At 48.1% G+C, this 70,139-nt stretch overlaps 2 protein-coding genes, 1 long non-coding RNA gene and 1 other non-coding gene across 8 annotated transcripts; all 4 read right to left on the bottom strand.

The window, feature by feature from the left end:
• Positions 1-12,266: 12,266 nt before the first annotated feature.
• ISG20 (interferon stimulated exonuclease gene 20) lies at positions 12,267-23,296 on the bottom strand. The gene is made up of 4 exons (XM_038532802.1): positions 23,025-23,296; positions 22,551-22,802; positions 13,830-14,030; positions 12,267-12,504 (listed from the first exon to the last, which is right to left on the bottom strand). Exons 2-4 carry the CDS (start codon positions 22,776-22,778, stop codon positions 12,418-12,420), a joined length of 516 nt encoding a protein of 171 aa, XP_038388730.1. The 5' UTR covers positions 22,779-22,802; positions 23,025-23,296; the 3' UTR covers positions 12,267-12,417.
• Positions 23,297-26,549: 3,253 nt separating this feature from the next.
• Positions 26,550-35,664, bottom strand: AEN (apoptosis enhancing nuclease). Of its 4 annotated transcripts, none has more exons than XM_038532799.1 (4): positions 35,577-35,664; positions 30,819-31,423; positions 29,201-29,401; positions 26,550-28,675 (listed from the first exon to the last, which is right to left on the bottom strand). In XM_038532799.1, the coding sequence occupies exons 2-4, from the start codon at positions 31,356-31,358 to the stop codon at positions 28,442-28,444; spliced, it is 975 nt and encodes a 324-aa protein (XP_038388727.1). In that variant the 5' UTR covers positions 31,359-31,423; positions 35,577-35,664; the 3' UTR covers positions 26,550-28,441. The 4 variants fall into 4 exon arrangements, with proteins under 4 accessions (XP_038388727.1, XP_038388726.1, XP_038388728.1 ...); XM_038532798.1 differs by lacking the exon at positions 35,577-35,664 and adding an exon at positions 34,768-35,039; XM_038532800.1 differs by lacking the exon at positions 35,577-35,664 and adding an exon at positions 34,650-34,674.
• Positions 35,665-43,520: 7,856 nt separating this feature from the next.
• On the bottom strand, positions 43,521-43,582 carry MIR7-2 (microRNA mir-7-2). The gene has a single exon (NR_049312.1). It is a non-coding gene; the product is annotated as a microRNA mir-7-2 (primary transcript).
• Positions 43,583-44,033: 451 nt separating this feature from the next.
• On the bottom strand, positions 44,034-49,758 carry LOC119871203. 2 transcript variants are annotated; one of them, XR_005357041.1, is made up of 5 exons: positions 48,626-49,758; positions 47,914-47,989; positions 47,593-47,786; positions 45,812-45,897; positions 44,034-44,897 (listed from the first exon to the last, which is right to left on the bottom strand). It is a non-coding gene; the product is annotated as an uncharacterized LOC119871203 (long non-coding RNA). The 2 variants fall into 2 exon arrangements; XR_005357042.1 differs by lacking the exon at positions 47,593-47,786.
• Between the last annotated feature and the right edge of the window lie 20,381 nt (positions 49,759-70,139).

Here is a 70,139-nt window from a genome sequence, read left to right as displayed (position 1 = left end):
AGCCACACGAGATTCAAAGCTTTTGGATGTGCTGCTTCAGTGGCTCAGTTGGTTGTGTCCAACTCTTGATTTTGGCTCAGGTCATGATTTCAGAGTCCTGAGATCAAGCCCCACGTTGGGTTCCATACTCAGTGGGGAATCCGCTGAAGATTCTCTCCCCCTCTCCCTCTGCCTCTACCCCTCCAAAAAGAAATAAAAATTAAAAAAAAAAAAAAGCTCTTGGATACAAAGACCAATTAGTCTAGCTTGGGTAGGCTTAGGAACTCTTGATCTGTAATCCCACCAGGTCTGCATACTCTAGAGAAGAGTAGATCTCAAGGAAATATTGAAGTGTCATTTCCAAAAGCAGGAGAAAAGAATACTATCCAATGAATACCCACCAGACTTGACTATGAAAGATACTTTGAATGGGAGGATGACACCTTTTTGACTTTTAGGAAGACAGATTGAAGTAAAGAGTAAAGCTAAGTGAGACTGATAAGGGCCCAATGGGAAAAAATTTACGTAGCCCAGGAGAGTGATGGTGTGCTCATGAGGTAAGGCAATGAAGATGCTACTGAATGCAAGAGATATTTGGAGAATGGAATCTGTAGGATTTGGAGAATGTTTGGACATAGAAGTGGAAGAGAGAAGGAGGGGCTGAGGAAAGCCCTGATCTCTGGCTTACATGACTGGATGGATGGATGGATGGATGGATGGATGGAATCATGAAAGCAAGATAGAAATAAACAAGAAAGGTAAAAGGGAATGATGATGCTCTGCAGAATTTGGGGACATGCTGGGTTTGAATGGGAGGTGGAGAATCCAGTTGGTCAGGTTCAAAATTTAAGAAAGAGGCTAGTGAGTCATCACCTAAAGGGACGATTGAAGTTATGGATGTAAGTAAAATCACCCAGGGAGTTTAGGCAAAGTGAGAAGTAGGCATGGCTGAGGAAGAAGAGCTGAAGGAAACACTGCCATTGAAAGGGTGGGCAGAAAAAGAACCTGAAGAGAAGTATGTAGCAGCCTGGAAAGAATCAGGAGGGGTTCATGTCAAAAAACAAAAAACAAAAAAACAAAAACACAATTCCTGGAGGGAGTGGCCGGGAGTCACAGAGGATAATCAATCTATTGCATTGGACAATTTGAAGGTCATTGAGTGCATTGGCTAGGGTTCTTCCAGCAAAATCCTTGGGACAGAAGCCAGTGCACTGGAGAGAGGGAAGGAGCAGACTGTAAATACATCTTTCCTGGGGCAAGTACTGGCTGGGAGGGGGGCGTGGAGGGCGAGAGGGGAGGTGCGACAGTAGCCGGAGAGGAGCCCAGGGGCAAGGGAACATAGATGATGAGTGTGAAGAGGGCCCTTTACCACATCTTGCCTTCAATCCAATGGATCATCCAAATATTGACCCTGCATTCCAAAGGAGACAAATAACTTTTAATGCCAAAAACATGATAAAACATGAATCATGATGACAGTGGATGACATCAGTTATGTACATAGTAGGCTACGTCTATTTGTTATCAAACAGTGTAAACAGTCCAATGTCTGCGGGGGCTCAAAACAGGAAATAAAGACAAAAATGATGAAGGTTCTTTTGATGGCCTGTCGCTCCCTGTTGCTTCATCAGCGCATTTCTGAGAGGAGTACATTCATTATTTCCAACTAGTATCATTGTTTGATTAGTTTCTCCTCCTAATTCTTTCAGTATTTTTTTTAATCTGTGTTGTTTACTAGAGTGGCCAGTAGCCAGTAACTACATGTGGTTTTTTCATTTTAAACAAATTAAACCTAAATAGAATTTTATTTTAAAGATTTATTTATTTATTTATTTATTTGAAAGAGAAGGAGAGAGACAGAATGAGTAGGGGGAGGGGCAGAGGGAGAGGGAACAGTAGACTCCCCATTGAGCAGGGAGATGGTCATGGGGCTCCATCCCAGGACTCAGAGATCATGACTTGAGCCAAAGGCAGACATTTAACCAACTGAGCCACCCAAGTGCCCCAAACCTAAATAGAGTTTAAAAACTCAATCACTCAGGCACACTAGCCACATTTCAAGTGCTCAAAAGCCACATGTTGTTAATGGCAACTGCATTGAATAGTGCAGATATAGAATATTTCTATCACTGTAGGAATGAACTGTGGATACATGCAACAATGTGGATGAATCTCAAAAATATTATGCTGAGCAAAAGGGTGTATACTATTTGATTCTGGTTGGATGACATTCTATAACAGGCAGAACTATTCATGGAAGTAGTAGACATTAGAACAGTGGTTGCTGGAGGGGGGCATTCAGTGGGAGGGATGATAAAGGAATTTTCTGGGACAATGAAAATGTTTATGTGTCCAGAGGTGTAGGTTATCTGGCTATATATGGTTTTATGGGCATTTGTCGAAGCTCATTGAGCCATATACTTCAGATTAGAGTATTTCTGTGAATAAGCCAGAAAAAAAAAAAAAAAAGAAAAGAGAAATACTGGATGGTCTCACTTGCATGTGAAATCTAAAAAAGTCAGATTCACAGAACCAGAGACCAGAATGATGGTTACCAGGGGCCCAGGGGGTAAGAGCAAGAAAGGAGATGCTGGTCAAAGGGAGGAGGAAGAGCTGAAGGAAATATGTTATGAGACAAGTAAGTTCTGCAGATCCAATGTACAGCATGGTGACTATTGGTAATATTGGCAATGATACTGTATTATATACTTGATAGTTGCTAAGAGAATGAATCTGAAATATTCTTACCACAAAAAACCAAAAGGTAATTATGGGAGGCGACAGATGTGCTAACTAACCTATCGTGGTAACCACTTTGCAATATATATCCGTATCAAATCATCATGTTGTACGCTTTAAATACACACAATGTTGCATGCTAATCATAACTCAATAAAGCTGGAAAAAATAACAAAATTTTATTCTTCACTTTGGGGATACAATGCCTTCTCTTAGTTTTCTGAAAATACTACTTTTTAAAAAAGTTTCCTCCTTGTCTTGTGTTTTTTTTGTTGTGTTTTGTGTTTTAAAGATTTTATTTTTAAGTCATCTCTACACCCAACCTGGGACTCCAACTCATAACCTTGAGATCAAGAGTCACATGCTCTACCAACTGAGCCAGCCAGGTGCCCCTCCTTGTGTTGTGTTTATTCCTTCTTGGTTCTCACCTTCTGTTCCTTTGAGTAACTTCCAGGTAGAAATAACTTTCCTCCAAGGCCCAGTGACCCATCCTTTGCTGTCTCCTCAGATTGCTGTGTGAGGCACTAAAAGCCTCATTGGGAAAGCTTTCTTTGAGTGGGAAGGGCTTACTGACTGTGGGCTCACTGTAGGGGAATGAAGCAGGGGTCCAGCTGGTTCGCTGGGAACCCCCATGGCGCTATCTGTAGGTCTTGGCCATTAGCTTGGTTGGTTTCCACAGGGAGAATCCAGACTGACAGCATTTTGGAGGTAGAGTATGGAAAGACATACAGACCTGAGAGGTGTCACTCAGAATGCTCCCAGTTCAGGGCTTCTCTAGGTGTACTTCCCCAGAGCCTAAGCCTCATGTTTTCCACCAGGGTGAGCATGAGGGAGGGGAAGCAATCACCAGCCTTACCCACTCAGCCTCATTCCAGTGATCTAACTGCTCCATATTCAGATTTCCAACCTACCCTCCAGTTTGCAACCTGCTGTTCACGCTTGCCCGTCACTCTCATTCTCGTTTTCCCCTAACCGCTTTATTGGGAGCATACAACAAACTTCTGCATAAAGGGTACAATTTGATAAAGTTGGGCGTATCTATTGCTATGGACTGAATGTTTGTGTCTTCCCAAAATTCCTATGTGGAGATCTCATCATCCTCCATATGACAGCATTTGGAGGTGGGGCTTCTGGGAGGTAATCAGGTCACAAATGGGGATCCCACCTGAATGGGGTTAGTGCCCTCATACAATAGGCCACAGGGAGCTGGCTCACCCCTTTCACCACATGAGGACACCGTGAGAAAACTGTGGTCCCTGAACCAGACCTTCATTCTGCTGACACCTCGATCCTGGACCGCCCAGCCTCTAGAACTGTAAGAAATCCATTTTTGTTGTTTATACGCCACTCTGTGGACTAAAATGTGTATGTCTCCATGAAACCCTCACCACAATGGAGATAATGAACATTATCTATCCCTTCCAGAAGCTTCTCCATGTCCCTTTTAATTCTCGCTTTCCCTTCCTGCTCCTTCCTGTACCTCGTCCTTACATGACCTTTGCTCTGTTGCTGCTCTGTACTTTCTAGAACTTTGGAACCATACAGTGTGGACTCTTTCTGCGTCTGACTTCCTTTATTCAGCATAATCATTCTGAGATTTGTTTCTATTGTGTGTACTCATAGTTCATTCATGTTTATCGCCACAGTCTATTACACTTTGTTTATCCATTCACATGTTGAATGACATTTGGGTTATTTCCAGGTTAGGGCTGTTACAAATAAAGCTACTATGAATGTTTGCATACGAGTCTTATTATGAACAAAGGCTTTCATTTCTCCCAGGTAAATACCTACAAGTAGGATGGCTGGGTCATATGGCAGGTGTGCAACTCTCTCCTTCTTCTTCTCCTCCTCCTTCCCCCTTTTTCTTGTCCTCCTCCTCCTTCTTCTTCTTTTTAAGATTTTATTTATTTATTGACAGAGATAGAGCACGAGAGAGCATAAGCAAGGGAAGTAGTAGGGGGAAAGGAAGAAGCAGGATCCCCGCAGAGCAGGGAGCCCAATGTGGGGCTCAATCCCAAGACCCCAGAATCATGACCTGAGCCAAAGGCAGATGCTTAACCAATGAGCCACTAAGGCACCTTTAAAATTGAGCTTTTATTTTTTTTTAAATATTTTATTTATTTATTCATCAGAGACACACACAGAGAGAGGCAGAGTCATAGGCAGAGAGAGAAGCAGACTCCCCACAGGGAGCCGGATGTAGGACTCGATCTCAGGACCCCAGGATCATGTGAGCCAAAGGCAGACACCCAACCACTGAGCCACTCAGGCACCTCTAAAATTGGGCTTTTAATAATAAAATTCTGGGGTGCCTGGCTGGCTCAGTTGGTAGAGCACATGAGTTTCAATCTCAGGGTTGTGAGTTCAAGCCCCACATTGGGTATAGAGATTATTTAAAAATAAAATCTTTTTTTTTTTAAAGAATAAAATTCTTTTTGTTGAGTTGCAAGTGTTCTTTATATATTCTAGATACAAGTCCTTTGTCTGATATATGCGTTGTTCTTTGCCTCTGGTAGATTTTTATTATGATGAAAGTTCCTATTTGGTCTCTTCCCATTAGTTCAGTTTTGCAGCCTTTGGCATAGGAGTTAAGTTCCTCAAGTACTTCAGTGCTCTTCCCTGCAAGCTCATCCATGACCTTCATCAGCTGCCTTGGCCGCCTCTGTCTTTCTGGGGACAGGACACCAGTCCCCCGCACACACTCCTTCAGGTGTGTCGGGCTCCCTGCTCAGTGGGAAGTCTGCTTCTCCCTCTCCCTCTGCCTGCTGCACCACCTGCTTGTACCTCTCTATGTCAAATAAATAAATAAAATCTTTTTTAAAATTAAAAAATCTTCTCTCAGCTCATGCAAGGCCATCTTGTCTGAAACCTAAAGCTCCTCTATGTTATTAATCTGCCCCACTGTCATCTCTTTGACAATTTATATAAGCGTGGTTATTGCCAGCTGACAAGATATTATATATTTAATTGCATTCCATACATTTCCTGTGCTAGAATGTAAGCTCCATGAGGACAGGAACCAGAGATTTTATTTTCTCTTCTCTCCAATGTCTAGAACTGTGCTTGGCACATACCAGGTACATGATAAATATTTGGTGATCAAATGGAGTCTTAAAGCCATTGGACTGGTTGAGGCAGAAAAGGCACACAGAGGAGAGATGGTAGAGGCCCAGGTCCTGAGGAATCACAGAGGAAGAAACTCACTCTAGAGAAGTTGAATTATGTAGAAAGATCTAATAAGATGAGAACCTAAAGTTTCTCAAAGTTGCCAATATGGAACCCACTGGTGATCAAGTGAGAATAGTTTCCATGAGAGGTGGGAAGAGAAGGCAGAGTTAGGATTTAGAGCAAATGAGAGATGAGAGAAAGGAAGAAGAGGGTGAGGTGTAGATGGTGTTCGAGATGCTTAGGGGGTGAAGGTGTCTCGGACAATAGCTGGGAAGATTTAGGAGCTAAGGTTTCCTTTTGTTGGCTTTTAAACTGGGAGATGCTACAGCATGCCTTGCAAATTTACGTGTGAATAATATAGGTTCAATTCCATTTCCCAATGCCTGGTGCTGAAGGCCAGGATTCCTGAGGCCTGGCCCCATTCTCTGCTTGGCCTGGGACCCTTTCCTCTCCACATTAGCATGGTGCTCGTGCCACTCTAGGAGCAGAAGACATGAGGTTTGTCATTCCCCTCCATAGGTGACAAATCCCAAGCATCTTTTCCCCTAAGATGAATTCAAGTCCCGAACCTTCCCCTGCATCCCTGCATGACTCCGGCCAAGTACCTTACCCTCCCATGCAGTGGTTTCCTCACCAACACCCTTCCCCTCATCTCCAGTGCCATGGTGTTGGTGGTGGGGCTGTAGGAGGGAGTCAGGTCATGAGTGCGGAGCCTTGGGAAGGGTATCTATGTCCTTAACAGAGACATGACTGAGCTGGCTCTGTCTCTACCATGTGAGGACACAGCAAGAAGACAGCTGTCTGCAAACCAGGAAGAGAGCCCTCACTAGATGTCAGATCTGCTGCCACCTGGAGCTTGGACTTCTTTCCCAGCCTGAAGAATTGTGAGAAATAAAAGTCTGTTATGTAAGCCACCCGGTCTATGGCATTCTGTTAGAGCGGCTCAGACTGCTAAGACACTGGCTATACCCCAGGAGGCATCATCTATTGAGTTGGAAGGTTTCATAGCTTAAGGGGCAGGCCCGAGAGGGCTGGACAAAACGTGCCTCTTTCTTGGAGGACCCAGAAACAGCTGGATCCCCACTCCTGCATTCAGCCCTTGCCGGTGGCCAGGTCCCCCTTCCCGGTTCAGAGCCCCGATGCATCTTTGTTCAAGGCGATCTTTCACTGAGCACCCGTCTGCGCCCAGAACTTCACATCCATGTCCCTGACCCTTGCACTAGGTAGTGATTATGACTTCCCCACCTACAGATCAGGAACTGGAACCTCGGAGGGGCTCCAGCTCAGGAGTCGCTGGCCGGAAGCAACCGAGCCAGGGCTGGCCTCCAGCCTGCTGCCAGCCACATCTCGCCCTTCCGGTGGCTGCACTGCCGTCCAGGCTCCTGGGGCTTCCTCACTGCTGAAGAGTGCCAGCCTGGGTCTCTTGCTTCCAGCCTTTTCCTGTCCCTTAGAGGAAGGATGCTAGCTCATATCAAAAGAATTTTTATTTTAAATCATCCCCTCCTTCCTTTAGACTCCAGCTAGTCCTGGGTGCTGTAAGATCTGAACAGCCAGGACTTATCAGCTCTTTTTTCAGACTTGAGGGTCTTGGGTGGGGGTCCGCCAAGCAGAGTGCCACAGCCCTCGTTGGAGGACACTGTGCTGGTGGCGGGGTGGGGGTGCAGGGTGCTGAGCTGGGACTGGCTGGCAGAGCTGAGTTTGTGTCCCTCTTCCTCCGCCTGAGCCCTACACAGTGGAGGACAGAACAGGAACACAAAGAGATGGGGACACCCAACCCCAAGCAAGGGACGAGCCCAGTGTCCTGAAAACCTAGGTCCAGACTCGCATTCTCTGGGCCTCCTGCCCTGCCCCCGGGAACAGAGGCCAACGGGTTCTGCCACCGAACACACAGCACACGGTTTGAGATCAGGGTGCTGGGGCCCGGCCAACATTTGCCTTTTCCTACACGTCTCGGCAAAGCTGCTCCAAGCCCTCTCTCTTCCCCCAGCAGGAAAAGCATATGTTCTTTCCATATAGAGGGGAGATTGTTCCAGGAGTGAGTAAGCCTCTTGGCGGCGGAGCCCGGCCCAGCCCGCAGCACGCCGGGCAGGAAGCGGGCAGCCTTCTGACGGCTGTTGGAACCCGACTGGGCTGGCTCCTCACCCTCGGAGACAGCGGGCTTTTGGACGGGGCCGGGCCAGCGCCTGAACAGTTAGCAGGCTGGGCCGGAGAATCCTTTCCCCGAAGAGAAGCACTTTCATCCATTCAGGCCGGAGCCGGGCGAAGGGGGGTGGGAGGGCTAAGGGGCTTGGGAGGGGCACCAGAGCCTTCCAGTGCCCCACTCCAGGAGCAAAAGGGCCTGGCTCAGTGAAGCGGGGCCATTCTGAGACTGTCGTTCCCAGCCACTTCCAAATTCTCCTTGATGCCTCAGGGTTGGGTGGCGAAAAAGTGCCCCCATCCTGAGGACCTGCATTCTTCTGCCAGATATGTGTGAACATCCAGCCCTGGGCCTGAGGACGCCACTCATTCCTTTGTCCCCATGGAGTCCTGGTTCCCTTGCCTCTTTTTCCCCCACTTCAGAATCCACTGAGAATAGGCCTGATGGGAGTGGGCAGAGAAGGGGAAACCTTTGAAGAAACTGGGGGCCTAGAAATTCAAAGACTTCAAAGGGTAGGGGTGAGAGACGTGAGGACGATCTAAAGGTGGGCGACAGGTCACCATGTGGAAGTGGGATTGGCTGTAACCCCGGGCGGGAGCTTCAGTGGTGCAAGCCCGACACTTGCACATCAGGGGCCCCGACCCACCCAGGCGTGCTTTCAAGATAGTGAATTCTGTCTTTGGACATGTCCAGGGCCACCCCATCAAAAGGAGTCAGGTGGCAGGTGGACCAGAGCTGAGGTCTCAGACTGGCGGCCCGTGGGCCAGACACAGTCCTGAAGATGTCCCCGCTGGTCAGCGTGTCTGCATGGCCACAAGCCACTGAGGCAGAGTGGCAGCTGCCCAGTCCAGCCAGACACGGCCTCCCAGTTCTGCACTGGCCTGAGTCGCTCCTTTATTTCCTAGACTGGTCCCTTAGGCAGGCACGCCCAGGAGCTTTGGAGAAGAGGCCCTGCCCACACTCCCCCTTCTCTCAGCTTACCTGTAGGCCCACCTGGCACAAGAGGTGGCAGCAGTACCTTCCCATGGGCTCAGGGAGTTGCCCTGCCCCGGCTGAGGTGCCAGATAGAGCTTTCACTTGGCCAGGGAGCACCATCGCGCTCCCCTCCCCCTTCTTGAGCTGCTGTTATGTTGGGATCTATCGTGGTCTCTGGGGACTGGGTCTTATACCCAGGACGGCAGAATCCCTCACCTGGCCTTCCTGCCTTAGAGCAGAGCTAGTCCCCTGGGGGTATTTAGGGCCTGGGAAGGGCACCCTGAGCAGGTGTACTGTGAACTGAGATGAAGAGACAAAGTGAGGAAGGGCACCCCCCAGACCCCCCAGTCCAGGATGGTGGCCCAGGGGAGAATGCTAGCGGCAGTGCGTCTGAAGAAAAGCGGGGTGGGATTGGGGAGGTGGGGGATTGGAAACTGACGGTGGAGAGCAAAGTGGGGCAGCTAAAGCAATCGGGACAGAGAGAGCAGAAGGCAAGGCGGTGTAAGCCCGGCTCCTCCCTCCCCGTGTGCCTGGGTGGAGCCCCACTGCCCTTGCCAGAACTGAGGGTGGGAGAGCAGGAGGGGTGGCCTTCCTGGGCAAGGAGATGCCACCTGAAGGCAGATCGAAGGGCGGTGTCACTTCCCTGAGAGCTGTGGGAGTCGGGGCTAATATTCCCATTTTACACATGAGGAGACTGAGGCAGAAGCCGTGCAAGGGCCGAACCTAGCCCCTGGGCAGGAGCGGGGCTCCTGGGTGTCCACCTGGTCTGCTCTCTGAGCTGCTCGTCTAGGCCTCCGGGAGCGGGTCTGCTGCGGACGGCAGAATTCGTCACAAAGCAGCCGCTCGGCAAACATCACCTTCCTCTCTTCCCAGCGTCACGACCCCGTTGAATGACACCGACACGGGCTGGCAACAACCCCAGGTATGCTGGGACCCAGGTGGGTCAGGAGTCCAGGGTGCAGCCCACGGCAGGCCTTTATTTCTGTTATGATCACCAGCGCTGGGTGCTATTCACGGGTCCCTACCGCCCACCAGCTGGTGCCGGGCACCCCGTGTATGACATGTCCGTCGTCTCCTCTGCCCGAGGACGGCTGGGGCACCTGCTGTCTCGGAGGCGAGACACCGCCAAGTCAGCCTGACTCTGAAGCTGGTGCTCTCGTGGGGACCAACCTCTGTGTCTCCTATGTGACTCTGCCACACCCGAGTACTGGCTCTGCAGGTGGTGGGCGCCCACAGCACACGCCCCACCCCCGGGGTCCTGACCCTCACCTTGGTGCCCACCTGGGAGGGGCACCCAAGCCCCAGCGCTGAAAGCCAGAAGCTGGGTTAATTCCCTCGGGGAAGGCCTTATCTCTGGGAATCCTGGCTCACCCCACAGCCTGTCGCCGCTGTGGAAAGGACTTTGGCCCGGGAGGCTGAGAGCCGGGGCTGTAAGTCACTCTAGCTCAGCGGTTAGTGGGGTGGCCTACAGGGTCCCCGCTGCAGCCCCCCTCCCGTCTCATGCCTAAGTGTTCCGGGGTCCGGGGCTGGTTCTTAGGGGCCCCCTGGCGGACGGACGGCCCAAGGGCACCACCTGGTGGCCAGTCTCAGCCAGGCAAGGCGGCCGCAGAAAGTCCAACAGCAGGTGGGGCAGCAGCGCACCCAGGAGAGAACAGTGAGGGGAGCAGGCTGCACCTCCCCGCTCTCCCAGGCGTGGGACGGAGCACTCCGGGCTCCCCAGAGGTCCCTGGGCACATGAGAGGTGCTGCCTTTACAAGGCAGTCTGAGTGAAGAGCTCTCAAGTTTGGGGTCAGAGGAACCTGGATTTGAATCCCTTGGGTCCTTAACCTCACCCTGAGTCTCTGGTCTATGTAGTGAGGCTATTTAGGGCACAGTTTTCAGGGATGCGGACCTCTCTGCATGAGCAGGCAGCCAGGGGAGATGGCAGGGGTCAAGGCTGGACCAGCAGCATGTGTCTACCCTGGTGGTACTCAGACTGGAAGCCAGGGACTCTCAACTGTGGCCGTACATCACAACACCCGATGCTTAGCTGTGGGTCTCAAAGCGCGGTCCTGGACCAGCAGTGTCAGAATCATTGGGGAACTTGTGAGAAATGCAGATTCTGGGACTCTATCCCCCACCCCCTACCTGCTACATTGGAAATTCTGGGGGTGGGGTCCAGACTGTCCAGGTGATGTTGATGCTCCAGTGTGAGAACACTGTGCTTAGGGCCTGGAGTAGCTTAAAAGGCATCTCAGGTGATTCAAATGTCCTGGGCATCAGAATTACCTGCCCCCCCCCACCTCCCCACACACAGGTTACAAGGCACCTGGGCAACTTATTACAATAACAGCTCTGCAGCTGCTTCTAACGAGCAGTCACTGCTCTGATGTGGACCCTTCTCCCCACATGCTGTGCATGCCCTTCCTTCAGAGGGCTGGGTTCCATGTCGGAATGCAGCTGCTCTCCCCGGGGTTCTCCTAGACCAGTGAGTGATGCAAACAATAACTGCCCGTTACTGACATTTCCTGGGTACCTAAGCTCTGACAGGCATGGTGCTGGGGGCTTTGTATGCAACATCTCACAAGAACCCTGTGGACTGTTAGAATTCCCCATTTTACAGATGGAGACACTGAGGCATAGAGAGGCTAAGTAACTCACTCTAGCTACTAAATGGCAGAACTAGGACTCTAGGGATCCCTGGGTGGCGCAGCGGTTTGGTGCCTGCCTTTGGCCCAGGGCGCGATCCTGGAGACCCGGGATCGAATCCCACGTCGGGCTCCCGGTGCATGGAGCCTACTTCTCCCTCTGCCTGTGTCTCTGCACCTCTCTCTCTCTCTCTCTGTGACTATCATAAATAAATGAATAAAAAAAAATTAAAAAAAAAAAAGAACTAGGACTCTAACCTAATTCTGATTTCAAAATCCACTCGCTTTGCTTCCCCATTTTACAAGAGGAGGGATGACTTGCTGAATTCTCAGGCCACATTGTTTACACCTTGGCTTCAGAGCTCACCAGTGCCGTGGCACCCATTTCAAGATGGCACACAGGGACCTCTGAGCCAGGTGTCACTCCCCTGAGCATCAGTGCAACAGGAAAAAGGAGGCAGAGGCAAGGGTTTAGTTGCATGCCACCCAGATCCCTCCAGTGTCTTCTTGGATGCACAGAATTCATTATTGAGGAAATGGCCCCCATTCCAGCTCAGTCTTCATTGTCCTCTAAGCATCACACAGACTGGGGCCCATCACCCTTATCCAGCTCAGAGAAAGGCAAGAGGAGCAACCAGTGATGGAGTAGAAAAAATAGCTATTTTACCACAAAATATGCATTTCCCAAAAGCAAGGGAGTTGTTGTCTTGAAGAGGCCAAGACCATGGGGAAGTTCCTGTGGAAGGGGCCGAAGGGAGCTCCTGTCCTGGAGCACCAGGTGGGCAGCCCTCAGCGGGCTCGAATTCGCCGGGAGAGTCGGTAAAGCTCCATCGCTGCCTTGGCGTCTTCCACCGAGCTGTGCCCAAAGCGGCTGTTCTGTAGACACATGTACAGAGGGGGGTATTGGGGTGGGCTGAATGCAGAGACCCCGTGTGATCAGGGCCTTCCCCTACTCACACCCCGGTTTCCAAGGCCCTGAGGTGGGTAAGTCTCCCCAGGCTTCGGACACCGTGGACTCAGCAGGTGGCGGGAGCAGGCCTGGCTTCTACCTGTTGGCCCCTGAGCTAGGACACAAGGCCCAGGCATGGCCAGGTATCCACCTTCCAGCTTCCAGAGAACCAGGCTATGCCCTCAAGGTGCTTATCATCCGGCGCAGGGAAGGGGGTGCTGCAGACTTGCTGTCAGACACATAGGGAGCTCCAGGGCACCAGGCAAATATAAAAAAAAATATGTCAAAATGATGTTTCTAAAGTGCCACTTGCTCAGCACTTCAGTGAACCCACATGCTAACCATTGTGTCCTTGGTCCTGTGTCCACCAGGCTGATGGAGGGGCCCCAGTTCAGGCCCATTCCCTGAGACCCACACAATTCTGGGTCACCTAGACAAGCAGTGCCTCACACCTCAGGCTGGGGCTCCTGCTCTGCTCTCCTCAAGGTCTCAGGAAGGTCTCCTTGGAAGGTCTCCCCTTCTAAGGCTCACCTTTTGGACATGTGCAAACCTGCCATATATCCTTCATGTCTTTGGGCTAATGGGCTGCCCTCCCTGCAACCTAGAGTTGCTCAAGCACAGGGCCCAGTCCTGGAGATCCAGCATCTCATCCAACCGGGCCCAGAGTAGGTGTTGATAAATATCTGTTGACAGGGGAGGCCTTCACGTGGAGCTGCTCCTGCTAGGGTGTGGCCCACCTCCCTCGGCCCTGCCACCTCAGTGATCTCCCAAGCACCAGTGCCCATGCGCCTTTGCCTGGGGCTTGCCAGAGACTTCGAGTGCTGAGGAATGGGCAGCAGCAGCAGCAGCCATGCCTGACGGGATGTGTGTCAATACCTCTGCTCCCTGCATGCATCGGAGCTCTGTGGGATTGCCCAGAGGCCCGCAGTGGAATTAAACCTCAGTTATCCCCATATCTCAAGTTATGGCTTGAGTTTAAAAACAAATGAAAACTTTCTTGGGTGGTTTCCCTTCACTGCCTCTTATCCTCGCTCTACCGTGTGTCCCAGGGTCTCCTCTTGAATAAACCACCGTACTCTGGTCCTGGCCTGGGGCCTGGTGCCCAGGGAGCCTGAAGCCAGGACCCCTCCTTGCTGGCAAGCATACAGCCTCTCATGACTGTGGGGGAGACAGAGCATCTTTGGGGCCGCATGTTGGTTCTGGACCACTGGAAGACATTGGCACCCTGGTGGGAAGTCAGGGGGATGCTCACCTGGATGCGCCGCCCAAGGAGGCGCTCACTGAGCACCCGGAGAGAGACGCGCCTGCAGTTCTGTAGGTTGGCTTCCCGCCACAGCAGCCTGTCGGTGGATGTGTCATAGATGGCATAGTTGCTCATGTTCTCTTTCAGGGCCTGGAAGTCATGCTTCAGGTCGTGACCCACCACCAGCTTGCCTTCCAGGAGCTGCAGGATCTGGCCAGGGAGACACGCAGCACACACATCACGCAGGGTCCTCCGGACGGGTCTGGGGCTACTGACAGGAAACAGCCCCTCCTCGACGTGCTGTGTGACTTTCAGCAATCTGACCTCCCTCTCTGGGCTTCAAACCTATCATCTATAAAATGAGAAGACTGGACCAGGCCTCTCCTCTCACTCAATGGTTTGGGTCCATGCTAAAGGCATGTCCTGATGACTCCTTCAGTGGCTTCCCCATGTGATAGCTATGGCCCCTACTAAGCATGTCCCCTGTGCCAGGCACTCACCTAAGTACGTCACATACTTTATATCCTCTAATCTTTTCAACAAGCCCACTGTGGCAGGCAGAATAATGACCTCCGAAAGATGCCCATGCCCTAATCCCAGACTCTGTGAACCCATTGCTTGGCAGAGGAAAGTTACAGTTGCATACAAGCTTCAGGCTGAAGAGGACCTCCCAACAGGGCCATCACCGCCATCACCTGCGTGCACCCAACATATGGCAACGGCTCTTCTGTATGGAGGTCAGTGGTTTGCCCTGAGGACCTGACATGCAGCTGCTGGTCTTGAAGAGGGAGGAAGGGGGCTCTACAGATTGGTAAGGCCAGGAAGCGCACTCTCCCACAGAGCTATCAGAAGGGAACACAGCCCTGCCTACACCTTGATTCCAGCCCCGAGACCCGTGCCAGACTTTGAACTGTGGAACCGCGCAACTCAACACACCTGTGGGGCTTTGGACCACTCAGTTTATGGTGTTGTTACAGCAGCCATAGGAAGCCAAGGCAGCGATGAGAGAGGCCTGTATTTAATTGAAATTTTGCAGCTGGGAAAAACCGAAGCACCGAGAAAGTGAAATAATTTGCGGATTTTAAAGCAAGTTCTCAGATTCCTTGGCAGCTCCTCTCTCCAAAGATGAAGCTCAAGCCCCCTCGCCTCCAATGACTATAGGTCAGCCTATGTGGCCAGCACCCCAGCAGCTCCCAGGTCCCCCGAAGCCACCCTGCTGGAAAGACACACGGAGGTAGAGAGCTGGGCCTGAGGGCCCCAGGGCCAGCCACTGGCCAGGTGGGCTGACGAACCTCCCGGTGATCCCAGCTCCGGGCCTGCGGGACGCTTCAGCCGACCAGCTGGCCCCATCTGCCGAGCCCTGTCCAGATTGCAGATGCATGAGCAAAGTAAATATTGACATTGTTTAAAGCACTATGTTTAGAGGTGATTTGCTAAGCACCATTAGATAACCGGGGCCGTGACATAGCTAGTTAGTGAGTTAGTGGCAGAGCCAGCCTTCAAAGCCAGCAGGCTGCTTGTCACCGCCACACTTAGAGCAGGCCTGCTCCAGGCCTCTGCCAGCCAAGCCGCTGAGCTTTGAGGAGCAACCCCTAAAGTCCCCTCTCAAGTGCCCAGGCCTGCCATCTTGCCTCCCTCCTGACTCCGTCTCCAAGGTGGTCCTGTGGACAACCTCCTACCTCAGGCCACATGGGCCACTCCTTTTTCTTTACCTTGGCTGCCATTGGAGAGAATGGGAGAGGGAACTAGGGGGGAGCTGTATCAGGCCCCAGCTGGAGGGGCAGCTTGGGGCTCAGGCCTCCCCTTGGACGGGTCTCCAGTAGCTTCTATGCCTGAGCAAGGAGACTACTTACATGGCAAATACCCTCCCATGCCCTGCTTCTACTTCTAGTGGCCTCCTGGGACATCACATGGGGCATTATATGCTCTCCCTTGGCGATCACAGGATCACTGTGGCCACTCTACAGAAGAAGAAGCCAAGGCTCAGAGACACAAGGTGACTTGCCACATCATGATCACATTGGTGGTAGCAGGGTCTGTCCATCTACAGGCAACAGGCAATGTCACCAGCCTGCCCGTCACTCCCTACAGTGTTCCATGGTTTCATCGGGGCCACTGCTGAACAGAGCCCACAGTCAGCCTAGGGACTGGGGAGGCTCGCTTGAGGACTGAAGCTGTGCTTGTCGGACGGACACCAGGGCTGCTCCCACTTGGGCCAAGGCATCACCTGGAGAAGCCCCAGAAATTGGGGATTCTGAACTTCGAATTTCTATAGCTGGCGCTGATGCTGCAGATCTAGGGGTCACGTGAGTGGTGAGGGTACACGCCCTGGGCAGCAGCTCCAGTCCTCTGTGTGGAGAAAAGTGCACCTGCTGGCACCTGGGGGAAGGGCAGCATGCACCAGGTCCAGGGCCATGCTGGGCGGCCATGGGTCATGTGCCTTTTTTTGCTGATATCTTTTAAGTTCCTGAACAATCTGGCCTGTTTTCCCTGACCGACAGGGAGCTGGCTCAGGCCCAGTTCACACAAAGCCCTGAGGGACTGTCTGCCATCCCAGAAGCGGCAGCCACGACAGCCACAGGTCCCAGGCACAAGAGGATTGAGTCACTGTGAGGCACATTCCTGGGAACTTCATCACTTCCTGAGCCCGCAGGTCCCAGGAGGCAAGCGGGGAGGTCACTACGGGAATCCCCATGGGACCCATGATGACACAAATGAAATACGAGGGGTCGACAAGCAGAAGGAACAGGAAGCAGGGAAAAGAGAAGACTATTTGGCAGAGAAAGAGAGATGCTGGCAACTTTTCAGACCAAAGATGCTGGGCTCTGGGCAGGGAGAGACAGCCAGCATTTGCTGTGCGCTCTCCGAGAGGTTAAAGACCATGTCTAGGCTCCTGTTTTCCCACCTGTAAGGTCAAGGCCTGGAGAGCTGAGGCTCCAGGGGTCCCTCAGCAGCCAGGGCTCTGCTGACTTTCTGAGGCAGGGCTAGGGAGGGAAGTGGGGGGGCCTGCTGGAGCCCGGGGACAGGGAGAAGGCACCAGCTGGCGGGACCTGCCCTGAGTCAGCGTGGGGAAGCAGGTGTGTACAGCACAGGAAGGGGGGTGGAGGGAGTGTCTCAAATTCCTGGAGAGAGTTGAGTGAGGAAGAGAAGGGACGTTCACCCGTCTGCTCTACCCGCCAGTGATGGGCCAGGGACTTTCCTCCCCCAGGAACCTCTTGACACAGAGTATTCTGATTCCCATGCCACAGAAGAGGGGCTTGGGGGTCAGAGGGGTTGAGAGGCTTGTCCAGGTGACACGGCTGGTGACTTGAGAGCTGCAGTGAGGTGTCCGGATCTGCCCGCCCCTGCCACTGTCTTTGTAGTTGTCATGGTTACCCCCCCCCCCCCCCCCCCGCCACCAAGAACCTGGTTCTAGTTCAGCGTTACTACTGTCGGAGCTGAGGACAGTGCTGGGCACGGGTCAGCTCTCAGTGAAGCCTTCCTGAAGCAGGATGTGGCACCTGTGAGGCCGGGATGATCACACCATCTTACCAACAAGGAAAGGAGGGTGCAGAGTGGCATGTGCCCACGTCACATGGCAGGCAGGAGCAGGGCCTGTAGTGTCCTTCTGCTGCATACCCACGCTCCTTCCAGGTATTCCCCAGCTGAGCCTGATCAGGAAAATCACCTGGGGCCCTTGTTAAAAATCCAGAGGGCCGGGCCCCACTGTCACCCTTAAGAGTGGCCCAGTCCCCTCTTCCCTCCTGTCCCGTGCCCTGCTCTGCAGGTGCCCCCACCCAGCGTGTGACCGCATCCCACAAGGCTGCGTATGCTTGGGGTATCCTGGATGGTGAAGTCATCCTCTTTCATCTGGGCCCAGAAACACCCGCCCAGTGGCAGGGCCCCAACAGGGCACTTGGCCCAGGCAAGGCGGCTGTATTGGAAACAGCTGCAGGAGGCTACTGCGGCCTCCCTTCTGTCTGCATTTCCCTCCTAAACCAAGAAGCTTCATGGGGTTCAGCTAGTTTGTTTGCCAACTAAAAATGTAATTATGGGTCCCTGGTCCTGGTCATGGGTAAATGCTATTTGGCATACTGGGTTAACATTAAAAGAGCATTAACTTACAAAAATAAACTACAAGCTATTAAAAATTACTGTTAGGAAAGAAAAAAACAAAACCCAAAAAACCAGCATTCACCACCAGGTGAGAGCCCCATATCTGAACACTGAATTGTGTTACAGCTTGCTGTGTGTCCTTAAATAAGTTGCTGCCCCTCTCTGGACTTCAGTCTCCTCATGGGTTCTCTCCCACACTGACACCCTGATTTGTGGGGCTCTATAGACCAGTTTCTCAATTTCAGCACTGCCGATACTTCTTCAGTGTGTGTGTGGCCAGGGCAGGGGCAGTCCCGAGCATTATAGGATGGTTTAGCACCATCACAGTACTCTCCCCACTGGATGTCAGTAGCAGGCCCCTTGCCCCACTTATGACAACCATAAATGTCTCCAGATATTGCTAAATGTCCCTTGGGGAGCAAAACCACTTCACATTGGGAACTGCGGCTCTAGATGATGGTCAGACCTAGAGGTTTCAGAAGATAACAGGCGGTAACTTTCCATATATAAGTAATGTAACCACTTTACAAAAAATAAAAGTAAAGAAGAAATAAGGGAGTGGTGGGATCCCGTGCACAATCTCAGTGCCCTATGGCAAGGTTGTTGTGGGGACCAAAGGCAGAGGTGCATGGAAAGTCCTCAGAACAGTGCCAGGATGTGGTGCCGGATATAGACACCTGAGCTGCTTCACCCTGCATGTCACAGATGCTCCTACTGAAGGGCCCAGAGCAGTTTAGCAACAAGCCAGAGGACAGAGACCCACGTCCATGCAAGTCTAAAGACTGTGTGCTTGCACCTCCCCCCCTTTCCTGAGCTATGTGTGTATCACTGTGTCTTGACAGCAAAGGCCAGCATGAGGCCAGAGGCAGTTTTGTTCCACGCAGCTACCAGAGCTCCTGTATTTTGTGAAAATCAGTTCAACTGCAACCCCACAAACATTCTCAGGGTACCTTCTGTGCACAAAGTATACCATCCCGTCTGGGGGCAGAATAAAATACATCAGAGGAACGTGGAACCAGGCAGGCCATGTGTGGACAGGCAAGCATTAAAGTCCAAGAGCCACTGCAAGGAAAACAAGAGGCCCCCACTGCGGGCCCCCATGCAGGGAGGCGGGGATGGGGGACAGGGCAGGGAAGCATCAGGAAGGACTCCTCTGGCCTGGGCCTGCAAGGATGCTGTCAGATGTAGGGGCAGGGTTGGGGGCCGGGGGAGAGTAGGGGTGTGGCAGAAGCACAGGCTGGATGATGGCTGAGCTGTGAGGGAAGGCAGCAAAGGCAGGCCGGTAGGGTTTGGAGGTCCGTGAGCATTGTGCTGGTGACCTTGGCCAACAGGGAGCCACGAGAGATACTTGAACAGTGGAATGGGGAGGCTGTGATCCCAGCCAGGCCGGGGAAAGCCTGTCTGCCACTGGGGTAGGAGAGATTGACGGCCAGCATACCTGCTGTTAGGCAGAAAAGGAGAGCCAGACCTAAGACCACAGTTCTCAAGGGAGGTCAGAAAGGGGACTCAGACGTATAATCTGGGTGTGCGCCCTCCTTCCTCCACGGGCACAGTTGGTGACCGTCAGCCATGGGCCGGGCACTGTGCTTAGTGCGACAGGCCACATCACTGAATCCAGTGTACATGAGGCCAGGGAGGAGGCATTAGCACTCCCTGTCACTGACAAACAGGTTCAGAAAGGTTTGATAACTTGCCAAAGGTCACACAAACCAGTGAGTGACGGAGCAGGAAATGTAAACCCCCAGATGTGGTTCAATGGTCTGGCCAGTCTGTAGATTCTTGGTTCGCCCTTTGAATGGCTGCTCAGTGCCTACTCGGGGCAGGGCTCCGAGTGACACACCTGAAGCATCAGGCCTAGCACGACCTCCGCCTGAGATACAAAGCATTCTGCACCAAATCTGGATGGGCGCCTAGGCATCCCAGTGCCCAGGCCAGGGCTCCAAGGCATGCTCTGGGCTCTCCTGCCCTTCCTGCCACTCTGCCAGGGACGGGGGGCGGGGAGGGACTGCGGAGACAAGGAGGAAGGACGGGCACATGTAGTCCAGCTGACTGCTCAGTGGGGATCTGAGTGTGAGGAGCTCCTGCCATGTCCCTGGGCCTCCCGTTGACACCTGAACACCCAACCCCTTTGACCACCTCCATCCTAGCATTCTCTGCCCCTGCTGATGGCTCCCCAGGGGCTCTGACTCACTCCCTATTGATATTTCTTTCCTCACTACCATCTATCCTCCACAGCACCCCCCCCCCCCCCGCCCAATTCTAGTCTTCTCAAAACTTGGGTTCGATCCTGCTATCCTCTTGCTCAAGGATCTCCCATGGCTCTCTGTGGCCCACTGGGTTGCAGACATGGACTCCTCCCACCCCTTCGAAAACCACCAGTCTCATGGAGTCTTTCTAGACCCTAACTGATTACTGTACCCCCGGCTCTGGGCTCCTGGCCTCCTCATAGTCCCTATAGAACAGCATTGTCCAGTAGACATATATTGTGAGCCACATATGTAATTTTAAATCATCTGATCACCATATTGAAAAAGGTAAAAATAGGTGAAATTAGTTTGAATGTTTTATTTAACCTAATATTGTCAAATACTATAATTGTAACATGTAATTGATATAAAAGATTATTGAGACCTCTTATGAATTTTTTGATACAAATCTCTGAAATTGGGACGTCTGGGTGGCTCAGTGGTTGAGCGTCTGCCTTCGGCTCAGGTCCTGGGATCGAGTCCCACATCGTGCTCCCTGCAGGGAGCCTGCTTCTCCCTCTGCCTATCTCTCTGCCTCTCTCTGTGTCTCTCATGAATAAATAAAACAAACAAGCAAAGCAAAACAAATCTCTGAAATCCCATGCACATTTTATACTTACAGCACATCACGGTTCAGACCAGCCACTTTTGGGGGCTCATAGCCACATGCAGCTTGGCAGCCCCCTACTGGACACACAGCCCTTGAGGCATGAGCCTGACTTCTGAGTCCTGACCCCTCTAGTTATCTGGACCTTTGGGAGTCACTTAGTGTTAATGGGTTGAATTGTGTCCTCCCACCCTCCCTGCCCTCTGCCACCTCCATTCATATGTTGAAATCCTCACTCCCAGTCCCTGAAAATGTGACTTATTTGGAAATAGGGTCATTGCAGATGTAATCAGCAGAGGCCATCAGGGTGGACCCTGATACAATATGATCGGTGTCCTTATAAATGGGCAAGAGGGGGCCACAGAATGTGCACACCAGGAGAACACCACACGGACTGAAGGCAGAGATTGGGGTGATGCTTCTACAAGCCAAGAAACAGAAGACTGCCAGCCAGCCCCCAGAAGCTGGGAGAGAGACGCAGCATGGATTCTCCCGCAGGGCCTCAGAAGGAAGCAACCCTGCTTACACCTTGAGCTCTGACTTCCACCCTCCAGGATGATGGGACAATACATTTCTGTTGTTTGAGGCCCCAGGCCATGGTACTTTGCTGCGGTGGCCCTAGCAAACCAATACACTTGGTTCAAGGGGGTCTCAGTTTCCACATCTCTAATATGGGGATAACAGACGATCGTATCAGCTGACGTTTCTGGAGTCCTTACACAGGCACTCTCTCTAGGCACGTTCTCAATCCTCACAACAATCCTATGAAGTCGCTGCTATTATTATACCCAGTAATCTTTTACAGGTGCAGGAAGCTGGGTACACGGAGAGGCTGCCCAAGGAACTCGCCCAGGGTAACTGAGCTGCTATGTCAGCAGCCAGGGTTCAAGACTGGCCCTCTAACTCTGAGTTTACAGCTCCTGAAAACCATCCTGGAGGGCTGTCCCATGAGGCGTGAAGGAGGTCCGGCCATTGCTCAGGAAACGGGAGCTATTGTTATGTTTGATGTTTATCCCGAGTGTGGAGCCTGGCACACGTGTGGGGCGTGCAGTGGGGACCAGCCCCAGTCGGCGTTCCTCTGGGACTTCCCCCAAGCCTAGAAACCAATGCGCTGACTCGCCCTTCTAAACCTTCCCAGAAGTGACTCAAGCTAGTGCAAGACGGGTTGAGTTTACTTTCCATCTAGTGACTCAGAGAAATAGAAACAGAAACTGGGACCTGAAAAAGTTATCACAAGGTGAGGCAAGATGGTGGGAGATCTTGGGGCCGCATACCGACCTCAAACTGACGGAAGGTCCATGGTGGGTGTGAGTGCAAGCTCTTCCCCTCAGCCCAGGGACTCCAGCCTATTTTCCAAGACCGGGAGCCCCCGCCAAGGGCCCAGCCAGTGAGACCACATTTCCTCATTTCCTTGCTGGGGCCAACCCAGGGTAGAGAAGGAATCCCCCCATGGGAACATCAAGCAGAACCCAGTTTCCCCATGAGCAGCCCAGGAAGGTGGACCGGACGCCCTGAACGCTGCTCCCAGATGTGAGTCTAAGACTGTCTGAGGGCAGGAGGCCTTCTCGGATCTGAAGGAGACCCTGATAGGGTTCTCGAAGCCCGAGTGCTCCTTCACGCAGAGGTGGAGGGGATCTGTCGTGGCTGGGGTCATGGGTCACAGATCTGGCGCCTAGGGAAGGTGCCCGGGAAGTGTGCATGTGCGTGCATGTGTGTGCAGACACGCAGGGGTCCGCAGCCTCCCCGCCGCCCAGCCTGGCTGGCAGACAGCCCTCCACTTACCTCCAGCCTGGCCACGGCGAACGGCGTGGCCTGCTCCATGTGCCGAGGCGTGATCCCGCTGACCTGGGTCCTGTAGTCAGTGATCTCCCCCTCGGGCCGGATGAACTTGTCGTAGAGCACGGTGCCGTGGAGGTCCACGAGGCTGCAGCGGGCCAAGCCGCTCTTCCGACTGGGCCCCACGCCCACCATCTCACAGTCAATGGCCACCACGTCGGTGCCACTTGCCATGTCTCATCAGGACCCTGAGACACACTGGAGAGGGCAGGCGGGGGCGGGAGCATCACTCAGGGCCCACTCGGGCCACCACCCGGCAGCCTCTACCCAGTGCCCTGCCTGTCAGGAGCACTGCCTGGAGGCAGGCACAGCTGGCTTCCTGCCGCCCGCCCGCTTCCTGAGCCCCGCGGCCCCAGGGCCTGGGGAGCCCGCGGGCCCCTGTCACATCCTCCCCTGGCCACCACCGCGGCTCCCACTCACCTGCCTGCTGGCTGCCCGCGCCCTCTGCTCGCGTCTGCCCCTCTGGCGACGCCTCTTAGCTACTGCAGTGGCCCCGGGCGGTGACTCATCTCTGACCTCACGCCGGGAATCCCAGGCCCAGTTCAGTTTCTGGTTTGTTATCAGGCGAAGTCAGAGGCGGGAGGCTGGGCACGTGGGCTGCGCTGCTCCAGCTCCTTGCGCTGCCGGCAGGTGGGAAGCCCGGTGACCCGAGTCACCACCGACCCGGGAGGCAGGCTCCGCGTCCACCCATCTGACCGTTGCCCCTGCCCCTACCTGGGTGCTTGGAGCCCTCCCCATCTCAGATGACGCGGCTGATGAGAATGGGGTGGGTGGCCACACCTTTCCTTCCCTTTCTCACCCTCCATCTGCTGGGAGAATAAACATCCCCGGCACCGGAGGCCACAGAATGTCCCACAACTTCCCACCTGACACTCAGTGAGGTCTCTTATGGGGGCAAGGGAGAGCTGGCTCTTGGGACATTGAGCCTGGGGCTAGCCCCAACCCCCACCCAGGAAGGCTGAGAGGGAGCCCCTAGAGTCTCCAGAGCTTTGGGGGTGCTTCAGAAACAACCATCTGCCTGCCCTCAACGGGCTCTGCTTCCAGCTGGGCTAACACTCTTGGAGGACAAGGAAAGAAAGCCTGGAAGTAGCCCCACCAGCCTGGCCATACTTCCTGGGGACTACACCCAGCTCCCAGGCTCGAACTCTGACCTCTTACAGCAGTGCCTGACACGTAGACAGCATTCAATACTTATTGACTAGATGAATGAGTTATGGCTGGGACAAAACCAGAACCAGCTTTCAGTGAGGAAAAGGCAGAAATTGAAATCTTTCCTCACCATCAGCTATCCTCCACAGCACCCCTTCCCTATTCTAGTCTCCTCAAAATTGGGTTTGATCCTGCCATGCTCTTACTCAAGAATCCTCTATGGCTCTCTGTGGCCCACTGAGTTGAGAGGAAGTCGTCATCATATGCTGCAGCAAGACTCTTGCCTCCTACTCCAGATTCCCAAGGAGTAAGCTTTGAGCAGTGGGATCTGATTGCTCCCAGATGCCATCAAGATTTGTGGCTTGGAAAGGAATTTCCCCAGGCCCCTGGTATTTTCACCCAGTGATGTCTGACTGTAACAGACCTCAAAAATAAAACGAAGTATTGAAATATGTCTGAATAATAAGGTATTGCTCAAGTTCGCCATTGAATTGGCTCGAATTTGAAGTATGAAATTATTTTTGGTTCCCATCCTGATTGAGCAACTTTTGGTTGAATTCAGACTGGGGACTTTTTTGTTTCTCAAATGCACAAAGGATCATCACCCTGATTTAGGGAGAGAATGAAGCAAAACATGTCACTTTACATCAATGTGCATTGAAAAAGTAACCCCCTAAAGATCCAGTGGTGGGGTTTCTGCTTCTACAACCCCATAGGACCCGGTGCACCTCACCCCTTCACCCTGCTGGTTCCTCAGGTCTCCTCCTCTTTGTCCCAGCGTCCAGAGCCCACTCCGTGGTCACTGACCCTGCATTTCCCCTTTGCTCAGTCCCTACCTGTCCATCAGCTCCCAGGTCTTCCTGCCTCCATGCTGTCCTTCAAATCCCAACAGATTTATTTTCTCCAAATCTAATCTCTTGCACTGTGATTTCCAGTTGTCCAAAAAAAAAAAAAAAGCAAACTTCAACGCCCATGCAGTTTCCAAGAACCTGGAAGTTTCCATGCCTGGGTCATGTTGAATTTTTTTTCCCAGGTACTGTGAGCTCTGAGGTTAGATACAGACACTTGTGAAAGCCTAGGAGAGGAATCCCTGACCCCAGCCAGGGGGAGGAGGTCCCAGAGGGGATGCTTCTCCAGTTTACCTGGTGTCATCCATTGGCCAGACCAAGCCTGCAAATCTCAGGTCAGGTGACAGCAGGAAAGTCAGTCACTCAGGGCAAACCTCTCAGCCCTTACAAGACACACCCTCTTTCAGTTGGCCCACCTGTGACTATACAAGGTACAGAGGCTGCCACCTTGTGGCACCAAGCACAGGGCACAGGCCAAGTGGGTGATTCATAACTGAGTCAGGCACCGATCCCTACCAGCACCTTGACCTTTGAATTCCTATTCAACCATGTCTCAGCTGTGCATGTGCTCAAAAATGCACAGATGTGAATTTCTCAATTCTGTGAGAGGTAGAAGTGTTTCAGTCAAATGTCAGCAATTTCATGTGGTTCATGTAAAATCACAATGGAATTGCTTTTTAAAAAGAAAAAAAGTGAAAAATGAACTATATATCAATAAACGTGCAAAAAGATGTTCAAAATCTCTAATCATTAGAGAAATGCAAATTAAAACCAAAATGACGTAGGTATCTACACCCACTAGGATACTGACCCTCCCCTGAAAAAAAAAAAAGCACACAAAAAAACCCCAAAATAACAAGTGTGGGTGACAATGTGGAGAAATGGGTAAGCTCATGGCTGTTGGTGGGACTGCAAATTGGTGCAGCCACTGTGGAACACAGTATGGCAGTTCCTCAAAAACTTCAAACAGAACCACCGTATGATCCAACAATCTTACTTCTGGGTATACACCCAAGGTAACCAAAAGCGGAGTTCCAAAGGTACCGCACACCTACCTTCAGTGTTATTCTCAAACAAGCGGGGGAAGTAACCCAAGTGTTGAGGACTGACCAGACCAACAAAATATGGTCTATACATCCAAATGATTATTCAGTCTTAAAAGGGAAGGAAATTCTAACATATTAAACATGAATGAACTTTGAGGACCATATGTTAAGCAAAATAAGCTCATCACAAAGACAAATACTATTTGATTCTACTTACATGGGGTAGTCAAATTCATAGAAACAGAAAGTAGAATGGTGGTGGCCAGGGGCTGGAGGGAGGAGGGTGTGGGGAGTGTGTTTAATGAGCAGTTTTAGTTTTGCAAGATGAAAATTTCTGTCATACAGATTGGCTGTACAATGGAAATATACTTACCATCACTGAGCTGTACCCTTAGAAAGGGTTAAGATGGAAACCTGTATGTTACGTGTGTTTTATCACAATTAGAACTAAACATCTTCTTGAAAAGTAACAGCTTCAGGAGAAACAAACTTTGTGCTCTGCAATAGGGCAGTTATAAAATTTTTAAAAATAAACTACATAAATTCTGTAGCTCTAGAATGTTGTCACATCCCAAAGCATTATCTTGAAAGCCCCCACCTCAAAGGCCAAAGCACCCAGCAAGACTCAGTGCCCCAGCACCCCTCAATCCCTCCACCAAGCCACCCTCCCACTCCAGCCTGAGAATTCAGAAAAGACCACTTCACTCGCTTTTCTAATTGAGTCTTATTTTTTTATTTTTAAAAATTACTTATTTATTTATTCATGAGAGACAGAGAGATAGAGAGGCAGAGAAGAGGGAGAAGCAGGCTCCATTCCCAGAGCCTGATATAGGACTCAATCCTGGAACTCCAGGATCTCACCCTGGGTGGGGGGAAGGCAGGCACTCAACCACTGAGCCATCTAGGCATCCCATCTGAGTTTTATTCCAGAACAAATGGTTTTATAACAAAGCTGATTTTAAACCCAGTACATTTCCCTACCGGTAATAACTCCATCTTTTTCAACTCACAGCCCAAAGAATCGAAACTACTACAGCCTGGCTGGCAGTTTGGCGCCAGCTACAGACAGATGTTTAAGGACTCCAGAACAAAGCCCTGGAACCAGGCCAGCAGAGGTCAATGCCTCAGCCAGGTCCCTGCTCTGCAGCCTGGGAGGGAGCTGACAGACAAGCTGGAAGTAGTGTGGTTTCAGTAGTGTCTGAGTTCCTGGCCCTGTTGCTTGGGTCAGGCTGACATAAAAACCATTGTTATTTCCCGCATGCAGAGGGATGCTTGAGCAGACACAGGTCACACCTCCACGCTGGGTCCTTAGACTGCCCCGGTTGGAACAGCCAAGCAAGGACAGCCCTGTTGCAGACAGAGCCACTCCATCCCAGGAGGCTGGCTCAGGTGTTATTCAGAAGAGGCCGCGACCAGCCTTAAAGAAAACAGAGCAGGTCACAATGACCTCAGCTTGCTGCGTGCCAGGCACTGGTACCTGATCCCCATGACAACCCAGGGAGGTGGGCTGTAGCATCATCCTCATTTTACAGAGGAGGAAACAGGCTCAAGAGTGAGGTCACATACTTGCTCAAGGTCGCAAAGCTATTAAGTGGCAAGCAAGGATGGGGCTCACAAGTCCGTGTGGACCTGAGGTCTTGGCTAACCTCAATACCCCAAATGGGCCCTTGTGAATCAATGAAAGAGGGGTGGCATAGGAGATCCCGACGGTTATCCCAATAACCGTGATGACTATGGATCAAAGAGCCTGAGGGGACACCAGCCCGGGAGTGGACACACTCCCTGGCCCTAGCCCCATGGACATGCACTCTGCCCCCTGCACACTGGCAGCCTTACTTTTTTTCTTTTTTTTTTTAAGATTTTTAAAATTAAATTATTCATGACAGGCACAGAGAGAGAGAGAGAGAGAGGCAGAGACACAGGCAGAGGGAGAAGCAGGCTCCATGCCGGGAGCCCAAGCAGGACTTGACCCCAGGTCTCCAGGATCACACCCCGGTCTGAAGGCGGCACTAAATCGCTGGGCCACCCGGGCTGCCCTGGCTTTACTCTTAATAAATAAAGGTCCCTTGGTGGTAGCTCTGCACAGAGGTCCCAGAATTCAAACTGCTGTCTTGTTTCTCAGGCTTGTACTTAAGAGAGCCCAGCACTGTGGGCATGAGGAATGCCCGAGTTAGGTCAAAATTAATATGCCACAGTCTCCACCCAACATCAACACAGAGCTGCTTTCCCCACTCTCAGAAGAGTGCCTGGTGATGCCTGGTGCCAGCTCCCCTTGGGCCTGCGGGCTCTGCTATCCCATCACAGCCTAGCACTGAGTTCCTACTACGGCTACGGCCAGAGCTGCAAATCTGAGAAAGGCAGGAATGTCCCTTAGAGGGGCTTTCACTCTATAGATTCAGGACATGTTCACTGTGAACCTAACAATGCCCGCGGAGGAAGATGCAGAGGGCAGTAAGAGAAAAGGGCCTTACCCCAGGTCACTGAGCTGAGCTAACACCCCACGAGGAGACCTCACCCTCTGAGACAGCACACCGGGGGGGGGGGGGGGGGGGGCAGTGACAGCTAGGATGGTCTGCTGGCACACTCCCTCCTCTGGCTCGGTCCCCATAGCTCACCCACCTGACATTTTCACAGTGCCTATAAAGTGCCATTAGCAAACCATGGGGGGGAAGTGCCCACAAGAGCCCTGGGCAGAGGGAGCCAAAAGGATAGATGATCCCAACTCCCCGGACCCTGGCAACAGGCTAGCTGCACCCTGCCCTGCCCAGGATGAATTGCCCAGGGCTCTCCTGCCTCACTCCCTTCTGTCCTGTGCCTCCGTTTCTCCGTGGGTGCCCTGGGCCAGGTCCTCTGGCCAGTACTGGTCCTCCATGTACTGCTCCATGTCCGTGCTGCTGTCAGGCTCTCGGTCCTCCGGGCGGGGCGGCAGGCTGCTGGCCTGCTGCTGCTCCCACTGCACCTCCACCAGCCGATAGAGCTCCATGGCTGTCGTGGCATCTTCCACTGATGAGTGCCCGTGCTGGCCAGCCTGCAGACAAGAGCCCTCATCACTGCCCGCCATTCTGGATCTGGTGCAGGCCCAGAACTCTCGGAACAGCTGTGTATGGCTCGGGACGGGGGCAGGGCATGGGTGCTGCTCAGGAGAGCACAGCAATCTCAGACATCCCGTACCCCACCTATCCTCTCTGACCCTGCGTCCCCAACTCAAACATAACCCGTGGTATAACTGACTTCAGAGGCTTGAAGAGCGGACGGAATAATGAGAAGGACAGTGGGAGCGAGAGTTACTGGCTGCCCCTGGGAAAGGCTCCGCCTTGTGGATTCTCCATGAAGGGCAGGGACAGAGCCAGGGACCGGGTGGAGGACAGGTCTGCAAGAGCCCAGCCTGCAAGAACGTGGTTGGCTGTCACAATAGGGATGGTGGAGAAAACACCCAGGGCTGCCTCTACGTGTGGGACATCATACTTAGCGCCCTGGTCCCGGGGACTGGGGAAGGTGGAATGACTGGAAGCCCGAAGGCACACCCCATGGCCCCTTCTCCCGTCCCACGCACCTGGATCTTCTTGTGGAGCAGCTGCAGGGCCAGGTCCTTAAGAGACACCCGGGTGCGGGTGTGGAGGCCAGGCTGGTGGAGGAGGTTGGGCACGTAAGTGGTATCCCGGGTCTGGCTCCGAGGGTGCACGTACTTGAGGGCCTGGAAGTCATTGTGGAGCGCATGCCCCACCACCACCTTGCCCTTCAGGAGCTTGAGGATCTATGAGTGAAGGAGGGAGGAAGACCCTGCTGTCAAGCTGGCACGAGACATGTGCTGCCACCCTGGCCACTGGCACACAGATCCCTCCAAAGGGGGGGGGGGGCAGTGTGGAGAGGGCACCCACGAGCTCCATGGTCAGCCACGCAGCCTCATGTCTGAGTCCTGGGCCTTCGACTCACTATGACCCGGGGCACACTTAGGCTCTCGAACAAGTAAGAGTGCTGTCTCCCCGGGGTGGGTCTGAGCATTTTAAGAAGTAGCTCCTGGAAGAAGTCTTCTAGTTGATCAATACAAGCAACTCTGTTCTACTGGCACAGGCTCTCTGCTCAGACTGGAAGACTTCCCTGCACTCCCCCACCCCACTCAACCTTGTGCCAAGTCCTCTCGGGGCGCCTCGGCTTCCATGCCAGGAGGCCTCCCACATGACTGGCCCAGCCACATCAGGACCCGGGCTGTTCTCTCCCATGGTGGTGGAGTGGATTCATCACGTTTTCTAAGGACACCTCTAGGTCTGGCACAGTCTATCCACCTGCCCCCATGTTAGCTCAGTGTAAACAGCAGGGACGGTGTTTGACTTGACTAGTGATGCTCGATGAAAGCTCAGTACATAGGAGGCGACGGATAAAGACCCACTGGATGACGTCCACAGAACTGTGCCTGGCACTAGAGATAAGCCCATTAACAGCAGCTTTTGTTAGCATTAGCCAACATGGCCTGTCTCCTCAGGATCCTGCCCCTGGACAAGGGGCCATACAGGACTCCGCTTCCCACCTCTGAAACCTTTGGTCTCTGGCTCAGCGCTCACCACGTGCATAGTGCATGCCTCTCTTCCCTGCCTTCCATCCTTCTCAGGCCCCAGGGAGGTCATGTGCACGTTTGCACAGCATGATGATTTTTCAAAGCCATCCCCAAGCCCATGAGAATCTCCATGGAAGGATCTGGGGACAAAGATTCAAGATTTAACAGTGCTTTAGGTGCTTCCTATGGTCAAATACGTTTGGGAACTCCTAGCACATTAGTGCGATCCCAATCACTAATTGATCTTTTTCAAAGCTCCGGATAACTAAAAAAATATGGAAACGCTGATGCCTGAAGATGACAGGACTGTGGGCCTTGCAAATTCTAAATAGATACATCATACTTTTACAACCGAAAAGAAAATGTAACTTGTGAGCCTTTCACATCTTCCAAGTGGCGGTCTTTCCACAAACATTATCCCAAAGACTACCCAGCAACCCTCCCATGGAGGTGGGTCCAGATTTTATGCACCCTTGTTTATGGAGAAGGAAGCCACACGTTACACAGAGGTTAAGTAACTTTCCCAAACTCGTTTCCAGCAGCTGAGTGGTGACTCAAACCCAGGGCTGCCCTTCCCTGGCCATCCCCCATCCACACATGTCCTCACCTATGTCCTCACCTCTTTCTGGGCCACCTGGAAGGGGATGGCCTTGCGCATGTGCTGCCGAGTGACACCACTCCAGCGAGTGCGGTAGTCCACGATGGGCATCTCAGGCCGAATGTACTTGTCATAGAGGACATCGCCATGGTAACTCACTACAGAGCAGCGGGCCAGCTCACTCACCCGCCCTCGGGGTCCTGTGCCCACCATCTCACAGTCGATGGCCACACATTTGCTGGGCCGGGGCCCTGCGGATTCCCGGGGGGTAGGCTTTCTGCTCCACGAGGCACCTCCAGGTTCATTCCTCAGACGCTGCATCCCACTGCTGGTGGCTTCAGTGCCCGGCAGTGCCTCTGATGGCATGGGCAGCGGGGAGGGTCCCAGCTTGGGGGGCATGCTCAGCAGCCCCTGCTCCTGCAGAAGGGCTTTCCGGGCCATGAATCGCTGGTGCTGTCGACTCTTCCGCTTGTGTTTTCTCCGAAGCACATCCTTGGTATTCAGGCTAGCCAGGGAAGGGCACGGGCACTGGGCAGACTCTGGGCCTTCCCGGGGTACCATCCCAATCAGCTCACACCTCGGGGCAGGCGTGGCCTGGTGGGGTGATCTGCCAGCGGGGCGGCGCTCTGCAGAGACAACACAGGGCAGAGAGGCTGGGTGAGAAGTGTGCAGGGCCAGCCCTGCCCCCGCCTGCAGGGCTCCACTGCCCACTGCCCACGAGCCCTGTACTTTGTCTCAGGCTCCCAGACTGAGCCCAGGACCTTTCAAATAATCACTGCACTGAGTCAAGCTCCCCTGTGAATCACTATCCCAAGTACTTTACATAGAATCACTAAATACTCCCAACAACCTGAACAAGTATGATCGTTCTCATCTCACAGGTGAGAAAGACAAGAGTTGATGCGAACCCAGCATCCAGGGTCTCAACCTTCAAGCCAGAGCACACCTTCAGGAGCATCAACAAGCTTTAGAGAGGTATAGATATGGGAAAAGAAAAGTTACAGAAACACCGTGTGTATGCATACACACATACACACGCAAATCTCATTTTTAAATTTTTTAAATTTAAGTTATCTCTACACCCAATGTGAGGCTCAAACTCATGACCCCAAGACCAAGAGTCGCATACTCTTCCAACTGAGCTGGCCACACAATCTAATCCCAGTTTTAAAAAAACCAAAAACCAAAAACCAAAAGAATCCTTTGTGAAAGCACAGGCCCTCATCCTCAGCAGAAACTAGAGAAAAAAAATTCACAAGAGGCTCACCATAGTTGCATTTTCGGTATCTGTCAACCAAAATAAGGTAATTCATTAAATGACTTTCTACCTCACTAATCACAACAGCATCTAAAACAGTTTTTGATAGCTAGGCATTTTGCTAAGTCACCAGAGACTAAAGGCAGGGGTATGCTCGTAAGCTGGCTCAACACACAAAAAGGGAAACAGAAAAGGCAGGGTCCGCAGGTCCCTCCATTACTGGACACTGGGGATTTCTGAAGTTCATGTGGGTTTGCAAATCCCATGCAACAAGGCCAGCAGGTGCCCAAGAGCGAGGGACCATGCTTGGACAGCTTCACTCACTTGCTAAGTCACCTGGTACATTTTTAACAGGCCAGAAAACCAGGACTTTCAAGAAGGCAGAGCAGGGTTTAACTCAGCTGTTTAGAAGTTACCTGAGCTGAGCTTCAGGTTCCTTGCTTGAGAAATGGCCCTACTACAACCTGTCCTAATGAAGATGGGAGGACACAATACACGTGTGCTCACTCTGCATCCATTGTATACAGTAGGGGCTCAGTAACTACCTGCTCCCTTCTCCCCAGAGCAGTTAAAGCTCTCCTCCTGACTGGTCACCAGCTCTTCCCAGGCCAAAGCTGCCTCGGCCAGGACTCACTGCCCTCCCAACCCACAGGCTTTCCCCTTACCTGTCTTCCCACTTACATACCTCCTAACCTTTCTACATCCTCCAGGGAGCCCTGCTGGAACAACCCTCTATCCCTAAGGGTTGTTCCACCCTAAGGCTCCCTTGGGTCCCAGCTGTGCCAGTTGCTGAGCAGAGAGTAACATAGGCAGATCCTGGCCTCGAAAATAATTAGTCTCACTGCAGAGACAGAAACAGAGCACAAGGCGTGCGCAGGGCTGGGTTAGAATTGCTAGGGAAGCAGAGCTGGCCCGATGATGATTCTGGAAGGCTGGCTGGAAGAAATTAAATCTCTGTGAAGAAGAAACAGTAACCCTCCAGGTGACAAGGAGATGAACTGGTGGCCATGTTAGGGGCAAAGGCCTGAAAGAGGAAGGAAGCCAGGGTCGGAAGAGGAGCCCCCCTCCCCAAGCAGCCTGATGCCACTAGGGCATAAAACACAAGGTAGGTCAGGTCCCAGCTGGAGGAACTGTCCCTCTCACCTTTTCACCACTTAACCTTCTGTCCCCACCCTGGGAAGGCTACCACACACCTTGGTGGCCCTACCCTCAGGCCCCTAAGCTGCTACCCCCAGAATGGCCGCTACTGATCAACTGAGGGAATCCCAAGTCCCAAGGTAAGTCACTGACTTCCTGAGCCCAGGCATTTACAATCTAGCTGGGGAACAGAGAAATTCACCCCTGCACACCTGACAGCACAACCAGAGAAGCATTTACTACACTTTAAGGCAACAGTTACAGAGCGTCTACCCCAAAGTGCTCCAAAGGCCGGGTCAGAGCCCTGTGTGTCTTTGCCTCTTCCCCAACAGCCAGCCCAGGACCCGGCATACAGCAAGTCCTCTTCAGAAGTGTGTGAAGGGAGCTGAGGCCGGGCCTGCCAGACTGTGGGAGCAGCAGGGCTGGAGGTGAACCAGACAGAATTCAGGGAACTCCTCATCTGGCAAGGAGGCAGCCAGCCTCTTCCCAGGGTGTGCTCAGGATGGGGGGTAGTGAATGAACTAAGGACTCATCTGTCCGAGTACTGGACAGACAAATGCCAGGTTAGTGACGCCTGCCAGTGGAGGGACATGTTGAAAGGTTTCAGGAAGGTCTGCTAGGAGCACAGAACGGGAAAGGCATTCAGAGGAAATACACACTGAAAGTCCAGAAGGCAAAGGTCCTCCACTGTGAGAGGGCAAAGAGGGCTGGTGGACCAACTGACCAGGAGGTAGGGGGTGAGGAGCCCGATGGAGGGAACAGTGAGAGACCGCTGTTTCTGGACGGTGGTGAAAGTTTGGGCGGAATCCAGGGATTGATGGAGAAAGAAATCCCTACTGCCTTATAGACAGAGCTCTGGAGAAGAATCCGAACAGGGACAGAGATTAAGAATCGTGGGAGGAGAGCCACTTGGTGATGCCTGGGCCAGGGCGAGGCTCCGTGACCCATCCTGACTCATCCTCCCTCTGGCTTGCTCATCCACTCCCCAAGAAGCCTTCTCCCTTTTAAAAGCGCACCTAACTATAATCAACGTCCTCACCTTGACGAGTCACAGATTAGAACCGACAAGCATAGAAGCTCAGTTTGCCTCAGCTCGGCAATGGGGAGAACTGGGCCCTTTCCCTTCCCTTCTCCCAGGTCAGGGGCTGAGCCTGGGAGCGCAGGGTGGGTGGCCTCCCTGACCCTGCCTTCAAGATTCCCAGGAATCCAGAAATCAAGTTCCCTGAGAAATAGTGGCCTTGTGTTTCAAGAGATGAAAGCAAGTCCTCTTCTACATGCCCTGACCTTGCTGACATGTCAGAACCAACAATTAATTATCTAGGACACGGCTTGCCCATCCTGGGCCACCATAGGGGTGGGGGTGGGGGGTGTTCAGCAACACTGGAGAGAAGTTTGGCTCAAATCACACGGCTATTTCAGTAAGGACACACTCAAATCTCCTCCCAGCCCAGAACCACCTCTTTGGGGATCAGCAGCCAGCAGGTCTTGCTTGCGGTGACAGGTGATGGGGTTTGTGGCCCAAGGCAAGGACTCCAGCAGGAGCCCCCCCGAGCCAAGGCCCCAAAAGCTACCAACCTGCGGGCAGATGGGGAAGGCAGTAGGCGGCTGTAGGCTGCCTTCCGGGTGCCCTGGCCCTAAAACCTAGATGTCCTGGGACCAAGTCACCGCCCCCCTGACCACAAAATGGGAGGTGGATGAAAATCGAGCGTGGATCTAGGTTTGGGGTTTCCCCCAAAGCAGTTAGAACGTCCGTGTCAAACGTCGAGTGCCAGGCCTGCCCCCCCACACCCGCCATCCCAACTGCCATTTAGGGCCACGGGGCCTGAGAAGCCGACCTTCGTATTTTGATGAGCGCGCGACCCCACCCCCGAGCCCTGGCCGAGTAATTGCCCGGATTTGGAAAACCCGGGCTCGCGGAGGTTATCCCCGCCCCCCGCCACACACACGCCCGGGGCCGCTCGAAGTTCTCGGCAGGGCGAGGAGAGCCCGGGAGCCCCGCCGACCCCCCGGCCCCCGAAGAGCGCCCCGGGGAGGCCCGGCCTCGGCCACGGAGGGCTCGGGTGGTCCCTCGCCGGCCGCAGGGCCGAGCCCGCCAGGCCGAGCCCCGTGCCCGGCGCCCCTGCGCCCGGCGCCGCCCCGCAGGCCCCAGGCCCCCGAGCACGGGAGGCGCCCGGGGCAGGACCTGCACGCCGCAGGGCCCCGAGAGCCGCTCGGCCGGGCCCCGGCGTCCCCGAGCGCAGGCCGGGAGCGGGCACCGCGCGCGGGACCCTAGGGCCGGGGGCGCGCCGCGCCAGCAGACCCCCCGCCCCCCCGCCCCGGCCGAGCCCGAGCCGTGGCCCGAGCCCGAGCCCGGGCCCGCCGTCCCCAGCCGCGCCCCGGAGCACCTGAAGCGCCGCGCGCGTCCTCCGGGCCGCACGTGGTGTCCTGCAGCCCGCAGCTCCCACATGCCCGGGCAAGCCCCGCTCCGCTGCCCGCCCATTGGCCCGCCGCGCGGCAGCGCCCGCCCAGCGCCGCTGCTGATTGGCCGGGAGCCTGGCTCGCGGCGGATAGGCGCAGGCCCGCAGGGGGCGGGGACTCCTGAAGGGGCGTGGCTTGTGCGGGGAGCTGGCGGGACCCGCGGAAAATTTTAAAGCAACCGGAGCGGAGCGTGGCCTCCTGTTTCCCGGGTCCCATTCCCTTTTGCACGGCGCTCCCTGGGCCAGGATGCGGCCTCCTACGAGCTGCGTGCCACCAAAGGCAGAATGACTTGCAGGAGACACACCCACATTTGCGGAACGGGAATGGAGAGCCCTTCCCTCCTCTGTGTCGTGGGGATTCCGTGAAATAATACACATGAAGGGCACTAAAGAGATTGTGGGGGCACCTGGGTGGCTCAGTGTTTGAGCAACTGCCCAGAGTCCTGGGATCCATCCCCCTGTCGGGCTCCCTGCACAGAGCCTGCTTCTCCCTCTGCCTGTGTCTCTGCCTCTCTCTGTGTCTCTCGTGAATAAATAAATAAAACCTTTAAAAATAATAATAAACAGTTCACATTTATTTTGTGAGCACTGCTGTGTGCCAGGCAATATGCATATATAATCTGTACAAGAACCCCATGAAATATGTACTATTATTTCTATTTGACAGTTAAGGAAATTGACATTAGAAGAAATTAAGAGGAAACCGCTAAGATCCAAACAAAAGACCCTTACCAAAGCAGTCTGATTCCTCCTAGCTCTGTCTTGCAGTCTTGCAAAAAGAGGGCATTGCAAAGGTTCCCAGAAGGCCGGTGGTACCCGTGTCCAGGAATCTGCCACCTCTGACTGGAATATAGATTTGAGGGAAGCAGGACAAAAGACGAGGCCTCTAGAGAGATTAAGTCCTTCTACTCAGACTTCTGATGGCCTTGGGGAGCTAGGAGGAGTTTAATCCAGAGCTGGTTCATTTGCATTTGGGGAAGCTCCCTCTGGCTGCAGTGCTGGGAGGAATGGATTATTAGATCTGGAGAAAGAGGGATCCCTGGGTGGCGCAGCGGTTTGGCGCCTGCCTTTGGCCCGGGGCGCGATCCTGGAGACCCGGGATCGAATCCCACGTCGGGCTCCCTGCATGGAGCCTGCTTCTCCCTCTGCCTGTGTCTCTGCCTCTCTGTCTCTCTCTGTGTAACTATCATGAATAAATAAATAAAATCTTAAAAAAAAAAAAAAAAGATCTGGAGAAAGAGGGTTTGGGGGTGATTGTGGACATTCAGGCAAGGTAAGGTCCTGGGGGCCATCTTAGTAGAGAGGATAAAGAGCTTGGGACAGATTCCAGAGCTGCTTAGGAGGCAAGAGCGATAGGATAGAGAGTAGTAAAGAAGAGGACGGAAGGTCTTCAGACAGGGACACTTCGTGACAGTTTACTCTGGGGGCAAGGACGGACTCCGTATTCAGATCCTCTACTCCTATGGGTCTGGACCTAAGCACATGCCTGGAGTCCTGGACGTTCAGCCTCCTTCTCCTGTTTTATGAGGAGCTGTCTCCAACTTTACAAAGGAAAGTCTCAGGCACACACTCATTCTGCATCTTGCTCTGCTGCCTCCCCCTGGGAAATAAAGAAGGGTTTCTGATTTACTTTCACTGTGATCCAAGGAGGATTTAATCCTGTTGTCAGCCAATAAGTCATTCAAAATATATACTTTTTGAGCATGGGTAATCACCAGGAATTAAAAGAGCTGAGAGACACTGACAGATTAAACCTCCTTCTATCTGCTTTCTATGTGGACCAATGTTTATCGGTGCTTACAAAAGGCCCAAACTCTGTCTCGTTGTTGGAAAAATTAATAGTCATCCCTGGATCTAAAAAGTTACTGGAAAAGTAACTGACTCAATCTACTTCTGTAAAAGACATATTTTCAATAGCACTTCTTTTTTTTTTTTTTTTTAAGCTTCTATTTATTTATTCATGAGAGACACACATGAGAGGCAGAGACATAAGCAGAAGAAGCAGGCTCCCTGCAGGGGAGGGACTGGATCCCTGAATGCGATCACAACCTGAGCCAAAGGCAGATGCTCAACCACTGAGCCACCCAGGCATCCTTTCAATGGCACTTCTAATGAAAATTTACTTCTTATGTTTAAAGAGGATCTCTCCTGTAACAAAGTGCTATATGTTTGTTATTTGATCACATGTACTGAAAATACTTGCAACAATATCTCAACTTAGAAGGGAAAAATTAACGCCTAGAACTCTATGGGTCACAGAGCACTTTTTAGTGTTAATGAGATCAAATTTATATACATAATTTTGTGACATAAAGGCATGATTGGCTGCTCCAGAAAATATTGCCAAGCATGAAAATATAGTATGCTGGGATTGACGCCATAGTGGCTGAATGGAACTAGAAGTTCAAGAAGGGAAAAGAATGTTGCATATAATGTAAATGAAAAACAAATCTGGTTTTAGTAAGGAGAGACAGTACTTGAAAGGATTATTTGGAACAGGGTGGGAGGAGGGGAGAACTATAGTCATAGGGGGAGTGCTCTGACCAGAAGATCTGCTAAATTAGGCAAAAAAAAGGGGGGGGGGAGTTTCTTTTATAGGGAGGGGTAAACAAGGCTAGAAAGAATGCTAATGGGGGGAGGAATGAACATGAGTGATCTAATCCAATATCCAGATGGTAGGTCGTAGAGTCATTGGGAGATTGTTTTAGCCTAAGGTCTATTCTCTGGAGGGGTCATTAAGGAGGAATTGTAAACTGGCTGTCACTGAGGGTGGGCCCTAGTTGAGGGATCTAGAGGAAGAAGAGAAGCTTAGCCAAAGTTTGGTTAACAAGCATTTTGTTGGGGATCCCTGGGTGGCTCAGCGGTTCAGCGTCTGCCTTTGGCCCAGGGTGTGATCCTGGAGTCCCAGGATCGAGACCCACGTCCGGCTCCCTGTGTGGAGCCTGCTTCTCCCTCTGCCTGTGTCTCCGCCTCTCTCTCTCTGTGTCTTTCATGAATAAATGAATAAAAATCTTTAAAAAAAATAAAAAGCAAGCATTTTGTTCTGACTGATCAGTGTGCCCAGCAGGTCAGATACCCATCCATGAGTCAAAGAATGGGCATTCAGAGTGTCTGTGCCAAGCCTCATTATAGGTAAACAAAGGGGTAACCCACTAGTCTTATCTCAGTGAAATGTGACAAAGTGTTTCTTTGAATAAGTCATTTCCAGAACACAAAAGGATTTGAGAATTTCTTAACCATTGCTGCTTTCCAGGAGCACAAGGCTCAGGGAAAATTCAACATTGTCAGTAAGAGTTTTTCATTTATTTTTAAAATAGATAACGATGGGGCACCTGTGTGACTCAGTCGGTTAAGTGTCTGCCTTTGGCTCAGGTCATGATCCTGGGGTCCAGAGATCCAGCCCCACATTGGGCTCCCTGCTCCACTGGGAGTCCACTTCTCCCTCTCCTTCTGCCCTTCCCCCTGCTTGTGCTCTCTCTCTCTTTCTCTGTCAAAAAAATAAATTAAAATCTTAAATAAATAAAATACATAACATTATCAAATTGCTATGATATTTAGACTTCACTGCACTCATTTAAGGACACTTTTTAAAAAGATATCAATATTTACAATACATTTTTAAAAGATTTTATTTATTTATTTGACAGAGAATGAGAGACAGAGTACAAGCAGGCAGAGCAGCAGGCAGAGGGAGAGGGAGAAGCAGGCCCCTGCTAAGCAGAGAGCCTGATGTGGGGCTCCATCCCAGGACCCTGGGATCATGACCTGAGGCGAAGGCAGATGCTTAACTGACGGAGCCACCCAGACACCCCACAATACATTCTTTATAACTATGTACACTTATGATTAAAAATATTATCAAGCAGAAAGGCTCCTGAGTGGCTCAGTTAGTTGAGAATCAGCTCTTGATTTCAATTCAGGTCATGATCTCAGGATAGTGAAATGAGCACTGCATTGGGCTCCATGCTGGGTGTAGAGCCTGCTTAAGGTTCTCTCTCTCCTTCTCCACTGCCCCTCCCCACTTGTGTGCTCTCTCAGAAATAAAATAAAATAAAATAAAATAAAATAAAATGAAATAAAATAAAATAAAATAAAATAAAATAAAATAAAATAAAATAAAATAAAATATTAAAAACATATATAATCAAGCAGGGGCGCCTGGCTGGCTCATTCAGTGGAGCATGTGACCCTTGATCTTGAGGTTGTGAGTTCAAGCCCCATGTTGGGTGTAGAGGTTACTTAAAAAAGAATAAAATCTTTAAAATATATATTATCAAACAAAAAACTTGAAGGTCCCCGGGTATATAACACAGATGGCCCAATACTGGCATCTTGACTGTGGATGGAAATACCCCCAACCCCACCTTTAGGGATCTCACCCTCTCATTCCTAGAGTGAAAACATCTTCCACAGAGGCTGTGGCTTCTATATAGCAGAACCCTTGGAGCTGGGCTTGGTGGGAGAAAGTCCATAACCCAAGTCTTGTCGCTATAGACCCTACCATTTCCGCCTCTACCTTACCAATCTCGAAGCATTTGAGACATGCTCGATTGGTATTGCACTTACAAACCATCATTGCACTTAGAATTCATCAAAGCACCATTCTTCCTGCCACATATCAGTTTTGAGTACTGTTTAGGATGCTATGGGATTCTCATGCTGCTGGACCAGGTGCAGACTTGAAAGGTGGTGTCAATCTGGTCACTTTGTAGGCCAGTGGTTCTCTAAGTGTAGTCCTAGACCAGCAGCCGAGGCATCACCTGGGAATTGGCTGGACCTACTGAGGCAGAAATCCAAGGGGTTGGAGCCCAGCAATCTGTTTTAATGAGCTGTTTGACAGCTTTTGGGTTCATGTTCAAGTTTAAGAGTCCTTGTTTAGATCGTATAAAGCTGACAAAACTTTGGGAGCCAAATGAAAATAATTTACTCATTTTATTCAAGCAGATTCCCTCTGTATAGTATGCTTGATCCAACAGAGACTTTGGACTTATTTGGTCACAGCCTGTCACCAAGACGCTTGGGGTACCTTTATGCCTTCCCTCAACTTCTGAGAACTTCCAGGATTCTTAATGCAGGTTAAGTCTCACATAATTGAATTTGTTTAATGGAAAATGGAGGGGCTCTGATCCAGCGGAATTGTATCCTCCACCATTACGTGTTCTAGACAAGGGAATATCTTCACAGATAAAATCAACTTTTACATTTGTGGTCCTCAATCTCGGGTGAACATCGGAGTCGCCTGCAGAGCTTTCAGAAATACTGAGGTTTGGTCACACCCCAAGACTCTGATTTAACTGGTCTAGAGATGCAGATCTTTTAAAGCTCATCAGAGGATTCCAGTTTGCAGCCAAGACAGACTCGCGGTCAAAGCGCAACTACCTAGAGAACCCAGCAGAGGGCGCTGCGTCCCCGCTCATCCAGGGAAGCAGATGTGCGCGCTGGAAACCTGCCTGCTGGTTGCACAAATCTGCTGCACGCAGTTAAGGAAAGAGGACCCAGATGTCCTGACCCTTGGATCATCAAGTCTTTTGTGTTCTGACACCTAGAAAGTTTCATTAAGAAGTTGTAAGCTGTGGGGCGCCTGGGTGGCTCAGCTGGTTAAGCATCTGCCTTTGGCTGGGGTCACGGTCTCTCTCTGGTCAGTGAGGCATCGGCTTCTCCCTCTGCCTCTGCCCCCTACTCGTGCTCTCTCGCGCTCTCTCTCTCTCTTCTCAAATAAATAAGTAAAACCTTAACGAAAAAAAAAAAGAAATTGTAAACTATTTTGCTGAATGACCTAGAGGTAAGTCACACGCCCTCTCTAAGCTTGGTTTCTACTTTTTCTGATAAAAAAAGGGTGGTTGCAGGGAGGGAGAGGGAATCTGTGGCCTATATTCATTCTTTCAATATATATTAAGTTGATGTAAATATATCAACATATATTTATATGTAAAATATAATTATATATTATATATTATATATATAATTATACAATGTAATTATGTATTATATAATATATGTATATATTAAATGGATAATATACTGATCTGGGGAGGGAAAAGATAAACATCTGAATGGGATAAAACTCCTACCTGATAGGGGAGACGATCTTAGAGAGACTGTGAGTAGTTCTCATGTGTTCCTACTTCAGGGAAGGAGACCTTTGGATGCCCCAGGTCAGGGAAGAGAAAACCATGAAAGACGAGGCAAAGAGACTACCACTGAGTATTTACATGTGCCATTATGTATTATGACACTTCTCTGGCGTAATTATCATTAACAGCTAGCATGGTTAGTTGTGATAAATTCCTTCGTACAAGTGAGAAATCTGAGGCTCAGAGATGTTAAGTGACTGGTTCAAAGTCACACAGCCAGTAAGTGCTGGAGCCAGGATCTGAACTGGGGTGTCTGGTTTCAAAGCCCAAATTCCATTCCCACCCCCACCCCCAGGGAGTGCCTAGTTCCCTCTGGTTTACATTCTGCTACACATCAGCAAGGGCTCTCTGACCCATCTCTCAACTCCAGAGTGCCGCAGCCCACTTTCCTCCCCAGATGTTCCTTTCACTGAGGCAAGGTCTCTCCCCCTCGATCCCCACACCAGGCCTGGTGGCTGAGGGCTGTCAGGGAGAGATTTGACTTCCTTCCTCTCTTGTTCCTTCTGCCCCAACGAAGGACAGACACCCGCTGAGTGACACCAATTTGCAGCCTTCTCAAGTGTGAATGAGATTTCTAATAGGACCGGTTGCCCACTGGCTTCAGGCAGGGTCAGGAATAAAGAGAAATTTAAGAGGCAGGAAATGGGGGAGAAGGGAGTCGGTTTGGAGGAGCTGAAGCAGCCACTGAAGCTGTGACAGCAGCAGCCTCTGGTGGGAGTGAAGCATTTGATTCTTTCAGAGGCTTAAGTTCTTTGCCAAAGGTCACACAGCTGGCAAGTGTAGAAGCAGGATGAGCGCAGCTAATGGTTGCATTTTTGGCATTCCCTAAAGGAATACAACTCCCAACCCAATTTAAGTTGGTAAGGGGCTTTAGTGTTAAGATTTTTTCCAGCCTTTGCCTCCCAAGGCGGCTGACCAATCCTCCGCTTCTTCAGCTGGAGGGTTCCAGGGTGCCTTGTGCCTGCTGTGAGTGAAGAAGGCTGGGAGGGTATTTGGGATTGTTGCTTGAAAAATGTGTCTCCACTGAGGGTCTCATCACAGGAACTTGGTGGCCATGTTAGAGCAAGTTGCCCCACATACAAAGCCATGGAGATGGGCTGGGGAATCCTTTTAAGGATGACCTCTTCTGTCACAATGGAGGTGGCCTCCCAGCACAGCTACCCTACCCCAGTGTTTCCCTTGGTGATGCCTCTGGACCCAGCAGCACTGAAGCAGATTCTGGGGTCCTGAAGTTGCATACATAGGAGTCCATGCTCTCAGCCCTGAGGTAGGCAGTGGAAATGCTCCAGATGAGCCAGGGGTCTCTGTATTGCTGCCAGGGCACTGAGCATGATAGGCGCCTCCCCCATGAGTACCTGCTCCTCTGTGTCTGCACATACCACTGCTCTGCTGCCAAACACAACCCAACTATGGGCACCCAAGGGAAAAATGGTGGTTGGGTGAATTCGTGAGTAATTGAGAGGGATTGTCTTTCCTTGCCCTTTAGGGATGTGGAAGGAGCCCAGCACTCCAGAGGACAGACACCCTCATCCTCACACCACACCAGCACACCCCCCTCCACGCTCCTCTGCTCACACTATAATCTGTCCTTGTTTCTGGAAGAGTCTGCTCCATGTGTGCTGGGTGGTTTCCAGAGGTGTTTTCCAGGACATAGAGAAAGCACAAAAAGAACCTTGGAAGGAGAGCCAAAAAGGGGGGCATGGCCCCTCTCCACACCCTGCTGCAGTGGCCAGCACCATGTGGCAGACTGGGACTTGTTGTTGGATGCAGTGAGACAACAACAAAATCACTAGTCTTCCAGATGGGGCGAGCCAGTCCACGCCCACACCCTGGCCTCTCCTGTAGGTGACTTCAGCGCAGGCATGTTCCAGGAGGGCCAGGCCTGCTCCCTGCACCCCTCGCCCAGCCCAGTGCGTCCCCTCCCAGCACTCCTCCCTACCCCAACCTCCAACCTCTGAAATCTCCCCATCCTCTGCTCAGAAGGGGGAGTGAAGGGGAGGTGTCTTCTTTTCTTGTTCTTGCCTCTGGAGTGTTTCATTTTCTATAAGGAACATACTTCTTTAATAACAAAATCTTATTTTTCAAGGGAGTCAGGAAGGCAGCTCATTTCTCTACCTTTCTTCATTAATCATAAAGCAGTGTGTTATCATGGAGATGAGGAAAAAGGAAGGACTCCAGGTAACGGTGACCCCTCTCTACCAGGTTTCCCTGGTCTCCCCAAGCCCTGCAACAACACAGTCATGGTCCAAGGTGAAAATCCTCCCAGTGTTTACTGAGCCAGAGTCCAGAATGAAGTTGGGGGTGAGGGTGCGGGAGCAAGCAGAAGAGAAAGGAGATGAATAAGGGAACCAGTAGTGGCCTCTCAGCCCCCGCAGCGTCCCCTTCCCTGGAGCCCCAGTGCCTGGCTCCCCACTTCCCCAGCCCAGGTCACTGATGGAGGAGAGGCAAGGCTGCCCCTGTCTAGCCCAGCCCTTAATTGCACTGGCAGGACATATCTGCTTCTTAATTGCCAAAAGCCACAATATCCCGGTGGCTCAGAGCACGGCCCTAATTTTATTTCTGCAGCAGCTGAAGGATAATTACCCTTCCCTATTGGTGCTGCTTTTAATTCTTTCTCTTTTTGATTGAGAACTCTCTCTCTGTAGCCCAGCTTTCCAACCTTTGGTTTGTTATCTTCATCCAGAGTGGGGCAGTGCTTGCTGCGAGACACAGAGTGGGGACTTCGAGAAGACGGGAAGTGCCCGGCTGAGGCCCAACGCCTTCTAGCTGTTAGCCCCTCACCATGAGAGCACACGGCTTTTTTTTGTTCATTATTATATTCCAGTGCCTACTGCAGAGATGGGCTCATGAAACTCGTTAGCAAAGAGGCAGAATTCAGAGACAGAGTTTGATCATGGGGTGTGACTACAATAGATCCGTTTTCATTAATTTTTTCCTGGCAGGACCAATAGAAATGGACATAGCTCCAGTTTTCTTAATTTTTTTTTAACTCTGGGCACTTTCTCGGTTGGGTGAAGATGCAAATAGAGGGGCGCCTGGCTGGCTCAGTCCGTGGAGCATGCAACTCTTGATCTTGGGATCATGGGTTCCCGTCCCAGGCTGGGCATACAGCTTACTTAAAAAAATAATAAAATAAAAAATACTTTATTATTTTTTAAGATGCAAATAGTAAAGGAGGCCATTACAATCTCAGAGAAAAGTAGCTTGAAAACATGACCTGCCCTTGAGCTCTCCACCTCCCTCTCCCCACTTCTAGTTTCTTTCCTCTGAATTTAGAGCCATCCCCTTGGCAATGCTGGTTTCCATGGTTTCCTCCCTGACAATGATCCCCAAACCCCTCCTCTCTTTTTCCTCCAGACAGTAATGGGTGATAGGGATCCTCAGTGTGGCTACTCCATGTAACCATGGTAACGATGAACTGAGCCTTCATTTATCTTTTGTAAAGAGAGCTAGGGAATAGAAGCTTTTGGAAGGAAGAGATGGGGGAGGGTCCAGGGCTAGAGCTGCCATTGTCATAAAGAGGAAATTAAGAGACTTGTCTTGATACTAGCCTGTAGGATTCAGTTCAAATATTTTTGAGCCCCTGTTTTAAGCTCAACTAAGTTCCAGGGAATCAAAGGTGTGCATGACATAGCACCTGATATTGATGAGCTTATAGTCTAGTGCTAGGAATCATGGTGCCACTGAAACCCTGGCTAAGATGAGGCCATTAAAGGAGGTGGCCCTTGAGAACATCATCATGATCAAGTATGTGTCCACTCCAAGCATCCCCTCCAGCTAAGAACCAAGAAAAGATTGATTAAGGGGGTCTGTACTCACATTAAACCTTCTTCCAAACTGTTGTCAGTTTCTGTCTTGGAAGGGGGAGGAGACTTTAATGCCCCTTTCTTTCACAGAAGTGTAAGCTAAATGCAGAATCTCCAAATAGGACTATTTGGTGTAGGGAGAAAGAAGGAAAACATACCTGCCCAAGTCCAGTGCCACAAGGGGCTGGGATAATCTTCAGTTCCAGGGATCATCATCACCTACCTGCCACAAACCCTCTTGGGAAGTGCTGTATCTGCTTCTACACTCAACTGGAGTGTCATCATCTTCATCCACCCAGATTGTTGTCACTGAAAATGCAAGCCAAAGAATTAAAGTAAAAAACAAAACAAACTAACAAAAACAAAGCTACCAGAGACACCAAAGTTGGACAGAATGAACCCAAAAGCTGAGATACAGGTTTGTCATAGGTAACACAGCTCTTCCCTCTTCTAGCTTCTCCTCCTCACTCTTGAAAGTTTTCACTAAATCCTTAAGGGTGGGAACCAATTCTGAACTTCTAGGAGAAATCTCAAAGATTCCATGGACCTTTCGAGTGCTGATACCACAAACCTGCACTGACTTGGAGAGATGCACAAGATATATTTTTATTTCTATTTTTAAAAATTTTTTTTCATTTTTAAAAAGATTTTATTTATTTATTCTTGAGAGACAGAGACACAGACAGAGGGTGAAGCAGGCTCCATACATGGAGCCGGATGTGGGACTCGATCCTGGGTCTCCAGGATCATGCCCTGGCCTGAAGGCAGGCGCCAAATCTCTGAGCCACCCGGGGCCGCCCTCAAGATATATTTTTAAATGAAAAGAAAAATCTATAGGACAATGTAATTTTTGTTCAAGAAAGCTACAAATAACTAGGTAGCAAAATTTGTTCTTGCAAAAGCAAGAACTGGATTAGCCAAACTTCCTGGGTCCTAGAACTCTGAGCTCCATCCTTTGCTGCTGGATGAAATTAAGGCATATTCAAACATTCTGGGTACTCTGTTCACTCAGCTAGTCAGAAAAGGATAAATGGCATCCTCTGGTTGGTTGGCAAGGCAATACAAACTAACCAATGAAATAATGTCTCTCCTTTACTGGCCAATAAGATCTCAGTTCTCTTCTTGAAAGGAAAGAAGATCCTTTGTCCATAAAGAAAATAGGCAAAAAAGGGAATAATAATTAAAAAAAAAAAAAACACTGTTGCTATGGGACATTATTGATGTGATCAGTGATAGCTGTCCCAGAGAATTCATAAAGGAGGCATGTCTTTGGGAAGAAAAGTACAAAGTACCAGCTGTCTGGTCTGCATTAAAAAGAAGTTTCTATAGTAACATGTGAAGGAGAAGAATTTTAATGTAAATCTCCCCAAAACTAGCCAATGGAGGGTAATTTTGACCTTCAACTTAGGTCGAAGTTATAATGATTTTTCTTTTCTTTCTTTCTTTCTTTCTTTCTTTCTTTCTTTCTTTCTAACATCGGCAATATGTGAAGGAAAAGGCAAAGAAGAGAAAATGAAATGTGTGTTTTCTGATGCAGGGCGTCACAGATAATGATATGACAGCTACAGTTTGAAACAGATTTCCCTGTTGTCAAGTCATAGCTCAGTTTAAAACAATGTTTTGGAAATGGAAAGTTCATGGCTCTTAAGGAAAAGTATTCTAGGTGAAATAGTGCACAGAACACAGGTTGTCCTATTAACCTGCTAATGATATTCCTTGAAATCATTCTGAGACTGTTACAAATGCCTTTGGGAAAGGATGGGTAAAATGCTTTCCCACAGATACTACAAACAAACGCAGGTGGATAAAGCAGACAGGTGAAAAATGGAGTCAGTGTTTGTCAATCAAAGGAAAGGACGAAGATCCGAGGATTAGAAGCGTTGAGTGCCATATTTGCTAACTATAAAGGCAGACTGGAGAAGAAATAAAGAGAGGAGAATCCCATGGAATCAAAGGTAGGTGATGCCCATGGCAATTTGCTGAGGGAGCAGCATTTCTACTGACCTGCACTATGTGGTCTGTGGGGAGAAGTCTGAAGAGGAGGTGATCTAGAATTCAGTTCCCCTCTCATGATGGATGTTGTTTAGGGAGGGAGGAACCACGGGCAAGCCAAGGAGAAATGCTTTCTGTACCAGAGACACCTTTGGACAATTCCCCTGGCTTCCTGGCATTCATCCATGAAGAACAAATATGTTTTTCTCATTTAAAGAGAAAATAAAGAGAGGGAAGATCAGACCTTCCATCTAAGGGACCAAATGAAAAAAAGGAAAAAGAAAAACCCCCAATTGTAAATCTCAGATAAAAGGCAGGATGGAATATGCTTACCTCAGTGAAGAGGTCGGGGGAGAGAGTGGGAAGTGTTGCCATGGTTGAAAGGTAGCTGCTTCACCATAAACCTTGACTTAAAAAAGAAAAAAAAATTCACCGTCTAGGATTTTCTTTTAAACCCCTGGGATTTTATAGGACTAGTTGTGCCTCACATCCAGCCCAAGGAAAGCAGGGCTCCCCAGTAGATAATTTAAAGAATCAGGGTGCTCACGGATAATCAATGGCCAAAACCCCACCACTCACTGTAACCAAGGCAACAGGAGGCTGGGGCTGGTTGCCAGGTAACCACACTCTAGCCTGGGTCCCGTCCGCTCTCCTCCTCCCCCACATCCGTTAGCCCTTTTGTGATAACGTCTTCCCCTCTGCGTCTTTTTTCCTCTCTGGCAAAAGAATCATTCTGCTCCTCGTGTTAAGGGCACGCTCTGGGCTCCTTTGGCTAAAACTGAGGACCTTAATGTTCATTTTGGACAGATTTCATCTGCACCCAGATACTCTGACCCAGATAAAATGTGCTTCTTATCTCGGCTTCAATAAATATCTTCTCCCTCCATCCCTTCCTTCATACGCGTTAGGGAGTAAGGAGATTGCGGAGAGAGAAGGAAGAAGCGCAGGTCGGTGGGAAGGAGAGAGAACACGGCTTGGATGTGGCAATACTTTGCAACAGAGCAGTACCTGGCGTTCCCACTGTCCAGCTTTCCCCTAAACTCACCTTTTCCAGGCGCGCCTCTTCTCTCTGGCACCCTCGGGCACTTTGCACCAAGTTATTCCTATTGGTCTTAGAGAAGGGGAGATAGAGTGTCCTCCTAGAATCCGACACCTACGCTCCCGGAGAAAGGGGGAGGATGAGTGTGTCCCCCACCCCACCCCGCCCTCGGCGAACTCTGCCTCCTGGCCTCCACCGCGTGGGGGTTGAGGAATTTAGGGCAAGCGGAGTCGGGGTGCCGGCGGGTCCGGGCGCTGTCCAGCCTCTGGTGCTGAAGCTGGAGCCTCGGATTTACCGTGGAGGGACTCGGGGACCTCCAGCTGCCGGCTCCTGGCCTCCGAGGTGGGGATCCGAAGAGCAGGAGCCCTTTGCCCGGGGTAAGGGCGAGGCTAGGACGTGTCTGCCAAAGAAGTGCTTTTTCGGCTGACCGGAGTCCCTCCCGGGCGTCATCCCCTGAGCCTCTCCCTTCCCTTCCCGGAACTGTGTAATTATCTGCGGCCATCGCGGCGTGTAGAAAGAGCCCCTTGCCCTGGGATGATTATCCACCCAGGCGACTCCTGGCACTCCCCTCATTTTCTCCTTCGGAACAGGCTGTGTCCCGGGACTCCTGGGGTGGGCTCAGATCTGGTGGTGGGCAAAGCCGGGAAGGAAAGCCTGGAACGCCGAACCCCGCCACTTTTCTACATGCAACAGGTCTGCTGCATCTGGAGTCTGAAGGGCGAGCAGAGCGGAGACCGGGTTGCCGTGATGGGCTTGGGGAGACCTGGTCCGGAGAGCGCGCGCTCCCGAGGCTGGTGCTGCCCCTCGCCGAGCGGGCGTCTGGCCAGCCAGACCAACCGCCAGCCAGGCCGGCGTCCCGGGGCTGGGGAGCGCAAGAACCAAACGCCCCCAGAACTCGAGCGGGCCGGGGAGGCCAGCAGGAGTGCTCAGCCGCCGAGCTGCGGAGCCGCCTCCCGCTTCCCGGGCGCCCTCGCCGCCTTCTCTAGGTGAATCTGCCAGCAGGCAAGACACCTTTGGCAGGTGCCGAGCCCGCCCGCCCCGGGCCCCCCCGAAGCAGCCTCGGGCTCAGTCTCGCGAATTTCAGCTCCAGTTGGATGCTCCGCGGGTCTCCGGCCCTTGCCCCGGGGGGAGGTTGGACGGCGGACCCTGGTCGGGGTTTTACCTGGCACGGGTCGTCACGGCCAGGGAGGAAGACAGCTGCCCTCCACGTCTTTCTGGAAGAAAGCCCCCTTACGACCCCGCCTTGGGCTCGCCGCTTCTCCACCTAGAACTGCAGAGCAGGGGCGGGATGGGGGTGGGGGGCCGCGGGTTGAGGTAGGTATTTTGCGAAGCACCCCTTGATTACTTGCCTGTCTTGGGTGATCTTCTGTCTCAAGCGGTGGCCGCGCCGCCAGGGCGGGAGGCAGGTGCTCTGGCTGCAAACAGTCGCCACGGCTGCGGGGGCCCGGGGAGAACAGCTGCTTTAAAGCCGAGACCAGCCCACAGGTGGCCTGTCAGGGCCACGGACATCCATGACGTCATCCAGAGGACAAGTGGAGAAGGGAAGTCGGTGGTGCGGGGGGTGGGGGGTGGTGGTGGTGGGGGGTGGTCACGGCGCTTCACATCAAAAGTCCCCTGTGGCCATGGCAACAGCTCGCGGGGGGCCAGCGCACCAACCGCTCGCCGCCTCTCCTCTGTCCTGCGGCGGGGCTGGGCTCCGGCATCCCGCGCTCCACGGCCGCAGGATGCTGGAGCGGGAGCCAAAGCCGACCTTACCCGCCCTGGACGAAGCCCTAGAGCCAGTCCCGGGTCCACCTCTCCGTTCGCGCCCCTGTTTCGCGGTCCTAGCGAAACTGGGGAGGAGAGGGGCTGCCTGGCCTCAGGGAGACCCCAGAGAGCATCGCGCAGAAACCTTCGTTCCCACAGGGACATCCCATAGCCTTCCCCTTCAGCTCCCACTGCCCCGCCTGGGCCGTCGGACCCCGGGTCCCCTGACCGCACACACAGCCTGTCCTTCCTGAACTCAAGAATGTGAAGGCTTACCCTTCTCACCCACTCTTCACCTACTGAGGGAGCACACCCAGGGAGCGCCCACACAGAACCACCTGCCGGTGTCCTCACTCGCTGACACGGATCAACGAGGCTCCATTGCTTCAGAGAGCAGAGCAAACCGAGAAGAAAAGAGCAAGCCCACCATGGATCTAATGTACATCTAGGGTTTCCATGCTGGTTTCCAAATGGGGCACAGATGTGTTAACTGGGGGGGGGGTGTCTCACAGATTTTTTTTTTTTAATGAAGTACTTGTAAACAAGATTGAAAATGTTCAGATAGAAATCTGGGCATTCTATGTCTTTCAAAGGTAGGACAGGGGTTCTGCATGCAGTGGAGTAGCACTAACCCTTGTAGAAAGGACTGGGGTCCAGTCCAACCCAATGAAGCCTTCTATCCTTTTTGTCAGTGTCACCAAGGCCATTAATCAACTATTTTCCTTTCTCCCCTTTATAATAGTAAAAAGGAAAGTGAAATATTTTTGTACCCATCTCAGTTGTTCACTTCCTTAATGCCACCTTCAGGCCCCCAAATCATGTGAATTTTCTGCCCCCCTATGTCCAACAGGAGCTGGTAAGGGCTTTACGCGGGCTGAAATTCTTGTTTCACTACTGGCTGGCAGGTGCTCTACAGGTCCAACCTTTGACTGACACATAGGCATCTGTGCTGCTCATATTTGGACAACATAGGGAGAAGGATGTTTCCTGCTAATAAGGCTAGGTTTCTTTTTCTCTTACATTTTCACATTTCAAAATACACAGATGTTGGAAACATTTAAAAATTTGTATTTTTCATTGATCACCATCGAGCCCCAAAAAGACAAATACTGTATGATTCTACTCATATGAGGTACCCAGAGCAGTCAAGTTCATAGAAACAGAAACTAGAACTGTGGTTGCCTGGGGCTGGGGGAGGAGAAATGAGAAATTACTATTTAATGAGCACAGAGTTTCAGTTTTGCAAGATGAAAAACTACTACGGATGGGTGGTGGTTATAGTCGCACAACAATGTGAATATGTTTCACGTCACTGAACTGTACACTTAAAAATGGTTAACTGCATATTATATGCAATTTATCATATTTAAAAAAATTTTAAAGGAGGTGGTTATAGTTATAATGTCCAGCAAACCTTGAATTGTTCTGTTTGGAGGTAAGAAGAAGAAGAAGAAGAAGAAGGAGGAGGAGGAGGAGGAGGAGGAGGAGAAGGAGAAAGAGAAGGAGAAGGAGAAGGAGAAGGAGGAGAAGAAGAAGAAGAAGAAGAAGAAGAAGAAGAAGAAGAAGAAGAAGAAGAAGAAGAAGAAGAAGAAAAAGAAGACGACTCGGGAGGAGAAATGCTAAGCATTACTACATTTTTTTCCCCTTTTTAAAAAGTTTTTATTAAGTAATCTCTACACTCGACATGGGGCTTGAACTTAACAACCTTGAGATCAAGAGTCCCACACTCTACTGACAGCCAGCCAAGCATCCCTGCTACATTTTTTCCAATGATTTGTTCAACAAATATATATGGAGTACATGGTATACGCCAGACAGTACACTGGGGCCTCAAACACAAAGACAGTGGGACAACCAGTAAAGTCTAAAAACAAATATACTTAAATTTTTGTAAGTTCTTAAAAAGAAAGAATAAAGAAAGGGGTACTTGGGTGGCTCAGTTGGGTATGAGATGGACTCTTGATCTCAGGGTTGCGAGTTTAAGCCCCAGATTGGGTTCCATGCTGGAGCCTACTTAAATAAATAAATTTTAAAAAACAGCTAAAAAGATAGAAATTATATTTAACCTCCAGACCAGTAGAGGAAAGAGGAGAAATGAGAAAAATTCAATCAATCAAGTAGAGGGTTAGATAGGAAAACAAAAGAAAAAAGCCCAAGGTAAACAGAAAACAACAAATAAAATGGTAAAAATACTTTTAATATTACTAATAACAACAGGGGCACCCGGGTGGCTCAGTTGGCTAAGTGTCTGCCTTCTGCTCAGGTCGTGATCTCAGGGTCCTGGGATGGAGCCCTACCCCCCACCCCTCGGGCTCTCTGCTCAGCTATAACCAAATTATAAGAGACATACATAGTCACATAAACATAGAAACTTTGAAAATCAAGAGTTGAAGAAAAAGTATATTTAGACAATATTAACTAGAATAAATCTCAGATGAAAACTTATGTAGGGGATGCCTGGATAGCTCAGTGGTTAAGCTCTGCTTTCATCTCAGGGCGTGATCCTGGAGTTCAGGGATCCAGTCTCACATCAGACTCCCTGAGGAGAGCTTGCTTCTCCCTCTGCCTATGTCTCTGCCTCTTTCTCTCTGTGTGTGTGTCTCTAATGATTAAATAAATAAAATTAAAAAAAAAACTTATGTAGAACTTAATGTAGAGTTTAAAGCAAAAAGCATTAAATGGGGCATGACAATGATTTTAATGATAAAAAAAGTAATTGGCCAGGAAGATAAAATTGAATTGGTGAATCTTTAACAAAATCTACCATGCTCTACCCTAAAATACATGTGACATAAAATTCAGATGGTTATACATGCAAATCTTACCACAACTTTGAGGGATAAAATATCTCTATATTACAGAACCAACCTGACCGGGGGGAAAAAAGAAAGGGGGAAAGGAAAGGAAAGGAAAGGAAAGGAAAGGAAAGGAAAGGAAAGGAAAGGAAAGGAAAGGAAAGGAAAAGAAAGGAAAGGAAAGAAACAATAACAAATCACAAGAAATAGGGGAAATAAATGTATAGAGCAAACTAACTTATAAACAAAGATGTAGAAAACAAGTTTTTAGTAAGCCAAACTTACATAATAAGTAAGATTTATTCTATGAATGCAAGAATTTTTAACATCTGGAAAATCTAGTTATGTAAATTAATTCAATTTTAATAGATTAAAAGGAAAAAAATCTTATGAACAACTGAATAAATCTAGAAGCATTTGATAAAATTCAATATTGATTTAAGATTAAACTTTTTAACCAACCTAGCATGAAAGGAAATTGCCACTCCTTAATAAAGGGTATCTACTCACAGCTAATATCACATATAACATTGCAGTATGAGAAGCATTCTCTCTGAAGACAGGAATGTGACTGCTTGTAATCAACATAGTACTGGATTGGACTATGAGAATACCAAATTGTCCTCCTTTCAAAATATACATAGAAAATGTAAGAAAATCTATAGACAAATACTATGGACTACTAAGATTGTTTGAAATAATACTACTGTCAAAACTCAACAGCACAATTGAGAGAAATCAATGAAACTGAAAGTTCATTCTTTGAAAAGATCATTACAATTAACAGTTCTTTAGCTAGGCTGACTATGAAAAGAGAGAGGGAGATTAAAATTGCTAAAATCAAGAGTGAAAGAGGCAACATTACTATTAACATAGAAATTTTTAAAAAAGATTTATCTATTTGAGAGAAACAGAGATAGTGACAGAGACAGCATGAAAGAACACGAGGAGGAGAGGGAGAAGCAGGCTCCTCACGGAGCAGGGAGCCTGGCATGGGACTCAATTCCAGGACCCTGGGATCATGACCTGGGCTGAAGGCAGATGCTTAATCAACTAAACCACCCAGGCGCCCCAACCTTACAGAAATTTAAAAATATATTTATATAAGACAATAATATAAACAATGGTATATTGACAAATTAGATAACCCAGATGAGAGTGGAGAATTCCTGGGGACACAGAAATTTGCTGAAACTAACTCAAGAAGAAATAGAAAATCTGAATGGACCATAATAAGTAAAGAGATCAAATCAATAGTCAAAAATAGTCTCACAAAGGAAAGCCCAGGACTAGATGGCTTCACTGTTGAAGTCTACCAAATGTTTCAAGGAGTAATAGCAATCTTTTGCAAAGTCTTCCAAAATAAAAAAGAGAAGAGGAGGGAATGTTTCTAAACTCATTCTCTGAGGCTAGTATTACCCGAACATCAAAACCAGATAGAGATATTGAAAAACTATACAACAGCCCTTATGAATATAAATGCAAAAATCTTCAACAAAATATTAGAAACAACAAAATATTAGAAAACCAAGTCCAGCAACTTGTTAAAAGGATTATACACCATGACCAAGAGGGATTTATCCCAAGAATGCAAGATTGGTTTAAAATACAGAAATCAGGGCAGCCCGGTGGCCCAGCGGTTTAGCGCCGCCTTCAGCCCAGGGCCTCGACCCGGGATCGAGTCGTGGAGCCTGCTTCTCTCTCTGCCTATGTGTCTGCCTCTCTCTCTGTGTCTCTCATGAATAAATAAATAAAATCTTTAAAAAAGTAAAAAGAAAATACAGAAATCCATATAATACCCTGTATTAATCGAATATGGATGAAACCCATAAGATCAACTCAACAGACATGAAAAAGCTTTTGACAAAATTCCACATCATTTCTTTCATATGGAACTCCCAACTAACTAAGAATAGAAAGGAACTTCCTCAACCTGATAAAAGTCATCTACAAAAAAACCCACAGCTAACATCACATTTAATGGTAAAAGAATAAAGCTTTCCTTCTTAGGAACAGGATGAAGATGTATACTCTCACCACTTATATTCAATGTTGTACTAAAGTTTCTATTCAGGACCAATTCAGACAATGAAATAAAATTAGATTAGAAAGAATTAGAAAGGAAAAAGTAAAACTTTATTTGCAGATGACATGGTCTTTATAAGTATAATGGAAAAGTCTGAGGAATCCACATACACGTACATGCCAATAAACAAAATTAGCAAGTTTGCAAAATATCAATATATATAAAATCACTTCTATTTCTAGCAATGAACAATCCAAAAATGAAGTTAAGAAAACAATTCTACTTGCTATAGCATCAAAAAGAATAAAATACTTGGAAATAAATTTAATGCAAGTTGTGTGAAACTTGTACATTGAAAACTACAAAGCATTGTTGAAAGAAACTTAAAAATCTAATAAGTAGAAAAATATCCAATGTCCATGGATTGGAATAATTAATATTGTTAAAATGGTCATACTCTCCAAATTGATCTGTAGATGCAACGCAATTCTTATCAAAATTCTAGCAATGTTTTGTGTTTTTTTTTTTGAGAAAGTGACATGCCCATTCTAATATTCATATGAGAATATAAGGAACCCACAATAGCAAAACATTCTTGAAAAGGAAGAGGAAAGTTGGAAGGACTCACACTTTGCAGTTTCAAAACTTACTGCAAAACTACCATAATTGAGATGTTATAGTACTGGGATAAATATAAATATAAATCAATGGAATAAAATTGAGGATCCAGAAATAAATCCATACATCCAACATCTATGATTTTCAACAAAGGCCTCAAGATAGTTCAATGGGGGAAAGAAGAGTTTCTTTAATAAATGGTGCTAAGACAACTGGATATCCATATGCAAAAGAATGAATTTGGACCTGTACCTCACACTTTACACAAAAATTTACTCAAAATAGATCAAAGTCTTAAATGTAAGAGTTAAAACTACAAAGTCCTCAGAAGAAAATATAGGTATAAGTTGTAGTGAACTTAGGTTAGGCAAAGGTTTTTAAAATACGACACTTAAGGCACATGCAATCAAAGAAAAAATATTGGACCAATAAAAAATATTTATTCAATTGGATAAATTGGACTTAATCAATACTTAAAAGTTTTTTGTTTCAAGGGACATTGCCAAGAAAATGGATGACCCACAGAATAGGAGAAAATGTTTGCAAATTATATCTGATAAAGGTCTAGGAACTTTAAAGAACTTTTACAACCCAATAATAAAAAGACAAATAACCAAATTTAAAAATCAGTAGAAGATTTGAATATGTTCCTTTAAAGAAGATACACAAATGGCCAATAAGCACATGAAAAGATGTTCAACATTGTTAGTTATCAGGGAAATGCAAATCAAAGCCAATGAGATACACTCACTAGGACAGCCATAATTTTAAAAGTGGACAATAACAGGGACTACTGGCTGGCTCAGTCAGTGAAGCATGTGGCTCTTGATCTCGAGGTCATGAGTTCAAGCCCCATGTTGGGTGTAGAGCTTACTTAAATAAATAAACCTTTTAAAAAGTGGACAATAACAAGTGTGGGTGAGGATATGAAGAAATTGGGACCCTCATACACTGCTGGTAGGAATGAAAAATGTTAGAAAACATTTTGGCAGTTCCTCAAAATGTTAACAAACATTACCCTATAACCCAGACCCAATGATTCCATACTTAGGTATATACTGAAGATAATTGAAAACATATGGTAGAATTAAAACTTGCATACAAATGGTCATATAGCATTATTCATAATAGCCCCAAAGCGGAAACAATCCACTGTCCATTAGCCAATAAATGAACAAACAAATGTGATAGAGCCATATAGTGGAATATTATTCAACCATCAAGACTGAAGTGCTGACAACATGGGTGTACCTTGTAAACATTTGGGATGCCTGGGTGGCTCAGTGGTTGAGCATATGACTTTGGCTCAGGGTGTTTTCCTGGGGTCCTGGGATCGAGTCCCGCATCAGCCTCCCTCCAGGGAGCCTATTTCTCCCTCTGCCTATGTCTCTGCACCTCTCTCTCTGTGTCTCTCATGAATAAACAAAATCTTTAAAAAGAAGAAAACATTTTGCTAAAGGTGATGGAGTTTCTTTTTGCAGGTGATAAAGATATTTCTGGAATTAGACGGTGATGTTTGCATAACCTTGTAAATATACTAGAAACCACTGAATTGTATACTTTAACAGGATTAAAATTTTATGGTATATGAATAGTTTCTCCATTTAAAAATATCAGTGGGGTGCCTGGGTGGCTCAGTCAGTTAAGCATCTGCCTTTGGTTCAGGTTATGATCTCAAGGTCCTGGGATTGAGCTCCACATCAGGCTCCCTGCTCAGTGGGGAGCCTGCTTCTCCCTCTCTCTCTGCTTGTGCTCTTTCTCTGTCAAATAAGTAAATGAAATCTTTAAAAAAAATCAGTAGCATTCCTGAGCAACACCTAATTTAAAAAGATAATTTAACAAATGAACTGATCCAAAAAACAAGAAAACCCTTTACGTATCAAGGAATAAATCTAATAATGATATGGCACTCATTGAGAAGATTCTAAAATTTTATTGAAGATTATAAAAGAAGACCTGAGTATGTGGGGGGACATGACATATTTGTGGATATGGCAATGACACTACAATGTTAATTTTCCTAAGTTAATTTATAAATTTATTGCAATTCTAATAAAAAGCCAGGGGATTTTCTTGTGCGAACTTAACAAACTGATGTTAAACTTAATATGAAGATGGCCAAAGAAAGCCAAGAGAATTATGAAGATTAAGGAAGAAGACTTTCTTGTCAAATATCAAGGTTTATAAGAAAACTATAGTAGGGGCACCTGGCTGTCTCACTCGGTGGAGTGTGGGACTCATGATCTTGGGGTTGTGAGTTCAAGCCCCACATCAGGTGTAGAGATTACTTAAAAATAAAATCTTTTAAAAAGTATTATTATTATTATTATTAAAATTTTATTTATTTATTCATGAGAGACAGAGAGAGAGAGGCAGAGACACAGGCAGAGGGAGAAGCAGGCTCCACGCAGAGAGCCCAATGTGGGACTCAATCCCTGGTCTCCAGGATCAGGCCCTGGGCTGAAGGTGGCACTAAACCGCTGGGCCACTGGGGCTATCCCATATTATTATTTTTTAAAAGAGTTTATTTACTCATGTGAGACACACAGAGAGAGGCAGAGACTTAGGCAGAGGGAGAAGCAGATTCCCCACAGGGAGCCTGATGCAGGACTTGATCCCAAAACCCTTGGATCACAACCTGAGCCAAAGGCAGATGCTCAACTACTGAACCACCCAGGTGACACTAAAATCTTTTTTTTTTTTTTTTAAAGCTATAGTAATGAGTATTGCCTGGAATAGCCATAGCGATGTTAAAATAGTCTAACAGACTAGAATAGAGAGCCCAGAAACTAACAAAAGCTAGTCTGTATGTGTTTGGCACTTGTAATATTTATATGAAAAAATTCTTAAGGGAAATAAAATAAAATTAGGTTCTTATCTCATTCGATTCCCTGAAGTAATTTACATTTAGAATTAAAAGCAAAAACGTTGTAAACTTTTATTTAAAAATAGAAAAATATACCAGGGCATATCTTTATGATTTCATGACAGTGAATGATTTCTTAAACAAGACCCAAAAAGCACAAAGAAAAAAAGTATTCAATAACATTTACCTTTGAGACTTTAGTGGAGGCTGGGGTGCCTGGGTGGCTCAGTCAGTTAAGTGTCTGCCTTCGGCTCAGGTCATGATCCTGGAGTCCCAGGATGGTGCCCCGGGGCTCCCTGCTTAGCAGGGAGTCTGCTTTTCCCTCTCTCTCTATGTTCTCTCTCTTTCAAATAAACAAATATATAATCTTAAAAATAAAAGAAACTTTAGTGGAGACAAAAGATATCAACTAAATTAGAACCAAGTTAATTGGGAGAAGATATTTGCAAAGCATATCAACAATAAAGAATTAATATCTAGAATCCCTTAAGAACTTGAATAAATAAGTAAGAAAAAGATAAAGAAATGTTGAAAATTGAATAAAGGATATAACCAGGCAATTCATAGAAAAGGGCACTCCAATGGCTAATAAACTTATGAAAGATGCCCAAACTGACTAGTTATGAGAGTAATGCAATTAAAACAACCAATCGTACCCATTAAACTGGAAAATTAACCAGAATAATAATCCCAACTGTTGGTGAAGATACAGTGAAACAAGAATTTTTAGGCATTTGTTGGAAGTATAAATCGCTATCATGTGGCAGCATCTAACAAATTTGATGGTATGTATATCCTTCAACTCAGTAGCCCTCCTTCTAGTTACATACTCTAGGGAAATTCTCCTGCATGGTCACAAGGAAACATGAGGAAAATGGTCACTACACTGCTGTTTGAAGAATAAGACATGGGTACAGCTGGCTGGCTCAGTCAGTAGAACATGGAACTCTTGATCCTGGGGTCAGGAGTTCAAAGATAGAGTTTACTTAAAAAAAGAAGAAGAATGGGGCACCAGGTGGCTCAGTTGGTTAGGTTACTGATTCAATTTCAGCTCAGCTCTTGATCTCGGGGTCATGAGTTTGAGCCCCATGTTTGACTCCATGCTGGGCATGGAGTCTACTTAAAAAAATTAAATTAAATTAAAAATTTTTTAAGAAAGTAAGGGGTGCCTGGGTGGCTCAGTCAGTTAAGTGACCATCTCCTGAGCTATTTCACAGCTTAGACTGGACCATACTAGCGTTCTGCTTTGTAGCTCTTGCCGAAATGACTTCTGCAAAATGTCCTAAAATAAGACAATTAAACACAAAGCATTTGTCAATATCACAGGCAAGGGGCAGTTAAGACACAAGCCCCCAGGTGTCAGCAAAAAAGACCATCAGCATGTTGACATTAACCTAATAGGTAGACAGATATGTGAGCAAAGCTATGATTGGCAGGACTCAGCACACCTTGATTGCTTAAGATAGTTCTGCAAAAGAGCTCATAAAACCCCTTAAACTCAGAAACTCCCAGGGCAACCCTTTAGGGTCCCCTCCCTCTTGAGGAGTTTTATATTATTGCTCAATAAACTTTGCATTCTGCCCACCACTCTTCATCTCGTCTACCTTTTTATTCTTCAAAGTGTCACGACCAAGAACTGCAGGCACTAAACATCTACATCCAACATGGGGCTGACTCACAATCCTAAGATCACAAGTAGCATGCTCAAAAAAAACAAAACCCAAAAAACAAAAACACAAGAATCTCATGCTCCACTGATTGAGCCAGCCAGACATCCCTATATCATTTTATTTCTTGTTTAAAAGCATCTGAGGTGGGGCACCTGGGTGGCTCAATTGATTAGGCGTCTATCTTAGGCTCAGGTCATGATCCCAGAGTCCTGAAATTGAGCCCCATATTGGACTTCCTGCTCAGTAAGGAGTCTGCTTCTTTCTCTGCCCCTACTCCCCTTCCTTGTGCTTGCTCTCTGATTCTCTCTCTCTCAAATAAATAAATAAAATATTAAAAAAAAATCTGAGGCAAGTACATCAACAGCTGTTAAAACCAGGAAATAGATACATGGCCATGTTTTGTATTTTCTGAAGTATTTTACATACCTTTGAAATTTTTAATGATTTATTTTTAAAGTAGATACAAGCCCTGCACAAGGTTGTTTGATGGTAGAAATTGATGTTTGACTTTAGGAAGTTGTTGGACTTCTGGGTCACAGGTTCTTTTTCTTCAGATGAGGATGCCGACCCTTCTTTTGCTACCTGATAGGGTTTTGGTGAGCATCAAATACACTCACTCAAGAGAGCACTTGGAAAACTATAAATTCTGCTTAATGCTAATACTATTGTTATCACATAAAATGAAATGGCAAAAACATAATTAGCTAAGAACGGCTCAGTCCGAGATTTACAGTGAGAGCACACACTAATTTTGAATTAGATTAGAGATAAAGAGAAGGTACTCAATTTTTCCTTAATGTTTCCCCAGGGTGTTCTAAGCAGTACAGATAAAGGCCACTTGCCCAGGGAGGCAGGTGAGAAGGTCCTGGGCTTAACTGTAAGTATAAATCTCTCCTTTGGCAATCTACTAGACTATCCATCAGAGAAGCCTTTTAGTGGAAAATGCCAGAGGCAGCAACCAAAGGCAGCTTGTAGAAGTGATGGGCTAGTTACAGAGGCACATTTAAGAGAAGATGTAGGTGAATTCTTGGCATTTTCAGGGCAGGAAGGCCTGCAAGACTTTCCTGTGAGCAGCTCCATCTCTCCTGCCTTTGGAGAGGAAATTGCTGAGTTAATTATATACATGGGAGACACAGTGCTAGCTGACTGACTACTTCTGATTCGCATTATTATTACTGAAATGATCTCGGCTTTTTAGCTAGATTGGGAGAAACCAGTTTCCTGGACAAATCTCAATAGAATCATGGTTTTCCTATCATCAGGTGGAAATCTTGTTAAATGGTCCAAGGACCTTGGTTTTATGGGTTTATTTCCACAGCCCCTGGCACTTTAGCTAAGATTTCATTCTGAAATAACATTTCCCCTTGGTGAAAAATGTCTTGTTGCTCCAGGCTCTTGGGTTCAATGACCTTTATGAATTTCTGACTCCTGGAGGCCCAGGAGTAAATCAGAGGACACTCGCATATAACTTCTCAGCTGGCCTACAAGATGAAGAGGGGACTCCTATCAAAGGGAGTCTTGATAGGAGGGGACTCCTCCTAGCAAGGTCCCATCCAACCATTCAGAATGGTATTAAATGTAAATGTATTAAATTTAAGTAGATTTTATATTTTAGAGCAGTTTTAGGTCCATAGCAAGCTTGAGCAGAAAGTACAGAGTGTTCCCATATCTCCCCTGCCTCTACACGTGCCTAGCCTCCCCTCAACTCACATTTCTCACCAGACGGTACATTTCTTACAACTGATGAGCCTACACAGACACATTACTACACCCGAAGTCCATAGTTTACATTAGGGTCCACTCTTGGTGTTGGAATTCTATGCTGTGCATTTTGACAGATGTATAATGACATTTATCTACCATTATAGTATCGTCAAAGAATAGTTTCAGTGTCCTAAAAATCCTCTGTGCTCTGCCTGTTCATTCCTCCTTCCTCCCAACTCCTGGCAATCACTAGTCTTTTTATTGTCTCTACTAGTCTGTTTTACCTTTTTTTCCAAATATCATGTAGTTGGACTCACACAGTATATACACCTTCCACCTTCCATATCCACCTTCCATTGGCTTCTTCTGCTTAGTAATATGCATTTAGGTTTCCTTCATGTCTTTTTTATGGCTTGATATCTAGTTTCTTTTTAGTTCTGGATAATACTATTCCATTGTCTGGATGTGCTACAGTTTATTTATCCATTCCCCTACTGAAGGATACCTTGGTTACTTTCAAGTTTTGGCAACCAGAATAAAGCTACTATAAACATCTGTGGGCAGGTTTTGTGTGGATATGTTTTCAACTCACTTGGGTAAAAAAAAAAAAAAAAAAAAAAAAAAAAAAGATTGCTAGATCTTATGGTAAGAGTATGTTTAGTTTTGTAAAAAAGTATCAAACTATTTTCTTTTCTTTTTTTTCTTTATTTATGATAGTCACAGAGAGAGAGAGGCAGAGGGAGAAGCAGGCTCCATGCACCGGGAGCCGGATGTGGGATTCCATCCCGGGTCTCCAGGATCACGCCCTGGGCCAAAGGCAGGCGCCAAACCGCTGCGCCACCCAGGGATCCCTCAAACTATTTTCGAACAGTGGCTCCACCATTTTGCATTCCTGCCAACCATGAAGGAGAGTTCCTGTTGCTATATATCCTCACCAGCATTTGGTGTTGTCAGTGTTCCAGATTTTAGCCATTCAAACAGGTGTGTAGTAGTATCTTATTTTCATTTTAGTTTGCATTTTCCTAATGACAAATGATATGGACACATTTCCATCTGCTTGTTGGTCATCTGTATATCTTCTTTGGTGAGGTGTTCACTCAGGTTTTTCCTTTTCTTATTTTTGAGTTTTAAGAATTCGTTTATTTTTGGACATACAGATATTTATCAGACACTTATAAAATATTTGTCAGATATTTCTTTTACAAATATTTTCTCTCAGTCTGTGGCTTGTCTTCTCATTCTCTGGACAGTGTTTTTGGCACAGCAGAAAAATTTAATTTTAATGAAGTCCAGATGACCAACTATTTCTCATATGGATCATGCCTTTGGAGTTGTGAGAAAGTTTTTACCATGCCTAAGGCCATTTAGGTTTCCCCTGTGTAATTGTCCAGCAGTTTTATAGCTTTGCATTCTTCATTTAGGTCTATACGGTACTTTTGATTTAATTTTTGTGATGCATATAAGGTCTGTGTCTAGATTCACTCATGTGACTGTCCAGTTGTTCAGCACCATGTGCTGAAAAAACTATTTCTATCTCTACAACTGAACAAAATTCCCAGTAGACTGAGTCATTTCCTGAAATTAGAACATTGCTTGCCAAATAAGAGATACCTAAGGCACTGTCAAATTCTGCTTTTCCAGCTCCTTTCCTTTTCTGTTTTTTATGTTTTATCAACCTCCCTTCTCTTGCACTCTTTCTACCTTCCTTCCTTCCCATTTTTAAGTAATTTTAGACTTACAGAAAAGTTGCAAAAATAATACAGAGAATTAATGTATACCCCTTACTTTGCTTCCCCTAATGTCAGCTACTTATATAGTCACAGGGTAATTATCAAGGCCAGAAAATTAACATCTTTACAATACTAATAATGAAACTACAGGCTTTATTTGAATTTCACCAGTTTTCCTGCTAATGCCCCTTTCTCTTCTTCTTGGATCTCACACTGTGTTTGGTTGACATAGCTCCCTAGTCTTCTCTGATCTGTAGAAGTTGCTAATTTTTTCCTTGACTTTCACATCCTTGACGAAGAGCATTGGTCAATTACTTGGTAGAATGTCTCTCAATTTGGCTTTGTGTGTTTTCTCATTGATTGGATTGAGGCCATGCATTACTGGGAAAAATAGTACAGAAGAGATCTCAGGTCTTTCACAGTACATTGTATCTGTGGGTACCTGATGTTATCTTACTACTGATGATGTTAGTGAAGTGGTGTCTGACAGGTTTCTCTACTATAAAGTTATTTTTCCCTTGTAATTGATAAATATCTTCGGGGAACTACTCTGAAATGATGCTCTATCTGCTTCCCCTGGTTTTAGCCTCTATCTTGTCTGCAACAAGTATTATTGGAGACACATTATTTCTTAAAACATTGTTAAAAACTACATGGATATATTCTTATATTCAGTTTACAGAATATAACTTTAAAGGTTTTTCTTCACTCTTGCCACTCAGTACCACTTCCAACCCAAAGATAATGTCTCTTCAATGGTGTCTGTCCAGTGCTTTTTCTATGTACATCAAGAAAAATCTCCATTCTATTCCTGCTCCTCAGCCACCCCTTGCTCTTTCTGAAGGCAAAAAATGTCATTGGTGGCTTGGCTATTTATCTAGGGATATTTATGAATATGTGAGTACTGTTTATATGTATACCTTCCCAATGCAAATGCAAATGGTAGTATACCTTAGATACAATTCTGCTCCTTAATTTATACCTTTCCCTAAATGCAACTTGGAGATCATTCCATATTGGTACAAAAAGCATCTCCTCCTTAAAGCTAATAATGGTAGAGCATTTCATTGTAAGGATTCCGTTGTATGGACTATTTAATTAGTCCCCAATTGGTGGATATTCAAGTAGCTTTCAAATCTTTTGGTCTCTCAGTAACGTGGCAGTGCATTATATCTTCATGTTGGTGCAAGTGTTATTTATACGATAAATTCCTGGAGGTGAAAATACTAGATAGAGGGCATGTGCATTGATAACTTCTACAGGATATTAGCAAATCATCTCCCTATCAAAGCTTTATCAGTTTGTACTTCCATTAGCAATATATGAGAGAACCCCTTTTTCCTCGCTCTTATTAACATAATGCATCATTAAATGATTCCATCTTTTTAAATCATATGTAAAAAATTATATTCAATGTAGTATTTTAAAGTAAATTTTATTGACATTTAACATACATGCGGACATATGTAGAAATCATAAGCATACAGCTCCATTTATTTTCATAAAGTGAATTCGTCTGTGTAATTGCACTCAGATCAAGAAATAGAATTCCAGCAGCCCCATCATATCTCCAGCTCCCTACCACCCAAGACAGATTTCTAAACACCTTCAATTAGTTTTGCCTGTTTTTGAATGTTATATAAAGGTCATTATGCAGTCTGTCCTTTTCCTGAACTCAATATCTCAATATAGTCTTATTTTGCAATTAAATATATTGTGTGTACAATGGGATATCACATTTTATGTTTTAACAGCCATTTCTTAAATCCCTTTTTCTGTGAACTCTTGATTCATATCCTTTGGGCATTTTTCTTTTGGGCTATTAGTCTCTATTTTTGTTGGTTTATGGAAGATTGTTACATATTAGGAAATAGCCCTTTGTGATATAAGTTGCAAATATTCTTTCCCAATTTATCATTTGATTTTGCCTATTGTAGTTTTTGTCACAGAATTAAAAAAAATGTATGGTGATTGAATGTATTAGTCTTTTGGAGATTCTGAAGTTTGCTGTCATATTTAGAAGGGACTTACCTATGCCAAAGTTATTCTTTAATTACCCATAATTTGCATAGTTTTGTTTACATTTAAATATTTAAACCAATTGGTGGTCTTTCATTTCTGAATACCTTGTAATTTGATTTTTTAATTTTTTCTTAACCTAAGCGTATTTAGGAGAATATTTTAGTGACTTTTTAAGGCAGATAATATTTTGGTTATCCTTTTAAAACTACTAATCTTGAATTTATTTCATTGTGTTCAGAGATTGTGGCCTCTTTATGATTTTTAGGATTTGTCTAGTTTTCCTTTGTAGCTCAAAGCTGGGTCATTTTTTGTTCCCCGTGTGCTGTATGTGTGCATAATTTCATTCGCTTTTGTGTGTATTTGGTATGTGTACACATATGTAAAATACATTTATATATGGTCAAGTTTAATTATGCCATCAAATCTTTTACTTTTATCTAATATCTGATCGATGTGGCCCAAACCTTCCACCATGTGGTTTTATTAATATCTCTTTGTTTTTCTATCCATTCTTGCTCTCTATATTCCAAAGCCATGCTCTTAAGAACATAAGGGATCATGATTTTTTTACTTTCATTTTACCACAGTTGATACACAAATGTGTCTCATTGTTAAAATGCAAAGAAACAGAAATAGAGGTGAAAAATCACTACTCCGTGTTATTACATTAAAGCAACAATGAGATACCATTTTTCCAGCAACAGATTGACAACATTTTTTAAATATTAGTAACGTTCTAGAGCGCCAGAGTGGCTCAGTTGGTTAAGTGTCTGCCTTTGGCTCAGGTCATGATCCCAGGGTCCTGGGATGGACCCTGTGCTAAGCTGCCCCCCACTCCCACCCACCCCATCTGATCTAACCATCAGACCCCCTCTCCTCCCCCTGTTCATTCTCTCTCAAATAAATAAATACAATCTTAAAAAAAAAAATCGGTAATATTCCGTGATAGCAAGCCCCTGTCATGGGTGAGAGTACCCCTGGGAAAGGTCCTAGAGCATTGCCTGGCATGTATGTTAGCAGAACAATAAACAAGACTTCTTGTTACAAGTGAAATGACTGGTTGTGCCATTTAAAAGTTTGGTAAGTATTACGAAGTTCTTCACCTAAAAAGTTTTGTGTGTGTTTTTTTTTAAGTTTATCTGTTCATTAAATAACCTCTATACCTAGCATGGGGCTTGAACTCACAACCCCAAGGTCAAGAGTCACATGTTCTTCTGACTCAGCCAGCCAGGCACCTCCTTCACCTAAAAAGTTGTAATCACTCTCTATCAAACCCACTGTGGGGATGCCTGGGTGGCTCAGTGGTTGAGCATCTGCCTTCCCCTCAGATCGTGATCCCGGAGTCCTGGGATCAAGTCCTGCATCTGGCTCCTCACAGGGAGCCTGCTTCTTCCTCTGCCTATGTCTCTGCCTCTTTCTGTGTGTCTCTCATGAATAAATAAATAATATCTAAAACACAAACAAACAAACAAACAAACAAAAAAGAACAACCTACTGTGCTCAGAGTAACCCCAGCCCTAGTCTCCTTGCCCTAGTAGAGTAAGAGAAATGCAATCTGAGCCATTGTTTTTTCTCCTCCCATCAGGGTCATGCAAAAGTTCTGGGTTTTTGGAGATGCTAAGGCATCGGCTTCTGGCTCACATGGGTTTCCTTGGAGCCATGCATTGTGCCAGCCAGCTGCCCACTGCACAGGTTAAGGAACGCTTTGTAAGGTTAGGAGTACAGGTACTCAACCCCACCTGAAGTTTTACCATCATCTTAGGAGTGTGCATGCTCCTTGATTAGTAAGGGCATAGACTTTGTCTCCTCAGATCCCAGGAAATCTCCCTTCCCCAACATCACAGCTCTTCCCTTGCCCCTCCAAGACTCCTCACCTTATCCCTTATTCTGTGGCTTACTATTTCATAAAAGGGAAAAGGCCTTTGCCTATAGGCTGTGTCTGTTTACTGTCCTATTTAGTATTTTCAAGTCCTGCTTGGCTGCCAGAATTGAGGAGACAGGAAGGAACATTTAAGGGTAAAGAGATAAAATGTGATATTTTATAAATTATCATACCACAATATCTGTCATTCTGTTTCCAGCTTAAAGGCTAACGCTACTTTATTCTTTTTTTTTAATTAAATTTTTTAAAATTAAAATTCAACTTGCCAACATAAAGTATAACACCCAGTGTAATGCTACTTTATTCTGTCCCAGCTCACTTCATATGTGCCCCCCAACACACACAGACACACACACACAGAGCTCCTGCACTCCATTTAAAAAGACAGCTGGACCATCGGGCGCCAGGGCCAGCCAGGCCTTTCTCACACCTTTCCAGGAGCTGCTAACTAGGCACTCTGGCTCTGTCTCTTCTGAGTTGGTTTCTCCTGCAGGAGCATCAAGGTTGCCTGGCAACCACCAGCAGGTTGGCCTCTCATATGGTTTCCTTTAAGAAAATGGCAAAGCTCTCTTTCCTGTCGCCGTGCAAGCAAGGCCTAATTAGTGTGAACCGGGAATCAATCACGGAGGATTGGGAGCTGTGGCGCAGGATGGTAAAAGGGTGTTAAAAGCACAGAGGCATCTGGAGTGGGCACTTGGGTGCTGGTGTGAAAATAGCCACCATTTCTGAATTTTACCTTTTATTCCCTCCATGATGGAGTTCAGGGCAGGGCTTAGCAACGGGGAGCTCCTTAGGCTGGAGCCTGAGCTCCTATTGAAGGAATAGGTCGTCTTTAATCTGGAGAAGACTCTTAAGGATTGGAGACATGGAAGTCTTTAAATATTTGGAAGCTGAGAGTGCAGGAAGGGGATTAGTCTGGTTCTAGTTGGTGTGAGAGGGAAACACACATGGGCCCACTTGATAGAGTGGATTTGAAAACCGTAAGTGGTCCATAGAGGAGAGAGGGTTTGTTTTGGGAGGCAGCAAGTTCCCAGCAAGACAGGTATGCATGCTGGGGGAGGGTATGCACAGGTAAGCACTGACGCCCACATCTATGACACCTCATCTTGGACAAGTCTGCATTCCTGAGTGGACACAGGTAGCTCAGTGTGTGGGCGCTGAGTCTACCTTCCTTGTACCCTGAGTTCCAAGAACTGGCCATCCTCTGGTCTCCACTGGCAAGTGGTGGGCCTGCTATCAACATCCACTGCATACACATGGGCATTTCAGCCCAAGATCTCCTGAATCCACAGGTAAGGTTGGGGTCACAGCTGGTGTGGCTGACGCCGCTGCTGGGGGACACTGAACACAGAAGGTTGGGGCGATCTTGTGGAATGGACAGTAGAAAGGAGCGGCCTACTCTTGCTGAAGTGGATAGCAGTGTGAGCAGGGACAGGGCAAGGGTTTTTTTGTTTGTTTGTTTGTTTTTAGGGCAAGGGTTTTTTTTTTTTTTTAATTTTATTTATTTATGATAGTCACACAGAGAGAGAGAGAGAGAGAGAGAGAGGCAGAGACACAGGCAGAGGGAGAAGCAGGCTCCATGCACCGGGAGCCTGACGTGGGATTCGATCCCGGGTCTCCAGGATCGCGCCCTGGGCCAAAGGCAGGCGCCAAACCGCTGCGCCACCCAGGGATCCCTAGGGCAAGGGTTTTAAGTGGCACTTCTGGAGTTGCAATGGGGATGGGAAAATCATGGAGTGCATGAGAGGTCGGAGTGGAAGAAGTTGATGCCAAGTGATGTTGAAGTTCATTTAGATATTGAGTCTGTCAAGCAAGGAAGGACAAGTAATCAGGAGAAGCAGGCTCTTAAGGGACCAGCTATTACACAGGGACCCACACTGCCATTTGGTGTGATGTGCCAGGTGCTTTCTTTTTAACTGTCTTTAATCATCAACAATAGGTAAGGCAGGGAATATTACCCCCACTTTACAGATGAGGAAACTAAGGCACAGAGCAGACACGAGACCTGCCCTGAGTGACTTAGGAAACAGCAGAGTCAGGAGTCAAATACAGATGTGTCTTCTTTAAATTCTATCTCTTTCTGCCTTGCTGCTGCCCCCCACCTTCACCCCCACCCCACAGCGGACGGGGATCCAGGCAATAGGACGACAGTTGTACACACACAGTCTGGGTCTCTTGGTGGGGAAGGGGGGTGTTAAACCTGGGTCTCTTGGTGGGGAAGGGGGGAGTTAAACCTGGGGAGCCTAAGGAGCTCCCTGTTGCTAATGCTCCCTGTTGCTCCCCGTTGCTAACGCTGAGTTCTGCATTCCTTTTTTTTTAAAAAATAGATTTTTCTTTTAAATGTATAAGTAGAGGGATAACAGACAGAGAGTACATGCATAAAGGACACTTAGGCATACAGCTGGATGACTTTTTACAAATGCACACGCCTGTACAATAATCCCCCAGGCCAGGATACGGA

This window comes from Canis lupus, chromosome 3 (assembly GCF_011100685.1).
Source record: "Canis lupus familiaris isolate Mischka breed German Shepherd chromosome 3, alternate assembly UU_Cfam_GSD_1.0, whole genome shotgun sequence".
In the NCBI taxonomy this organism is placed as follows: domain Eukaryota; kingdom Metazoa; phylum Chordata; class Mammalia; order Carnivora; family Canidae; genus Canis; species Canis lupus.
Note: the sequence above shows the minus strand (reverse complement) of the source record. Positions and strands in the feature narration are given on the sequence as shown.

What these genes read in the sequence shown, in the direction of transcription:
- ISG20 (XM_038532802.1), bottom strand. Translation starts at nt 22,778, where the DNA reads ATGGCAAGTGGCACCGACGTGGTGGCCATTGACTGTGAGATGGTGGGC. An exon ending in TCGCCGTGGCCAGGCTGGAG is followed by an intron (nt 14,031 to 22,550) that starts GTAAGTGGAGGG and finishes CTCCCTGGCCAG; the next exon opens with ATCCTGCAGCTCCTGGAAGG. An exon ending in TCCTTGGGCGGCGCATCCAG is followed by an intron (nt 12,505 to 13,829) that starts GTGAGCATCCCC and finishes ATGTGTCTACAG; the next exon opens with AACAGCCGCTTTGGGCACAG.
- AEN (XM_038532798.1), bottom strand. Translation starts at nt 34,999, where the DNA reads ATGGCAGTTGGGATGGCGGGTGTGGGGGGGCAGGCCTGGCACTCGACG. An exon ending in CCTTCCCCATCTGCCCGCAG is followed by an intron (nt 31,424 to 34,767) that starts GTTGGTAGCTTT and finishes TTGTCTCTGCAG; the next exon opens with AGCGCCGCCCCGCTGGCAGA. An exon ending in TCCAGGTGGCCCAGAAAGAG is followed by an intron (nt 29,402 to 30,818) that starts GTGAGGACATAG and finishes CTTCACTCATAG; the next exon opens with ATCCTCAAGCTCCTGAAGGG.